The sequence below is a fragment of the Lytechinus pictus genome, chromosome 14 (assembly GCF_037042905.1).
Source record: "Lytechinus pictus isolate F3 Inbred chromosome 14, Lp3.0, whole genome shotgun sequence".
Taxonomy (NCBI): Eukaryota; Metazoa; Echinodermata; class Echinoidea; order Temnopleuroida; family Toxopneustidae; genus Lytechinus; species Lytechinus pictus.
The window spans coordinates 15,188,097-15,246,763 of NC_087258.1; the positions used below are offsets into that span (position 1 = coordinate 15,188,097).

The 58,667-nt window shown below is 35.9% G+C and overlaps 1 protein-coding gene across 1 annotated transcript; it reads right to left on the bottom strand.

Moving 5' to 3' along the window:
- Window positions 1-10,526: 10,526 nt before the first annotated feature.
- LOC129276187 (neprilysin-1-like) lies at window positions 10,527-58,137 on the bottom strand. Its single transcript, XM_054912605.2, has 21 exons — window positions 57,828-58,137; window positions 31,563-31,726; window positions 29,470-29,586; window positions 28,726-28,887; window positions 27,957-28,040; window positions 27,001-27,218; window positions 26,163-26,228; window positions 24,540-24,656; window positions 23,536-23,622; window positions 22,918-23,051; window positions 21,916-22,138; window positions 21,179-21,277; window positions 20,062-20,139; window positions 19,705-19,808; window positions 17,369-17,421; window positions 15,921-16,040; window positions 14,879-15,009; window positions 14,398-14,463; window positions 13,617-13,715; window positions 12,575-12,651; window positions 10,527-11,140 (listed from the first exon to the last, which is right to left on the bottom strand). Exons 2-21 carry the CDS (start codon window positions 31,714-31,716, stop codon window positions 11,041-11,043), a joined length of 2,289 nt encoding a protein of 762 aa, XP_054768580.2. The 5' UTR covers window positions 31,717-31,726; window positions 57,828-58,137; the 3' UTR covers window positions 10,527-11,040.
- Window positions 58,138-58,667: the final 530 nt, after the last annotated feature.

Here is a 58,667-nt window from a genome sequence, read left to right on the forward strand (position 1 = left end):
CAGCGTGACACGATGTTCTCCTTTGGATGTTAGGCCCTCAATTCTAAATTGTAATGAATGGCTCAAGGTATCATGAGAAAATGTTAAGTTTCTAAAATAGGGGTCCTAATACACAATCAAGGACAAACATATTTTTTTCATATCTACTTATAGAGAAGTAAGTAGGCCTACTTTTGTTTAGGATGTGATGAAGTTTGTTTATACGAGTAGGCCTATGGAATCCGTATTTTTGCGCTTTTGGATCGAGGAAGGAGGGGGCAGATTATAGTTTCGGGGACAATCAGAGATCAATTTCTCTTTATTGGCTCGTGATTGAGATGAGGGAATTGCTAATGGACTAACGGATGTGTTGCGCTGACAGACTCTTTCAACACTCTTAAGGCTCTACTGCCCAATGTCCAACAACTATATCTTTCTCATCCTTATCGTCGATCCTTCCGCTTCAGGTCTGTCAAGTCTCAAATCTTCACTTGCCTATAAACAATCCAACACAAGGCAATCCGTCCACTCATTCTTAATATGTATAGTACTATTAGTAGGCTATATATCTGTCTTGCTTCCCCTTTTATCCACGTGTTTGTGTTATAGCTATAACGTGTGTGAATAAAGATATGTGAATTAGATGTGTGGGTTTATGTTATGTGTGAGGGTGCGCGCGCGCGCGTGTGTGTGTGTGTGTGTGAGAGAGAGAGAGAGAGATGATGGACATGTAAATTGATGTAATATAAAATATTGTTATGTTCATATTTGAACGTTTGGAATTGCCACTTGTAAACATACACACAATGCCACTCAATCAAAATCATTCTGATATCTTTAAAATCTACACAATTTGAAATATTTCATGAAATACAAAACGAGATATTTTGTATTTCATGAATTACAAATAAACAAAATATTGCATAAGTGACATCAACGGGTCTCTTTTTTTGCATTTTATTCACATCGTGCATATATGTTTCGTAAAAAAGGCAAAATTTTTAAAAAAGTCAATACATCCGTGCATTCTCTCTTTATTTTTATTGGCAAAAGTAGACTCCTCCATTGTGATTTCTGGGAAGGCTTGTGTAGAGTTTTGATAAATGAAGATTTCAAACATGACAAACGTTATCACCATTCATTAATTCTTGCAAAAATGTGAACATTTTTAGAAACCTCTCTCGTTAATGTCAGCATTTTCCTAATAAACGACCTTTAAAATACATTACACGAGCACACGCATCTGACTATCGCGCCAGTCTTTCTGATACATCAATGACCTTGTTTCTTTTGACATTGGGGTGGCACTCTTTGTAGTGCTATCTTGGTTAGATCGTAAAGTACTGATGTACAAGGTCGAGCTATTTAGTTCCGGTAAATGTCAGTTAGGTAGATATTCATTTATCGTTTTGATTTCTTGGTTGTGATACCTGGTCCATTATCGGTGCAGGTATAGGGCGTATGTTTGGGGCAGTCGGAACGTAGCAGTTAGTAAGACAGTCGCAGATTGGCTTATATGAAGTAACTTTTGGAGAAGTGACCGATTATTTTGGGAAAAAAGAGATAAAGTAGGAAAATTAAATATATTTTTAAAGGGTTCAGCTGATGTAAATATCAGGGTTTGTTTCACCAACTTATTTTTGTATAAAATCGTATAAACAAGAATAAAACACTCACTAACGTTAAATGATAAAGGAAAACGTCAATGCTATCAAGACTTTAATATTTTTTGGTTGCAAAATAAAGCAAGTTTATCTGGCATAGCAATGTATAAGGAACCCAAAACTTCAAGGAATAGAAACATCGCTTATAGACTAGCATCTCGATGATCTCTGGAAAACATATGTTGCATCGTCTAATTTGATTATATTAATACATTCGCTCCGCCATGTTGGCCAACTGTCAAATATAACTCGTTAGTCAATGCTATGTTCTACTTGAGTGGGTGTGATGACACGCATGAATTTAAAGGGGCTTAAACATTTCATAAGAGTGTATTTCATGGTCGCTAAAAGCAGTCCAACGACCCTTATATTATACAGTATATTTAGACGCAAACCCAGGAATAACAATTGTCTCATACGTTTGGACGATTTTAGTGAAAGGTATCTTTTAAGAGTTGATTTCATTTGATGGGAATGGTGGTGATTTTCGTCATGGTTTTATTAGTATAATAATAATAATAATAATAATAACAGTAATAATAATAATGATAACAATGATAATACATGAAATTGCAAACGTTTTTTTTTTTACCTGAGGATATAAAGGGCTCCTATAAACGAATGATTTAAAACACTAAACTAGTAGTAAGTGCTGCATTTTTTCTTGTAGGAAACATGGAGAAAATGAATGATGGAGCCTTTAAAAACAATTACACAGTTTTAGTACGAACCATCAAACCGGGCATACTTCATGCTGCAGTTACACCAACGAAACCGACTCCAAACCGACCGATGATATGCCATTGGAAATAACGCAAGAGCTTCGATCGGATCTGCAGTCGGGTTCGTGGTGTGACTAGCACTTTTGGCGCCAAAATGATGAATTTGATTTATAAATGCAATGCGTTCAGTGATAGCAGTTTGTCAACGGTAGAGGCTATATAGCCTGTTAAAAGTAAAACTGAAAATGGACAAGAATCAATGTTTTATTCCAGAGATTTACTTATCTAGCCTTCCAAAGGCCACTCATTAGCCCCTTTAAAATGAATGCTTTTAAGTGGGATATACAGTACCTTAAAGCCTGAACAGTTAGGCGGGACTTGACTATGGGTGGTTGATCATGTGATCGTTCATTGAGATAGAGACGTATTTGAAGACAGATGGACTGACTACTACAGAGATAGAATCTACGTTAAAGGTCAAGTGAATTCCATCAAAAGTTTTATTCATCCGTTTTAAAGGAGAAAATTGCAAAAACATTGTTTTTGGTTTGATTTCCGGTATCTGATTGGAAATGATAGAGTCATGGGCCATTTTGGCAAAAATGACAGACCACACATCATTTTGTCGATGATGTCTTGAGACAAGGCGTCATGTTGACAAGGATCTCTCCCCCCCCCCTTTTTTTTTTGCTTTATCATTTTTTTTAAATGCTTCGATTAAAAAAAATCCTCATTTGTATCAAAACACATTCTCACTAATGATTATTTTACATATTGCTTTAAGGGTGAAAACTTTTATGTGTGATGATAGTAACAATAACAGTATATGACATTTAGTTTTATTAGGTGCTCAAGGCGCTCCTCTACCCCGGCTAAGCTAGTCTACCGATGTTTTAAGCAATTACTTCCTGTTGGTACATATTTGCATAACCTGGGTTAAGTGCAGCACATTGCTGATCAATTTCTTGCTGCAAGATATTTTTTCTCATGACATCGACTCTTGTATTTAACTGCCCAAGGCAATTTAGGAAGTAATAACTTTTTATCTGAAACGTATGAGGCTTTGCGCACGAACTCCCCATTTATGCATGTTTAACGACCCTATAGTTTTAAAAGACCTTTAATAACCTGTCATGAATTAATAATTATTTTTGGTTTCCAATGGCTGGACGATGGATCATTTATTAATTGTACGTGATTGATTTGTTAAAAAAGAGATGCAGATTAGGAAAAAGAGCTTTGTTCGCCATGAACCTCTGTCATATTTGATCCCCTTAATTGTAGGCTTATACTTTTGTTTCTTTTTATATTTTAGGACAAAGTGTTTCTTAATTTAAACAAAAGAAAAGAAATATTCGCCCAGGTATCTGTTCCTATTGAACCTCTGGGTGACCTAGCGGTTACCTGCTGCTAAATCTGTTAGGATCATTAACCGGCCACTGACCATAAGATTAAGCTCTCCATCATCTTCTATCAAAACGTTTGGATTTCTCACACGTAGACTAGCCAACCAATGATCAATTCAAGGACGTCAGGATAAGAGATCATCTTGTCACCGAACAGCTCAATCAGTGTCGACCGAGACTTTGATAATTATTTTCATGTTTATCCATTTCATTTATTTATTGATGCGGGAATCCAGATACCAGATATCGAATAGGAATGTTTTATTAATGACGTCTATCTTGGATCGACGGCGGCGTTTTGTAATGCCCCCATTTTGCTAGAGGACGACCATATACGATCTGCAAAAAGTTCTAGAGTATTTGGGTAAATTTGCGGTCTCACACACTCAAAAAATTGAATCTAATCCAAGAATGCTAAGCAGTGCTAGCTTATTTTCGGACATTTTTACGTGAGAATATAGTTTGCTAAACCGGGGACGCTTCCGAGACACACACAGTAATGTATTGGCATGGTTATCTGAACCTGGGACGTCCCCACTTGTATGACGTCCCCGGTTAATGGGTAAAGGTAAGAAATGTACCTAAAAGTATATATAGGATAGTACAAATTGCACATATCCGTTACTCGTACACACACACTGAGTGCACACCAATACAGTTAGTTCATATATATTGGTCGTTACAAACTCGCACACACCCTTACACACACACCCTCTCGCACACACATGAGTGAACACCATTACAGATCCACACGGTCGCCCACATCCTCATAAACACCTCATCTTCTACTAGTATATGGATAAGACCAGGGGCCCGTTTCATAAAACTTGTTTTAATAACATATTTACAGTTAAAGGCTACTGAAAAGCCTACTAAATGGCTATTGAAATCATTCAATTTAACTGGATGATAGTATAAGTTTGTTGTAGATATTGAGCATTTGTTATCAAAACAAAACTTTATGAAACGGGAGCCTTGAGCTAGTAAATAGGGGGAAATCATCAAAAGTATATTATACAGAATTTTAGTTCCTTAGACTCTCTCTTTCTCCCTCTCACTCACTCCCTCTCTCTTCCTTTCTCCCTCTTTGTTTGTCTCTCTAGCATATCGATCTACTTCATAATCAATCTTAATCTTGAAAGTTTACCGTCTGTACATAATTCCCGTTATGCCTATAAGTTTTGGCGCCATTTCATGACACGCTGCTTAATTTTCATCTATTTACTATGTCGACCCGGAGAGGGGTTTTTCTGTTTCTGTTTTTGTTTATCGTAACTCCCGTAGGAACTCGGCTGGACATTTTGCTGGTAAACGCCAAGCTGGTATATACATTATATAACCAATCATCTAGGAAACATTTCATGTCTAGGTTAATCAGTCATAATGACTGACCTTATAGACGAAAGATATTACTCTCGGGCCTTTTTATCAAAGTGGAGACAATGGCAGAGTGGGGATTCGAACTCACAACTTTGCGATTATGAGTCCAACGCTCTATCCACTGGACCACACGACCCGTATGGCGTGAAAGACGGAAAGATAGAGCGATTCCATTTTCTTAGCAAAAGTAACCAAAAGAAAATCCAAACACAGACACCGCGGTTCATTGGCTATGTCATCGGATTATGATGATTATTGTTATGTTAAAGGTATGTGGTATAAGGTTCGAGTCGCATAGCTTCAGAGTGGCGCCTAAAACTCTAATAATATAAGAGGCATTGAGAGCCCTATTGTTGAAAATTCAGTTGGGCCTACTCTAGGCAGTGAAGCTGTTTGTCATCATTTCTTTCTCCAATCCCTCCAATCTGCAGTCATCCTAAAACGCCTCCCGCCCTCATGTCCTCCAATTGGTACCCCTGAAGTCCTTCCGAATAATAAGACTCAAGCTATGTGATCTGTAATTCATTAGACATAACGTTGAAGTGGCATGTTAAATCATGCAGCCCGCCATCGCTAAATCAAAACCATGATGTCTCGACGTCCGTGTCAGTAAACGGATATGGGAAAGGTCAAGCTAATCTCCGTGCATGTTCATCCTACTTTTGATTATTCCCAATGGTATAGCATAGTCTCTTTTGCAAGCAGCTTTTCATTTTTTTGTACATTTAATTCATAGATAATATTTCACCGTTTCACATATTCGGTGGGAAATTCGTAGCACAATTTGAATCTGATTAAATGAACAGAGCAATATTGACTTTCGATAGAAGTAGCAGTATAAGTAGTAGTAGTAGTAGTAGTAGTAGTCGTCGTAGTAGTAGTAGTCCTATTATTGCTACTACTACTACTACTTTAACTAATATTGATACTACTACTACTACTACTACTACTACTACTACTACTACTAATAATAATAATTATAATAATACTACTACTACTTAAACTGCTGCTGCTACTACTAATACTACTGCTGCTGCTGCTGCTTCTGCTTTTACTACTACTACTACTGCTACTACTACTTCTACTACTACTACTACTACTACTACTACTAATGTAAGTATAAATACACCGGCCAGTTTACCAGGGGCGGTCTCGGGGCGGCGCCAGAAGGGTAACACGGCCTAACGGTGACGTTATTGTCCCCCCCCCCTTCCCCTCCCCCCTCTCTCCTTCTCTCTCTCTCTCTCTATATATATATATCTTTCTCTCTCTCTAACGATACGTATAACGGCATCCAATAATAACAGACTTCTCTTTTTTATTTTTAGTTTGCTTCTTTCCCGTCTGTTCTTCATATTTTATATTTCTCTACCCCTTTTTCACCATTTTCAAAATCCCAAAAGCCGCCCTGTCCCTACTGTAGCGCCAATCCTTATGGCAGTATTTGTATTTCAGTGGACTGTAGCATCGAACGCACCAAATACGTTTTCAAAATTATAATATTTCATTACAATCTCCATTAAAAAATAAACACAGTTGACGAACAGACAACATTAATGTTTGGTCATATCGGTTATTATATCAATTTCCTCTTTTTTCCAGTATCAAATCACAAAATTTCACCGACTAGGCAATACATAACGATACCATAGTAAGACATATTACCAAAAAGAAATGATATAAATATACAAGAATATGAAAACATCTCTGAAGTTTGAAAGTACGTAATATACACACGTCAATGCAGATAGTAAAATTAACCACGTTAACTGAGGTGGATTATATACGGATGTATAAGGTGTCGCATAAAAGTGAGCATGATGAGCGTTCGCATACACTCCACACAAACAAACAATTACAAGAATTTAAAACAATGGATGTAATACTGTGTACAAATACGTATGGGGAAATACACACAAAAAAAACTTCATATATTTCGCGGAAAAAGAGAGTACATATTCAAAACTAACATTTCTAAGATGGCATCTAATTCAAAGAGTTAGTTTGTCACAGAATTATAACATACTTTGTTATTGATAACAATATTTGCGAAATGGGGCCAGTGTCTAAACGTAAAGGCGCGGCAAGCACGGTTGATGCCAAACTAATGTCAACTAAGCTTCTGCATAATTATGCACATTTCAATAAAAGTATGAATTTTGATTGTTAAATCTATATCGCGATTCACTATGTGGATGTGATTATACAGGAAGTGTCTGCTCATGTGCCGTCTGAAAATCGTAGTTACTGCGTGGAGAAGCAAATGCTCATGAATGTTATTCATACCTCTTAAGCATTTTATGATTTTAGAAACGAGCTGTACAGATGGACTCTCCTGTTTAAAAAGTTCTACTCTTCTAAACTCTATTCTCTGTAAGTGCTAAATGATATTAAATACAAAACAAACCCCACCATAAATATGCTGGGACGTCCTAATTTCAAGGAAAATATATGTTTATTAGGAAACCTTTGTCATGTTTGTAGTCCAGGCTCGAGGAGGCATGTCCTTGTTATAAAATTATATCCAAGTGTTTTTGATGGTTTCTTGTCAATTCGAGGGTGCTGATACCAAATTTTGATGATGCCACTAGTGTTACCTCGAGCATTTTCCGAAAATTGGCAAAATCCATTATGGCCGCTAAAATATGCAAAATGTACCCATGGAAATCAAAAGACTGCACACACAATGACCCAGAAGTGAAATAATGTCTGAAAACATGATTTCTTTTAAGTAAAAGTTATTTCCTTGAAATTGAAAATGGATGCAATAGACTACTATATACTCTTTTATGTACAACATGAATGGGGAAAATATTTTTTTACAAGAGTGCGAACTAAAATGCATGTAATAGTGATACAAAGTAAAGTACTGTCTGAAAACATGATTGCTAATGAAATAATCATTACTATGTCATGTATGTGATAAATGCTGTGTTTTGATATTCCAAATGGCTGCCATACGTCCCTAACTATATGTTTTCAGACAATTTTCCCTCATACACCACGGGTGACGTTCGTTATTCCGAAGGTTCGTATATGCATTTTATAGTCAAGCAAATCAAAATTCTGTCAGCATTAATTGCACGCATTTTAGTGCTCACTCTTGTGAAATTTCGTTTCCACAATCATCTTTAGCATGATAGAGTATACAAAAGTCTATATCGGATATTTTGAATTTCAATAAAATAAATATTTTGTCCAAAAAAATGTTTTCAGACATTATTTCACCCCTGTTTCACAATTGCAGGCATTTTATAGTCCTTGGTCAAAGTGTGTGTAATTTGTGATTTCCATGATTATTTTGCATAATTTGGCGGCCGGCATTTTGGATTTTGCCAATGGTGGTAAATTTCCAAGGTCACAGAAGTGCCATCATTCAGAATTGGAATCAGCACCCTCGAATTGACAAGAAACCACAAAAATCATTGAGAATATCGAAAAACAAGGTTCGGTCCATTTTATATGGGGCCTTGCCTGGACTAACAAATCACTCTACTGTCAGGCCACTCTGATAGTACGCTAAATTATTTCATAAAAAAGCGGAGAAGTAAATCTCTTTTTTTCGCTACAGATGTATTTTGCTATAACCCATTTTGGGGACAAGCCATTGATAGGCCTTATGCCTTTGTTCGACCCAACACTCTTTAATGTTTTGTCAGGGATGTGTACTTTGTCTATTCATTGTTATTGTAAGCATTTATAGTAATGTTATTATTTCATTTTTTATGATTGTGCAATTTTGATGTAATTTATTTTGAACAGTGGACAATTAATTAATTTAATTGACTTAACATGTTTCATGGCTATTCATTTCAATTCATTTGAAGAAATATAAATGTATATCTGTATAAACCAATTAATATATTTATAGCAATATACTGTATTATCTTTGAAGGCTGATGTTATGAAAGCAGCATTTGTCATTAAAATAAATATTCAACCAGGTATAATTATTTCCAGACTCCAAACAAATATATGAATCAAAATCTACTTTCTGATGCTAGAATACAATAAACATTATAATTCAAACAAAAAACAGCTAATGTACTATTAAGATACACATAATATCACTTTTATGCGTAAAGATTTTGAAAGTTTATACCGCACTGCAAAATATAGAATTCACGAACTTACACGTTTAAACGACCTGTGAGCAAATATTATTTAAAAATATATTCTTTAAAACTACCTAAGTTTTGATTACAATTATCACACGCAATACAATTTATGTGTTGATTTCAAGGCATGACATTTATGTTGGAAATAATATTCGGTGATGAAAAATAAAGAAAAAAAATCATGAAATACTCAAAGTATTAATTATATTGAATTTATGAGGCAAAGCATCAATGATTTATCAAAATTACATCGTGTATAGACAGCTAGAATATTAGACTGTATGCATATCTCATATATGTTATTTATATAAAGCTGATTTTGGTATTATAACGCTTTTATCACAAAATATGTAAAAACACACAATAATTAGCTCGATTTGTAAATAATTATATACAATATAGAATTATAGATAAAATACTTTTTTTTCTCAAGGGAGCATCGTTTAAATCAAATAAATCAATACAAGAATATGCATGTATAATAGTTGTTCCACACTTAACATCTGGTTACAGAAAGCAAAATTTTCAAATGAAAGCTGAGCCAACCTCGTTTGCAAACTCATTGAAAGGAGAAAAAATACAGATGCTGGGTTGAGATTTTGTATAACGTGGCAATGGCGACCCCCTCCCCCACCTCCTCACCACAAGAAAAAAAAACTCTGAAGATGAAATTGGACGAGTCGTAAGCAAATCCAACACTCAAAGAGGATATAGAGATTATTGACCATTATGCAATGACGTAATCGCGCCACCATCTTAGAGGATGAAGCCATTGCCTTGCGTGCGTTGGTAATTTGCAGCTGGCGCATCTCCGACAACTCCATTTCCACGTATTTCTATATCCTCTGAGGGAGGGCGCTATGAAATAATAACGTCGTATGCATGACGTCTATTGACAGGTTACGCCACAGTCACATCGCCGAAACCTGTAGTAATTTAGACAGGGCATACAATCGGAGTTGGTTCCATTGCTGTGACTACATCAGTCGTGGTGGCATTACTTCGGAGCACTCGTCAAGACTTGACATACATGTATATATTAAATTAAATATAATTTGAACAATTTGATGATTTCAACGACGAGGGCGCTCTTTACAAGAGCACCTTGAACCATATTTATATGTAAATTAATAATGCAAAAAATGAAAATATATATATATATAATATCGAACTGAAAGCCTTTTTCTTGTATTTTCTGGCGATTAATATTCTTCTGCATCAGTATCATTTATGAATGAAAACAAAATCCTCGAAATACGTATATATTATCATTTTAATATTTTGTCAGCATCAATCTAATAAGAATCATTTAAGTGCAAACATCATTCTAATAAAGCAACATTCTTTATCGATGGACTTAAAGTCCAAATTCTTTAGCATGGGTTTTGTGTATGAGAGGGTGAGGGTGTGTGTGTGTGTAAGGCATATTCAGCGTCTCCAATTGTTTCAGTTTATTTATTTATTTTTTTTTTCATCTTAAAATAAATGTAATTGTGTAAATAACTGTTACAGTCCATTCTCGTTCGCTTTGTTTCCGTTTTTGATTACTTTGATATTCATGGTCGATGAAATGTCCGTAGAACATTCACTAAGAGCTCGTTTCGAACTTGTTTCTCTCTCTCTCTCTCCCTCTCTCTTGTCCCTTTTTTTTCACTCTATCTCCAATTTGTTGCTTCCCGTTTTCACTCTGCATCAACAAGACTCGCAAGTTAGTGACGTCACAATTCCCTGACAATGGTTGAGTTTGTAGTCTTGCGACCAGACCGTGGCTTCACCAAACCGTACAGGTGTTATTGGGTACCATGTAGTCGTTTTCAGTGCACCCGAATACCTCGGCGAATTCAGGCATGTTTTGCGCAGATCCAATCGTTCTAGGAAATATAAAACGAATTAAAAAAAAAAAAATCCAACGTTAGAATAATTCCTCCTAGTCATTTTACTGAGACCTTCTCCTAAGGGCCTCAGTACCAGCGGAAGGAGGGAAGGGAACCCCCCCCCCCCCCACACACACACACATTTTTTTTCAGTAAACGTGTACATAAGCGTAAAACTCACCATCTTAAAAACTATATAAACTGTATAAACGCTGTTTGAAAGTTTAAGTGCGTTGTTTAAGCCTGTCACCCTAGCAACTATTGTTTGAAGTGGTATACAAGTTGTTCAAAGTTTTTAACAAGTTGTCTAAAAAGTTTAAATTTAAAAACAAGTTAATAAACTGTTCAAGAGGTTTAATCAACTGTTTAAAATTGTAAACATCTTGTTGTGACAGGTGACAGGGTTATTTTTTGTGTATGTGATTATTGCATGGTCAGCTCCCATCCCCCTTACTTTGAAACCCATTCAAAATCCTCTGCTTTTTGGATGAAGTGCAAGGGGCTTTATCCCTCTCAAAAATACATTTAGAATACAGATTGGGAGGGGTAGAGTAACGGGATATCAAAACATAATTCTTGAAATTCAGAACTTTCAATATTTCTATATTCATATATTCCTATAAGCACCCTTTTGATTAAAAGTTATTTTCATCTTAACCCTAAAAGGACAGGAGGCCATGATGCCCCCCCCCCCCCCTGGACGCTTCGCGTGATATTTCCGAACGAAAAAAGATAACGCCGCAAAATTGTATGAATTTTCTTTTTGAAGCCTCGCACAACTTTTGAGACCAAGTTCGCGACTTACGTGCATAGCATCGCGATGCCACGTTAATTTTTACGAGACAATGTCATGTCGAAAATGGCTCATTTTTATAATTTGTGTACAAAGTCTATGGGAGATGAAATTCATTAAGGGTGATTATTTTTCTTTCTAATTGGTCTGTTTGATTAATTTAGGTTTAATTTAGTTGTTAAATGGTCTGTAATAATGAAAAAACAAAAGATAAAAAACATAGAAATACATAAGACATTCAAAAAACAAAGAAATACATAAGGAAAAAAATAACTTTCGCAATTTTTCTTTGTGAAAACCTTCAAATTAGATTAAAAAGATGAAATCTGGATAAAAAAAGAAAATTTGAAGTGAAATTGGGTGTTAGGCAAATAATGTTTTTGCACGGATAAATTTGCATATTTTATTCCTAATAAATAAAAAAAAAAAATTTTCAGAATTTGTTTTTTTTTGTATTGGCTTGTAGTTTATGTGGAAAAAAAATGTGCGTGCCAAATTTCGGCGCGATCGCACAAACGGCGGCCGAGATCAGAAGGGGGCCATCATGCCCCCCCCCCCCCCCCGTCCTCAATACATCTCAAATAGGCCAGTCCTTTAGGGCTAAGGTTAAATATATTATGTCTAATGATGACAATCACCTGTATCTTCCGGGGGCATGTGACGCAGTTAATATCCTTGCTGTAAGACCTTCTGGTCTAAATGAACTGCACCATCCCTGTAAAGAAGAAGCATATAAAGTACTTAAGGTATAATTATTTCTGTGTCTTTAAAGACCTATTATATAATAAAGTTTTCATAAATAAAACAACGCGAAATTGAGTATTGGGATCAAAATATGTTATTATTATTATTATTTATTTGGCCATAAAAAACATACAAAAAAATGTACAATGTAGTAAAAAAAAATACAATTTGAAATTGAATGATTAAATATGAATAAGTAGAAAAGAAAGAAAAATGAAAAGAGTAAGAAAATGGCTTTTCCATGGGCCAGGGCTCGCAAAAGTAAAATTCAGTACTATTGCCCAGAGGCATGCGAACCCTAAAATATGTTAACAATATCTATGATTAAATACTTAAATATATATCATTATTCATATCGATGACAAATGATTGGGTATAAAAGTCAGTCAATCGAGTACAAAGTGACATTCGTTTAGTCACTCTTGTACATCATACCCATCAACGAAACCATTATCATCTCAAACAGAAAAGTAGTAAATGTGGGTAATTAAACGAGGCCTTATACTAAATGTGGACTCTTGAGATCACACTCATCTTAAAATCATGATGGTTGCAAAAATATACTTATGACCGCTCCTTCCCTGTCGGTTGCAGGGGCGGCTCCAGGCTATCTTAATAGGAGGAGGAACAGGTATGCTATAGAAATTGTGTCATTTATTCTTTGATTAATAATAGGGGTGTTGTATAGCCAAATAACCCCAATATTCAAATAACCCCAAAATCTATTTTTTTAGGATTTCCTTTCTTTCAATTTCTTCCCCTTTTTCATTTTGTTTGCTCTTTTGGGGTGGGTTTACTACTTGAAAATTCAAAGGGCGGTCACCCCCCCCCCCTTTGGCCCCGCCCTTGCCCCCGAACATGTATTTAATCCCTTGCCCCACATCGCTACTGAGTGTAAAATCACATAATTCATCGTTGAGATGCCAAGACACGAACCTGAGCGAAGCTGAGGAAAAATAGTTGTTCCTGCGTCATATCCAACCCTGGGAGTATGGGCGGTGTCTCACCCGTGTCTGCTACTATTGTCTTATATGCCTAGAATGACGTCATAAAGGAAAGAAACAAGATTGAAATTAGGTAAGCTCATGGTCGATCATGCAACAAGAATGAATATAAAGCTGTTCCACTTGGCAAATTTGGCAATATACGAATAATTAGACTAATATTGCTGTTAGTATTTTCACGGTGTTTCTAAATCAGAATATTAGATTCCATGTATTTTTCAACGTTCATGTTTTATTTTTGGCAAATTTCTTGTCATTAAAGTTAATCTCCTTGAAAACCAGTGGCGTATGCAGGGGGAGGGGTACAGGGGTTCAACAATATTTTAAAAATATTTTGGTTGGTGTTTTAAACATTTCAAAGTCATGCACACTATTTTCAAGAAATTATCAAAAAATTCTAAATTATTTGCAATGTTCGGTTTTGTAGGTTTCTGGTGCCAAATACGATCTCATATTATTATCCCTACTCCCCAGACCTGCGAAATGGGTTCGTTTCATTGAATATATAATCAACGATATTGTTCTCGTTAATTCGCTTTCAACAAATAGGATGAAAGTATATCAGTAGCTTTTAACAGTTTGCGATAAGAATCCCAGACGAGACACTTACATGACGCATCTAGTCATGGGTGTTTCATATACCATCATACTTTAGCCAATGCAAAACTACAGGACTGAACATAGTACTGGAAGCGAAAAGTATTTATGCTTACCCTAAATGCTTGTTTAATGCCTCCGTTGTCTGCTATATTTTCTCCTTGCGTCATCTTGCCATTAAGCTGAATGATACAAAACGAACAAAAATGCAAAAATAAAAATAAAGCACTATAGAGGGGATTACTTTGCAAGCAGATAAGTAAGCAGATCAGCTTCAATATCTAATATATTTTGGTTACTACGACAATGTTAATAAAAAAAAAAACACAGTGAAAACGAGTGAAGAAAGCAATGATGAGCAAACAATTGTAAGGGGCCAAAATTCCTTAAATGTCGAGAGCGAGCAAAGTGAGTGAGTTAAAATGTTGAGCTTTTTAAATTGAAAATGTAATTTTGTGATTGATATTCGCAAAATGACATATTTTACTCATTTTGCTTTAATTTTCTTTCTTTCTTCTTCTTTTTGTTTGGTCGTGGAACTTCTTGAGAGCATGCCCCCAACTCCCCACCTGTACGACAGTCAAAGGAAGTACTTACGTTCATATCGTTTTCAGGCATGACGTATGCCGAGTACTGATCAACTATACATTCGGCCCTGCCTTTAAATGCTTCAATCGAACTGTTACTCCACCATTGGACTAGGTTACCATCCTTGTCATATCGTCTCCCTGTAAAAAAAAAAAAAAAAAAAAAAAAAAAAAAAAAAAAGAGAATTGACATCGATGCAATTTACAACTTAAAGGCACACATTCATCGAATTTGAGAGGTCGCTTTTAACATACGAACATGCTACATGAGGCGTCAGCTGTCAATTGACACCAACCTTATACGGCCATTACACAGATGCCATGCGATTGTTAATTCAGACAATAACTTAGTCTATGATTTTATTCGCATTAACTAAACCGTTTTGGAGAGGAGATTACTTGTTTTATTGCAGCAATATAAGTGCATTGGGTAGTAAATCAGCATGTTATCATTCAAGTGAGCCTGTATTACAAGACTACACTTCTCAGAATGTTGCATTATGTGTTGGAACCTGGCGGGATTCAAGTAAAGAGTTTTTATTTTCTCTTTGTATTAAAATGATCACCAAATCCTTATTTCCAGGTTACTGGTAGATACATTTTTTCTAACCAATTTTTCCTTGTTTTTAATTTTTTTATAGCGGCTCCCAAGCGCCACTCCGCAAGGCTCGGTGCGCCACGAGTGGCGCGCGCGCCACCATTTGAGAATCCCTGATTTAAGGGCTAGAGGTGGCTGCTGGCTCATATCGCCTTTAAGACATTACCGTGCGAACGACTGGTAAATCCTTTCTGTTGATAATTTCATTGTCGTGGATTTAGGTCCTATAAAAGAGAGGATCTCCATCTGGATTTTCTAAAATCAAATCAAAGGATTTTTTGCACACTTTGGTGAGTTTTGTGAAATTGTTCAGTTCAAAAATGTTATTTTTACAAATCTGGGGGGGGGCAAAGTGTTGCGATACTCAACATCATTATAATAGGGCAAAGGCAGCTCGTCACATGACTTCCTATATTGACAGAATTTACTGTTATCAACAATCTTGTTACGTTACCTCTGTCGTCGAACCCGTGTGTGATCTCGTGTCCGATGACCATTCCAATGCCGCCGAAATTCAGATACCACGGCAGATCAGAATGATAAAATGGCGGCTGGAGAATACCGGCGGGGAACACTACAAACAGGGAAAGAAAAAAAAAATTATGTCACAGTCACACACTAACCCGATCGATTCCAAACCGACCGATGGTATGTCATTGGAAATAACATAAATGATTTGATCGGACTGGAACCGGGTTGGTTGATGTAAAGGCGGCAGACTGAATAACACAAACATAAATGAGATATATTCAAAAGCTCCATTACAATCAGGTGCGGATTTTCCAAAAGGGGGCACATTTTCCCAATGAAAATTTGACAATCAAAAAAAGAAAAGGGGGTTCTCGCTTTCAAAAGAAGGGGTACACTCGGGTAAAAATGACATAGTAACATGTACATTGATAATTTTGATTATGGCTCTCAAAGGGTGGGGGGCACGAGCCGGATGTGCCCCCCCCCCCCTGGATCCGCCAGTGATTACAATGTATCCTTTTTTAAGAAATATAGAAATAAACAGATATCATCAAATATTGTATACGTATCTCGTATATACCATTGACACATATTACGGTAGTTGATTGCAATAGTTAATAACATTTACCGAATAAGTCACTTATTATTACAGGCAATAATTTATTTAAGTAGTAGATTTATGTTTTGTTTTCAAAGAAATCATTATCGCCGCTTGACATGGCCCTGAATGCTTATGCTTTATTGTCTTCTTTTTATTTCTTTTGGACGCGAACTTGGTTATATCAGGGAGTAGGGACTATTATCTACTATCTTTTCCCCGATTCGTGACTCCCGACAAATGTATTAGCCAAAGTCTCACATTGGTCCACTTAAAAAAAAACTGATTTTACAGAAAAAAAAGAAGATTTTGCAGAAAGCAATAACATAATCATTCTGTAAATTCATAAAACAGGAATTTTTCTGCAATTTAACAGAACAGGTCTGTTTTAAAAGGGGAAAAGGATGTTTTCTTAAAATACCAATTTCCTGTAAGATTACGCAATCTGGTAAAATTACAGGTGTTCTCGAGACTCTGCTGCAGGAACTTCTTTTATTTTAAGGATAATTTTTTTTACAGTGTATAGCTAGTGTGGCCGTACTATCAACGCCAGCAAATGAGTCGGGTGTCAGTTCAATAGTCTTGATGGCTCAACAAAGACCCACTCCCTGTTTGGTCTTTCATGGCAATCATAATGAATCACCATTTATGGTTCTGATTTCCAATAATACCGATATATCAATTTTTCTTGGAAATGCCTCAACTCTTATGATTATTATCATCTGTATGACTCTTCTTATCAAAAAAGACTTTTTCATTATTTTCTTTCAAATTAAATACATAATTATGTAAATGTTCGAAATAGGATGATAATTTGCAATCGATATCCTTACCGATTTGGTTTGATCGATAGTATGCATTTACTACAGCGGGACCAATTAACCACCTGAAATCAAAATGAAAGAAAAATGGGAAAAGTTTATTTACAATAGAAAGTTTTAATGTACTCTTGATGAAAAGTTGGTTTAGCGGGCTTTTACCCAGAAGCCCCGGCTTTCTGGATATATACTTCTTCTTTCGTTCACATATTAATTGAAATACTGTATTCATGAATTTTATGTTTGCAACATATTGTTGATTTTTATACTTTGTACGAAAAATGTCAATTAAAATGTCCGCGTTTAACGGTCGTAAATATCCCTGAACAAAAGAAATCAGAATCTTCTACATACGACTACATTCTGGTGAACAGAATGATGCTGTTTTCTCGGAAATGAAAAGAAAAATACATTTATCGCCTTTTGCAAATGAACTTATTAAGTGCTCAAAAATTTGAAGTACACGAAAGAATCAGTCTTTTGATGGATGGATTGAAATAACTTTCGGCAGATAAAATATTAAACTGCTCCTAAAGACTGGAATACCTGGATAAACACTCAACCGGAGTAGACCATTATTGAGATTAAACATCTCAGGAGGAAAAAAATTGACATATTTGATATAATCATCATTAAGACTTTATTGAAAGAAGAAATAAAATAGTGAGTTTATGACGTCATTGACTCGTTCATTTTGCATATCACCATATCATAACAGTGATGTTCGTGATTAATTGATTCGAATTGTAAACTGTCATAAGCTTCCTATTTTACTATCGATTTTGACTACATTTTCAGTGCTTTGCTTGTTTGATTTGATTTGATTCGATTTATTTGCCAAGTCTTAAGAAATACATAAAATAAACAAGGTATGGTCATTGATACAGCTTAACAAGACAAACCCTTGAAAACTCACGAGCTTATTTACTACGAGGTCCTAAACAGAAAACCACACATAATAGAAATGTATAGATTTTGTTGGATTTATCTCCTTTTATTTAAAGGACAAGTCCACCCCAACAAAAAGTTGATTTGAATAAAAAGAGAAAATTCCAACAAGCATAACACTGAACATTTCATCAAAATCGGATGAAAAATAAGAAAGTTATGACATTTTGAAATTTTGCTTAATTTCACAAAACAGTTCCTGGTCGGTATGCAAATGAGCAGACTGATGACGTCATCCACTCACTATTTCTTTTGTATTTTATCATATGAAATATGAGATATTAAAATTTTCTCCTCGTTGTCAAGTGAAACAACGTTTAATTCCTCCCTGAACATTGTTTTATACTATATGGCTCAGTCAAGTTGGTCCTTATTGTCAAATCTGCAAAAAATGAAATATTGTTTAATTCAAACAATAACAAACAAAAGAAATAGTGAGTGAAGGACATCATCAACTGTCTCATTTGCATGTCACTTAGTTGTGCATATCACTGTTTTGTGAAAAATAAGCGAAACTTTAAAATGTCATAACTTTCTTATTTTACATCCGATTTTGATGAAATTTTCAGCGTTATGCTAGTTTGATTTTCTTTATTTATTCAAATCAACATTTTTCTGGGGTTGACTTGACCTTTAAATTGACATGCTGCTGGGGGGGGGGGGGACTAACATGTAACCTTGATGCTCCAGTCACATCAAGCACACAGATTCCAAACTGACAGATGGTTTAGCATTGGCAATAACATAATAGCTTTGATCGGTCTGGAGTCGGTTTGGTTGGTGTGACTGTAACAACAGCGTAGTTTAGCATCCACTTTGCAGACGCTGTCTGCAACGTTCAGAATTCCATTGAAAATGCCCGCCAAATCAAAATGGACATATCTGGGGCCCGTCTTACAAAGACTTGCGATTGATCCGATCAATCGTAACTCTATGGAAATCCATCAGTGTCATAATTTTTTCTACAGGTAATTTACACAATGTCTTTGTAAACAAAGAGAAGCACAGTGAATTTTCAAAGAACATTGAATGTATGATTTATACATCATAGAAAATATTTTAGACAAACATGCATAACAGATTTCGACGTTGCTGGCCGTCCATAGTTGTGCTTGATCAGATCAATCGCAAATCTTTGTAAGACGGGGCCCAGAGGTCACTGTAGAAAGTTGGTGGACCGAGACAGCACATCGTCTTAAGATTTGGACCGGACGAAAAATTGCAAATCTGTCGTTTGTCCAGAGTCCATGCCGACATTGATGTCTTGATTCACCGATTTTCGACAAGGGTTGCTTTGTCATGAATGGCTTTTGGCAAAAGATTCTCAGCGTTATAAAAAGCGTCTGCGAAGTGATGGCTAAAATGCCCTATTGATAAACTCTGTATCCATTATTTGTGCTTACCCATCCCGGTCCACTTCTTCTCGTAGCTTCTTCAAATTCTCGTTCGCCGACCAGCCGACGTAACGAAGAATGTTACCGAAATAATCATCTGCCGTGAAATCAAGCTGTAGGAATTATCATAAGAAATTAATAATGTGCATGTATATCGAAAGAACGAAAGAAGAATGAAGAAGAAAATACAAAACAAGAACAAAACAAGTATTGGGTGAAGAAAAAAGAAAAGGGACAAGAGCAAAAGGTTAGGTAAACGGAAAGAAGAAAGTCAAATAACACATCTGCAATACTTGCAACTTGTTCTACTGTTCCTTTTTATGCTATTTTCAAAGGTTCTTATTTAAACAAAGATAATCGACTTACGTCTTCGTACTCCTCGTTCAGCCGGTCATCGTCGAATAGCCAATCTGGATATCCGACTAGCTCTTGCATAGCATCACACTACAAACATATTTAAAACCAGATAGAAGAACATGATTTTATGACGTGGAAATTAAATGTAGCCATGAACACAAAAAAAGAATTCTTATTAACGTCGTTATCGTTGGACTCTTTTCAAAAGGTCAAGAAGGAAACGTGGATTTCTTTGCTTGTTTCTATCATTCAAATTTTTGAAAATGGGGACGAGGGATCGACGAACTCAAAAACTCGAGCTTTTGCTCCCTCTTAATAATTCACACATCAAGGTTCCAAGCCAAGAGTTCGGATTTTCAGGAATTGATAATGGTGGCCTTAATGATTATCATTCGAAAAATGTTTTTTTTTTGCAGCCAAATGCAAAAGATTGTTTGCCATTTATTTGTTATTCTTGTTATATCAGAAATAAAATCTGAAAGATATGGGAAAGACACAAATCTAATAGAAAAGACATTCATGACAAGGAAGATAGTTCTTACTTTACTTCCTCAAGCATGTCAAGTGTCTCTGATTGCATTTTTCAAAGAATCAATTACTTGCTTAGAACTTTTATCCCACTTTGAAAGCTTGTTTTCTTCACAATTTATATGGTAATTAATGGATTAATGTATATGTATCTATTTTGTGCATTAAATTATGTTGATTTTCAATGAACATGAAGAGGGAACCATGTGGAAGGGTAAAAAAAAACGCGATTTATACTGATATGAGATACAAGCTACTGAAATCATTGCATCTAATTGGCTAAGAGTAATATTGGCAGTGGACATCTCTAGTCCCTTTGACCCCGTCTTACAAAGGGTTGCGATTGATCCGATCAACCCCAACTATATGGAAATCCATCAATGTCATATTTTTTCTTTAGGAAATTTGAACACCTTCCTATGTAAACAAATAGAAGCACACTGAATTATAATTAGAAAACAATGGATGTATGAATAAACATCATATCTAGAAAATATTGTGAACAAACATGTATTTTAGATGTTGATGTTGCTGGCTTTCCATAGTTGCGATTGATCGGATAATCGTAACTCTTTGTAAGACGGGACCCTAATCTCACCTTTTCAGCAGCCACTGCCCGTGTTTCATCATCCATCCACTCGTTCTCCTTCAACATCTCTTTGAACGCTCGTTTAAGATATTTGATCATCAGAAGAGTCTAAGGAATAAAAACAGAGTACAAATGATAGCGAATTTCGTTTTAATCTTATGTTATTATCAATAAACATATAAACACAATGAACACTTTAGACATCGTTCATTGACGTCCTCGTGCCGCCATCTGAGGCCCGTATTCTCGAAGGTGGGCTCACTTAGCTCATGGGCTAAATTTAGACCGGGCTTTATTAAAGGAGCCACCCTCTGAGAATTCGGGCCTTCGAGGCAGAAGCCATTCCCTTTCATGCGTTGGTGATCTGCAGCTGGTGCATCTCTGACAAACCCACATAGGGATGCCATATTCTCACCCTCTGAAGTGAGGCTGGCTCTATAAGATTATGACGTCATATGCATAAGATATATAACAAGATCTGATTGAATTTCTTTTTGGCATTAAGCATATGATAAATAGCAGAGGAAATAAAGAAGTTGTAAGCTTGTTGTAAGCAGGAGACAACCGTCCCTCTCTAGAGGTGTTGATAAAATAATTTTGTATTGCAAATCCTTACCCTTTCTTCAATAATCGTACATTGTTTTTTCTTTGCGATTGTCGTGTAGACATGGATATCTTTGGTCACATGCTGTTATCAAACTACGTTTTTTTCTTCTAAATTGATGAAAGAATTAGGATAATCTTACTTTGTTTTTGCTCTCCCCGGCGAAATTCTCCTTAACGTACATCTTGCCCGTGGCGAATTCCAAGGCGCCGTTGACACCATCTACGCAAAGTCGCCACCTCGCGTCGTCGGCTCCAACGCCGTAGATAACAGATCGAAATTCGTCGTTTGGGGCCTGATATCGTTTGCTGAGATTGACCACTCGCAGCTTGGTTATCCTCCAAATCATGTAATTGGCGATGATTCTTTGGCGAATAAAAAATAAGGTTAGTATACTATTGATTAAATTGCAATCATTTAATTCCTACAGATTTGAACTTTTGATTTGGGACGTTGTGGTCTAGTGGTTTACTATCGTCTTTCAGTCAGAAAGACGTGGATTCGAATCCCAAGTATGGCGTATTTTCCATCAGCAAGAAATGTATCCACATTGTGCTGCAATCAACCCAGGTGAGGTAAATGGGTTACAAATAGGGTTAACTCCTTGAAATGCACAAAGTGGCTCTTGCAGCTGGAGTTGTTAAAGCCGGAGTATCATATAGCGCCACTAAATAGGCAACTAGATAATCAGCGCCTCATATAGGCTATACATTATGATTACTCGATTAATTTTTTTTTTCTCGAAATTTGGTGTTGGTTGAGAGAGTCGAGCAAGAATGATATTCCGGACCTTTCGCATTTCCAAGGAGGAAACTCGCTACAACGCACCAACTCCATTCAGTTGAAAATGCAATGGAGAGCTAAGAGGCTTTTGTCGACAGTTGATGGACCGGGATAGCATCGGACAACAACATAATAATTGTTCTTCCGCGGCAAATCTTTGGATGATCTGCAGTCCCAGTCCACCAACCTTTGACCAAAGCCTCCTTGTGATTTTAATTGCATTTTCAAAGGAATCGATGCGTTGTAGAGAGTTTCCGCGTAGTAAAAGCGAAAACTGCCCCACTGAAATGAATGGATGCCTAAATAGACGAATAACTGGAGGATTGGGTAAACAAATGGATGTCGAAACAGAAAATATTACCGAATTGGAGTCCTCTCAATGAGTGCTATGACATCTGTAATAAATTCCGGTTCTCTGTTGTTAATAACTTCGTCATCTGCTAAGGGTTTACTCACATTCGGTAGCACTATATCAAAGAATCTTGTCCAGTTAACCTAGATATCAAAATAAATCATGACATTTATCACTCTTTGAAAGGGGTGTAATTTGTAAATCCCTCTCATTTCACTTTATTGATGAATGAGTATATAAAGCAAAAAAATCAATAGCTTAAGAAATAATAATTTGTAACCTTTAGGCTGCTTTTTTAAAGGTCAGGTCGAATAAATAAGAATATCTGTGACTTTAAATAGCATGATAATTCAGTTGTAGAGTTTGTTGACGGAAGATTGTTACTTAGTATTTTGTTTTAATGCAAACTACCCGTGCTACATGTAAATGTTAAGAAGACCTATTCATGTTTAAAAGGGTGATTATGAAATAGTTATATATGAGAGATATTTGGGAGAATAATTCTCAGCGCTGCTTTAAATGCAATTTGTAGGAGATTCTGAAAGGTGGCTCATAACAAACGGTTTATTGTTTGAAAAGTATTTTCTCGCAAACCTAGCTAGTTCAGTTCTTCAAACGGGCACCTACCTGAGGGTAGTCTTGAGTCAAGCCGGTAAGGGTTGTAGGATTATACAGGGCATCACTATCTCTTCTCTCCGACGGAGGTACAGTTATCTATGAAAAAATATATAGAGAAAATATATAGCATGGAATAAACTGTAGTATGATAAGTCCTAAAGAACGCGTACCTTTAAAATTCCAAGAAGCTAAGAAAAATTGAATTTGAAAACTGATAAAGAAATTACATCACTATCAGACTATATGGAAATGTGATAAGAAAAAAAGCGATACAAATTTTAGGGGTATAGACTCCATCATTTGACGTGAGAGTATAGCAGAAATGTGATATAAATGCTGAATAGCAGACTAGTGTAATGTAGGATAGCAATCGAACTATTGTGATCAAGTCCTCATTTATCGGAGTAGGTTTACCTATTTTAACCTTCACTCTGGTGCAATTCAATGTACGATCTACTATATAATTACCTTGAACTACTACGTCGCCAGTAAAAAGGTAGGAAATTGTGCATGTTATGATTGATATCGAAAAGACATTGTGTAAAAGCAGACATATATAAGAATATTCGACGAAAATCCACCACAGAATAATCAGTTATGAATCATATTTACGTAAGAAAAAATCCTATAAATATGACTGCACATGTATTAGCAGCTTCTCTACGATGTGTCTAAATGCCTCCAAATTGATATTTTAAGGGTTCGAGAAAGAATGACATTTTTTCTCAGAGTTGTGTATTTAATAAAGTGAAAGATGAAACATTAAATGAACAGGTAAAATTATTTTCAAATTTTCTGAGAAAAATAACATTTTGTGGAATTTTATTTGCGTGACAAAATGAGGAGCTGTCAGCATATGAACAAAAAATTGAAAATTTAAAAGAAAGAAAAAACATCACTTTGCTATTCCCAGTAATTCTTCATTATTTTGTTTTCCTATTTTTTCTGATTTTATCAAAACCAATCGAAGATAGGATAAACTTTCCCTTCAAAATGTTTTCTGATATACTTACATTGGCAAGTTCTGTCTCGAAAGCAAATACATCTCTCATCTCTAACTGAGCGATTTGTTCGTCTGCTCCGAGTAATGTAGCTATCGTCACCATAAGCTTAATATAGGCGTTTTGAACCTGTAGACAATAGAGGAATAGTCATTATCAAAATTATCATCTGCTGCACCCAACCCAGGAGTGGTAATTGCTCAATTTGGGCCATCTTCCGATTCGTTATCTAGATTTCAAGTGTCACTACTCATTTTTGTACATTGTCTTTATTGTATTTATTTTCATTTTTTGCCAAAATGATATGAAAAAAGAATCACAAACAAACTTGCAAAAAGCAAGTGTTGAGCGCTAAGCTAAAGTCAGAGTAATCATGGTGTTACATATAAGAATTGTACGAGCAATTCCATCCATTTATTTAGTATTTCCTCTTTAAGGATATTCATAGCATTTAATGATTAAGAATATTCCAGAATGTCTCAGTATAAAGCTTTGTTAGGCATGCCCATTTAATGAGGCTGAGTAATTTTTGTTATTTCTGGAATGTACAAAGATAGACAATACAGACTGCTAAACAATAGAGCCTGTCAGCAGTGGAAAATCACAATAGGATTAGCTATTTTGTTTACATTGTTTATTTCACCGAGGTCATTCAAGGGTCTTCTAGAATTGAACTGCTCTAAAACGAAGGAGAATGTTCGTTTTAAAGACAGTACTAGAAGCTTCCAGAATAGTGGAAATTTATATATATAAGCTGGCAGTTTCTTATATCAGATCAGAAGTCAGAGTTTCACACCAAAATTAAGGTCAGAGCATAGTTTATTTCCAACTGAAATACAACATTTATCTTCTGTGGAATTATTTGCACGCCATCAATAAACTGTTCAGTTTGCAGTTACTTTGAGAGAGGAATCCTCAGTTCTCATCTAGATAATCAACCTGTTTTAATGAACGCTTTTCAACCCATGGATTGCTGGAATTGACTGTTAATCATCATCAACATCGTCTTCGCAGACATTTCAACTCGTTACAGTGACTCTTATTCGGCTCTTATTATTCATCGTGTTTCAACATCAATTTCATCATTGTGGACATTAATTTAAGGAACCTTTGCCAGCCAACTTGGATATGTATATCATTTGGAATATACATTTGCGGACTAATCAGAACTGACACTTCAAGAGATGTAAGATTATTATTTTTGTTTTGTTTAGTGTATGATTGATCTATTTCCTGTAATGAAAAAAAAAGGAAATCAAATTTCAAACTAGATTTTCATTGTTATTTGTTGCATTATCGTAACAATGGTAATTCATAATTATGATGCATTAGTGTAGACCGCTGATAGACTTCTGATTAAGTAAGGGAAGCGCTATATAGTATGCAAGTATAATCATCATAATTATTCATATAAAAACGAGCACGATTTCATACGACCTATTTCTAATTGTGACATTCTGGTCTGACGCCAGTAATGTCATTTGTATTAAGCGTCCATTTAAGACCCGTAAAATTTGACAACACCACACATCATACACGTATTCATGGCAATGTGTATCCAAACATGGACCACAAATTATGCAGAGATTTATCTCAAGTCAATTCCAATGCATGTTTGAAGTTCGATTCACTCACCTTTTCATGTTTCTCTGTGTTCAAGAAATATTCTCGGCTAGAAATTCCAAGACTGGATTGGTCGATCTGAAAATAAACAAAATTACAAACCAAACTTCAATTAGTATCGAAGTGTATTTACTGGAATATTGTCTTACAATGCACACATTATCTGCTCAGAGAACGCAGACAACGTTACTAAAAACGGACATTGGGCGGATAAGACAGCCGAAATCCGTCTATTTGGAACGATTTTATATAATGTTTTTACTGTTAGCCATTTCACACAAAGTACGAACGGTCCATTCCCCAAAGGCTCAATGTATCATTCCCTAAAATCTGACTTAGAATGATTAATAATTTGTTATAAAATTGCATTAATGTTGTGTCGATTACTAGACTCTTTTGATATAATATTTAAAAAATCAATCATTCAGAGACCTTTGTTTTGATGAAAATGATTTATTTATGGTGAAAATCGTTAATTCTTTTTTTTTTAGTAAAGATTCCCGTACAGAGTACAAGTATATGGCACTTTCCCTGCGCGATGTTAGGAGTATTCAAGAACACAGTAAATATATTTAGAATGTCCGTCAAATGACAAAGAACAGCTGGGAGGACTAAGTCGAAAATTAGTGAACCGGAACGACAGTTTTGTCGCAACTTTCGGAGCTGACGAAAATTGCAAACAGAATGTCGTTTTTTCCAGAATCAATCAATGATTAAAATGCCGTTTAGGCGGCAGAACTTATACTCTCGGGTCTGATTATCAGAGTGGAGACAATGGCGAGGATTCGAACCCCAACCTTACGATCATGAGTCCAATGTTCTAACCACTAGACCACTGCTAACTCCTTACCTGTAAGATATATCTTGAAGCATTCTTATCGTCGACACCGATGTACGGTTCGATGAGCATGGAGTTGCTGTATTTGCTGACCAGCGTCCCTAGCAACCAGATGAAATCGAAGTCGGTATAATTCCATCGACCACCGTAGGTGTCTCCGAGAACCGGCCATCCCCCGAGACTGTGGAGAAGGTCGCGGATGGGCGCGTCGTCGAGCTCTTCTATTCTGGCTGATAAGGATAAGTGATAGTTCATACAGTAAAATAGGACAGGTAGAAGTTATAACAATTTCCTTTGCCAGAGATAAGAAAAAAGGTAAGACAATGTCCCCTTTCCTGGCAGTAGGCATATAATAAAAATAGTTTAGGAAACTATGATTAAAGGTAATTTAGAATATGGCAACTTACAGTACTTAAGGCACCAATATATTCAGAGATGATGAACATGATGAAGAAAGGGTAGGATGGGGGGTCGGGTGTTCTGACACTTTTTGAAGCCTTCTTTTTTGTCTTTATATTACACTAAAAATACGAATTCAATAGTTGTAATCATCTCCTATTTTGTTCTCTATAATATTTCCTGACATTTTGTACTAAAAATTGATAAAACTTCCCTTGTAAATTTGTCCAAATGACTTTCTAAAATTGATCGTCCGGACACACAACCTGTCCGGACACACAACAACTGGGTACATAGCCTATAGTGCCATGGAGCCTTATAATCGTTTAAGACAGTTTTGAAGTTTGAAGTGTTTAAAATCTTAAACAACGAGGTTTATTTGTTACTATTCAGTTTTCAATAAATTAATTGTTTACACTGTTAAACAACTATACTGTAAGGTTCATAAGTAAACATCGTTATATTTATTTTTCTTTCAGCGTTTTCACAGTGAATGATACGAGACATAATTGCTGTGATAAAAAAAATTACATGAAATAGGAAAATATAAGAAAACAATCTGGGCTCACCTGTATCTATACACGCTGAATAAAAGTGTTTGACTTTCTTCTCGGATTCTGTCTCACTAGGCTTTATATCTTCCTCAAATAAGGCTTGGAATAAGAAAAGAGAAAGTTTAAAGATAACCAATTGTCTGTGTAAGATTTAAGGATATACAAACAACAATCAGGCTATAATGTTCATAATACACGTTTTGAGAATGTAGTATTAGTACGTGTCATTACACGACAATTAATAGCGCCGGGGTACTGGCAGATTGAGTATCTTGGTGCGTATAAACATACATGTAATTACCTTTCAAGAAAAAAACTTATACTTTTATGTATGAAACATACTTTTAAATGTTGTCAGATGCTATAAAATAACTTTTTTCAGATGTCACTTTCATGTCCGAGCGGACACTGATAACTTGTCCTTATACTACAGAATGTCACTAGTGGCCGATCCAGGCTGCAAGTATTTTTAATGGGCCATATGTCGTTCATTCAGAAGTGGGGACCTCTTTTTTGGGCTTGTCAAATTTTACGCGGGACAAAATAACCTTCTTTTTTCAGTGAAAACCTTTTTTTTCAAATTTTTCTAGGGAAAATGTGCCCCTGTCTTTTTGAAAATCCTGGATCCGCCAATGAATGTCACTATAATGGTTGTATAATGGCGAAACTGAAAGGAAAAATTCTGACATCGGAAAAAAAAATCATTGTAAATCGGGTATAACATTTCAAAAGACGTGCAGATATGAATTTGATTACAACTAACCGTACTGGTTTGCGTGGTTACCTTTGAGTGTGATTTGTAGTTTATCTCTCAATATTGAAAATGATGAGAATGCACTTCTGTATTCTGGGATGACGTTCTTCTCAGTCCACCCACCGCAGGCATACTCAAAGAAATTATCACATGGTTTGACATCTGTGTTCATGTTATCTAAAAACGATGCAGCTATATTGTAAGTGAATGAGGAGATAGAAAACCATGAATATTAATGTATAGCTCACACGTACCAGGTTCATGCACTCACGAAAGCTTTAAAGTCTTGCCAAGTCGACTTATGAAAAGTTGAATTTCAACATCCCGAGATACGCTATCTGGCCACGTTATCCCGCCAGGTCGACTTACGAAAAGTCTCGCCAAGTTGTATATGCCGAGATATCTATCATATTATGGTTAGACCATAGTTTTTCCTGAAAAATCGATTTGCTTCTCAATGTTTACAAAGGACAATGGGCAAATTTCCTGTAAAAAAAATAAAATATGACCTTGATCTATTTCCAAATAGTTGAGGTTGATTGGATCAATCAACCTCAAATTAACTAATTGTTAAACGGGGCCCGGGTGGGTGTTTCATAAAGCTGTTCCTGAAGTTACGCCCAAGCTACGCACGAATGGCTCATGTACTCAGCCAGCTTCATAGGGATATATCATGTAGCACAAGAAAGGGTGGGTTACCAGTCGAGCGTAAAGTCATTCGTAGCTTCAAAACAGCTTTCTGAAACGGCCCCCTGGTGGTATGAACCGTCTTACCTGCTTTGATACAAGAGGGCGTTAGACATTGTTCTGGCTCAGGACACGGTGAGTGCTGATGATTGGTATATGATCGTAACTTCGTTGACAGATTATCTCGATCTGATGCGATTATAACTGATGGAATAAATAATAATGATAATAACAATAATAATAAGAAGAAGAAGAATAACATGATAATATGACATGACATGATAAAAGGCGTAATATACAGTGCGTATCAAAAAAAAGTTTACACTTTGAAAAAGCCCTGGGAATTAAAAAATCTAAAACATGAGGGTATTTTTTTCACATGTAATCTTGGGATTGGGTCTCATCTATCTAATGAAAGTATAAGTTTTGACAGAATGTTACACTTGAGTGAGCACTGTCCATTTTTGTAAAGCTCGCAGAAATCTGTTTGCGCAGAAATGCTCGTTTTCACGCTGTGTCAAGGGGAAAGGGCGAAATCAAACTTACCCTGCGAAACATTTCTCATACATTTCCCTTGCACTTTTAGTCAATAGAAATAAAATGGATACATTCATTTTGTAATACATTTTGTAACAATTTTGCCACCCAAATTGAAATGTCAACACTTAATAAGCACAATATTTACCCTTTTTGTGCCAGCTAGATCTCAGGACATAACTGAACCTAAACAAAGGTTTATATCAGACATCTCCAGCATTTTAGACTAAGTTTTTATCATTTAAAGTGGGTTTACATTTTATTTTTCATTTAATACTTGTTTCTCCTCATTTTCCCCAAGCTTGACAATGATTAACAAAATGAAATCAAGCCTAAGCCACTTCATGTAAATCACAGCTCAGTGTAAAGCAAATGTCGTCACGATGGCCTAGGTGTGTGGGAGTGGGGTGGGGCGTAATGCACTCTTCGAAGTGTTTTGGACAAGGAAACGATTTTAAAAAGGTAAAAGATATCTTCAAATCAATTTTACTAGCTAAATACCACGTGTTCTTCATGATTAAGGTCTACTTTTATTCACAAAAATATTTCAAAGCTCTGCGCAAATCATTTTTCACTAATTTTTCAAAAGTAAGTGGTGCTCACTCAAGCGGAAATATTTTTCAACAGTTATATCGTCATTTGCTTAAAGGGATCTGTACCAATGTTAAAACGTGGAAAAATCTTCAGGATATTACAAATATAAAATTTTACAGGATTTTGTCTAAGTGTAAACTTTTTTTTGATACGCACTGTATAAAGTAGGGGACACGCAATAAGTTCTGTAACGGAAATTTACGAACGAGCGAGATTTCAATTACGGTACTCTCGCTAGAATATGATTGTTCATTGATTGCAATATTCATTTATTTATTTGGGGGGTTGCAACTAATAGCAGGTGCCAATCTAGCTAAATCTGGAAGAGCACTGTGCGGTTTTAATTAGTGATTATTTAATCCTATGAATCCTTATGATAACAATGTTAATTTCTGTCAGATTTTGTACTTCCTTAATCCCCCCCCCAAAAAAAAATAATAATAATAATAAAACGAAGTCACCAGGTTCTCACGTTTATGCTACGGTCACACAAATGAAGCAGACTCCAAACCGACTGATGGTATACCATTCTATACAAAGCGATAGCTTTGATCGGTCTGGAATCGGTTTCAGTAGTGTGACTGTATTATACGGACCGCTGTTTATATGTGACAGTGATTCAATAATTCAATTTATCAGCAAAACTGTTCAATTTCAACTGTTCAATTCAATTTATCAGCAAAATAATTCAATATTCATTTTGCTACCAGTGCTGTAAAAGTATTTGTAAGGAATATTCGTAGTCTGGTGCCTTTTTATCGTGCATTAAGTCTAGAGTAATTTCATTTTAACAATAACAATAATAATAACAACAATAATAACAAAAACAACAACGATAACAACAACAACAAATATAACACTTATACAATGTGTGCAAGCGCTGCAAATACTATTACTCCGGCTTTTAATAGTGCGGCAACTCTGACATGTCTGATCGAGCACGCGAGCATTCAATGAATTCCTTCCTACCGGATACCCATTTACTCCACCTGGGTGGAGGATGGCAAATACAGTCATGACATATACAGTCATGACGAAAGTAAACATACCGGTTGCTACGATGAGGCCCACGCTGATGAGAGCCAAGACGACGACGATGACCACCAGATTTCTCGTGATGACCCCGGGTGTTTTCCTTTTGACCGCAGACTCATCAACGGCGAGTTTGGCCTGACTACTCGTCATGTCTCCGTTCAGCACCATTTAATCCGATCTGGACATGCACAAAAAAAAATGAAGATTGGCTTTTAAAAAAAGACATTAAAACAATGATAATGGTATGATATCACTAATACTGGTTAATACAGTTGAATAGAAGAAACTGTACGAGATGGAAAAACGATTTGAGTCAATATTATCTTCTAGTAGATTTAATGACGATGAAGGTGATTTATTAATCTTCAAAATTCCTTTCCAAAAAAATTATTCAAATTAAATATTGCATAGCTTGCTTTCAATTCATAATTAAGAATAAACAAATGGTACAAACATGCTGATTTTGTCGACAAAAATATGCAAAATACAGTGTAAAGTAGAGATACGTAAATGACTGTGGATATGATGATTTGGTTATGATGATGATGATGATGATGACGATAATGATGATGATAAAAATTATGTTGATATTGATGATGATGATGATGATGGTGACGATGATGATAATGATGGTGACGATGATGATAAATGATGATGAAGATGATGATGGTGACGATGATGATAATGATGGTGACGATGATGATAAATGATGAAGATGATGATGATAATGATGATGACCATGAAGAGGCCTAAACCAATAGCAAACAATTGCCCGTTTGCTGTTATTTCTGCATTCAAATAATTAATCAAGTACATGTAAAAATACATTTGCATGTACAATGTACTGTACACTAAGGATGGATTCATAACAGTGACAACATAGTTGTAATAAAGAATACAAAACACGAATGTAAAGTATACACTTTACTTTCAAAACATATGTTATGTAATTAATGACCTCAGGACACAATTTCCTTAAGCGGTCAAGCTTGAAATTAAAGAAAGTCGTCACATTATGACGGGATGAAATAACACCTTTGTTGATAATCATTCGAAACTTAGAAACGGAGATATATACATATATAAAAAATAAATAAATAAAGAGGAAGCTGTCAGATATCAAGAAGATGAATAAGAAACGAAGCAGGAAATGGAGGAGGAAGAAAAGAAGAAGTGAAAAGAAGGACAAACGATAAGGGAAGGAGGAAATAAAAGGATGATGGGAAATTAGAAAAGGAGGGAATGACGAAGAAGCAGAATAGAAAGAAGGACAAACAATTAAAGATCAAAAGGAAGGAAATAAAAATTAAGGCTAATAAGAAACAAAAAGGAAGGAAGGGCGGAAGAAAAGAGAATAAAACAAAGCTGCAAGACACAAAGAGATTGTAAAATATGCTCCGAAATAAGAAAGCAGAATCGTAAAATCTTCATTTCCATCTTCTTTTCTAAACACGTGCAATGTTTTATGCAAGACATATATGGTTCTTTAAAATAATTCTCACCGTGCATAAAGAACAATGTCGGAACGCAATTTGCCCGCGCAACTGCAAAATGATTGAATTTTCTGTCGCTTTCGGTGTTGATGACATGATATAATTGAATAAAAGAGTCGCATTCGATCATTTCTGCTTGGCTAGCTAACACACAGGCTGCCTTAGACATGTGAAAAATCAGTGCTGACAATATAGATGACCGTGCTTTCTCATGTCTACATCACATCAGCATCTCTTTTTTGTCCAGCGTTTTCTTTCAAACACCATTCCGTAAAGAAGAATAACAAGGCACAAATCACCCAAGACTATAAAACAAGTGAGGATTTGGTGTAAATGGTGGCGGATTTGTGATAATTGATGCCTCTTTCGGGCTTTAATCATCAGGGAATGGCTCGAGGGGATGTTTTGGGAAAATCAAACTTTTCCACGAAATCTCACGTTTATCAAAGATTTTCTATCGCTTTAGAGGAAAAATAAATGTGTCAAATTCAAAGATTCCCTTACACCTGTAGTCTGGAGGAGCCCAGACAGAGAATGAATGTCTGTCTGTCTCTCTCTTTCTCTCTTGAATCGTGTTTGTTAAGTTGAATAACAATTGAATCACGATTTTTGAGCAATTTCCTTTGGTCTAAATTCAAATCTTCAAATGATATATCCTTTTATTTTTTCAGCAAAATATAGTGATACCAATGATAGGGAAATAAAGATATCCATCCAAAAACATTTGATAAGAATGTAATGTGCAAATCTCCAAGGAAAAGTCCATGCGTGTGTGTAGGTGGGTGTTGCGAGAGTCTGCGAGGGTGAGGGTGTGTTTGTGTGGGTGAGGTTACGTGTGTGTGTGTGTGTGTGTGTGAGGGTGTGTGTGTGCGTCTAGACTGCGTATGTCCTCCTTTAAGTTGCTTGTTAAGAACTTTTGGTTTGGAAAAGTGAAATGAACGAAGGTGTCTTACGAAAAAGAAGATTAGCAGGAGTTAATTTCTTAGTGATTGATTTTTAGGTAATTTTATTAACTTTTTAATAACTATTTAAATATGTAGAAACAATATCCATGTTTAATTTCACTTTCATATTGTTCATTAATTATCATATGTATGATTTATTGTAATAAATGCCATGTTTTAAGAGGAAGAAATGAAATGTCATTTAAAAAGGTGTCCTTTGTACCATGGTATGTGTGGATAAAAAGAGCAAAGAGATAGGTGGCCAATATTGGGTTTGTAGTGATGTGGGTGTGGGTGTATGTGTGTTTAAAGTATGATGGTCGTGTGGGGGGCAGAATAGCGTCTGGGGTTGAAAGTGACGCAATTTTAGCCTGGGCGCTTATTATACGCCTCTCTCAATTATTCAAATGACATGACCCGGATGTGCTAATGCTGATTAACGCTCTTACTACAGTTCCTTGTTCTAATCAGTGGAGTATCTAGGTGGGTGGGGGCAGCACATACCCACCCATGGCATGCAGCAAAAATGAGTGGCAAATGTATTTTGGCATACTTCATCCTAATAGTTCGTATTCCATATTTCATAACTCGATGAACCACTATGAGATGAGTTGAATTCGGAGCTGTGAGACCAAAATGGAGGGGAATCAAGGGGGTAGTTCGCGCGATGTTTCACTTGGGAAAGTTCTTGTCATAATTAACGCCACTATCACCCCCCCCCCCCCCACACACACACACACACACAATTCCCCCGCGTAGAAATGATAACTCGCTTTTATAGCTTTACGAGCATTGAACCTCAAACAACCCTGTCTATTTATAAAGTTCAGGGTCAAAGCAAAAATTGACGTTTTGCAAAGAGCGGGAAAAGCTAAATGGTCATAAATCTATCATCTGTTTGCAAAAACTCCCTAAATTTGTTTGGTCGTTCCAGCACGGATGAGGTATTTTATTTCATTTATTTTTCAGAATTTCTCAATTTTTATTCTCTCACTCTCTCTCTCTCTCTCTGTCCTAAATGGTTTACTAAGTAAGGATCGGAGACCGATGAACCGAATGAACCTCAGACCGGTTTAAAATGTCAAGCTGTGAAGAAAAGATATTGTAGCCAACAGAATATTCGCATGCAGGTGTTTGAGGTTGTCAAAACAGGACCTTTTCTGACCCCACATCACCATTGGCCATTTGATTTTTGACAGGATAACCGACGAAAGTGCTAACTAAATCGGTATTATAGAATGAAACTGAAGTAAGATTGTATCAACGGTGATTCGATATTAGTGATGATAAACAAATGAATTGTAACTTCAGATGGTTTGTTCAGATTCAATTTGCTAAGATGGGGGTAAGTATTATATCTTAAATTAACACAAAAGTATGAGTATATGTTTCAACGGAGCACAACAAATAATTTGGGTCCCAAATGTCAAATCATCAGAGAAAAAATATTATGTTTTGGGAGAGTGTCTGAGGAATTATTGGATCAATTATTGGCATTATCATGATTTTCCTTCACTGGATCCGTATACATTTCAGATTGTTAGCAAATTCCCCCAAGTAACTCACAAATTTATGTTCTACGCTCTACTACAACACATCTTTGTTCATCAATGTAAAGAGGATCTACCGTATCTATATACATGCACAGTCAAAAGGTGAGTGTGCGGGAGGGAGTGTTAACTGCATGTAAACTAAAAGGTGTGCGCGTGGGAAGGTAGATGTACGCCAAGTAAAATGTAAGTGTGTGGGGTAGGTGCACGCCAAGTAAAAATTGAGTGTGTATTGGGTTAACAACACACCAAGTGAAATTTGTGTGTGTATGTGTGAGAGGGCCGTGTGTGTGTTTGTGATAGCTACACATCAAGTAAAATGTGTGTGGGGGATTATAACCGGCACGCCAAGTAAAAGTTTTGTATGGGGCGAGCTGCATGACAAGTGAAGTGTGTTGGTTTAGAAGCACGCCATGTAAAAAAAAGAGTGTGTGGGTGTGTGTGAGAGGGGGACTAGCTAAACACCAAGTGAAATGTGAGCTTGTGGGGTAAACTGCACTTCGTAAATAGGTGAATGTATATGGAGGGTTTAACAGCACATTAAGTAAAACATGCGTGTGTGTGTGTGTAATGTGAGGGTGGATGGGTAACTATACACGCTAAGTAAAAGGGGAGTGTGCGCGGGGGGAGGTGAGTGTGTGTGGGAGGGTAGCTGCACATCAAGTAAAATGAGAGTATGTGAGTGAGAGGGTAGCTGCGCGGCAAGCGATAGGAAAGTGTGTGTGAGGGGGCGAAATTGTACAAATCTTTCACTCAAAAAAAAGGTCATCGACCAGATATTGGAAAAGGTTTCTAGCAAAGGGGTTCCATTACGGCATTTGTCAACCCCATTCACAGTGATAGAAAAGTATGATGTATAATATCAAAGGTGCAAGCTGAACCTATTTTATCTCAGTGTGTACCCACTGTTTCGTACAATGTTATTAGCGAGTTCTTGCAATTGGAACGGGGACGGATTCTGCAACATAGTAAACCTAATGAAAATGCCCGTCAAATCACAATGAACAGCTAGGAGATTTTTGTGGAAATTGGTGAACCGGTACTCACAGCAGATCGTCCTAAAACCTCGGAGCTGACAAAAAAGTTGCAAATACATCGTTTGTCCATGCAGCGTCCAGGACGACACTGCTGTTTTTGATTCGCCAATTTTAGACAAGTGATCCGTTTTCATGAAGGGCTTTTTTCAATAGATTCTCAACGTTTCAGAAAGCGTCTGCGAATGGTGCGAACACCCCCTATCATTCAGCCATCCCCTCCCTTCCGTTCTCATCATCACGCCCAAATGTGCCACAACAATGGTGGATGTAACCAGAAGGTTTCGACTCAACTGATTAAAATCAAGACTGACAACACACACATTTAACCATGAACTCTGACCCTGCTAGTTAACCTTTTATGACTTCTTAAACCCAGTTACAACACGGTACATAGCTAATTGGTATAGGTTCTTATCAGGGAATGGTTATTACATCCATGGTCTCACTAGGCCTATAGAGGAGGAAGAAGCACCATTCGTTCAAAAAGGACTTCATTAGGCCTGCTACTACATCCATGGCAAAGGCGAGATACATGTAGTTTGTAGAGAGATGGTCTCACAAACTGGTGACCATTCAGTAGCAGGGCCCCATCTTACAAAGAGTTACGATTGAACCGATCAATCGCAACTATGGACAGCCAGCAACGTCAACATCTATTATGCATGATTGTTCAAAGTATTTTCTAGCTATGATGTTTATTCATGCATTCATTGTTTTCTTGAAAATTCACTGTGCTTCACTTTGCATACAAAGGACATTGTGAAAAATTTTCGTAGAAAAAATTATGACATTGATGGATTTCGATAGAGCTCCGATTGATCGGATCAATCGTAACTCTTTGAAATACAGGGCCCTGATCTAGCTTGTTGCTAAGAGGGGAGTGATCAAGCAAAATCAAAGGGTCGTCACTCCGAAATGAAGACATTGTGGGTTCTTCTCTTTTACCTGACGTTCTGCTTCCTAAATCCCCGTACGTAGATCCACCACCCGTCTCTTTCTCTGTTTCCTTTCTTTCTTTTTTTCTTTATTTATTTGTAGTTTTATTTATACAGTGGCATTGTCAGTTTCAAAACTGCTTTCCACGACGGCCCTGTCATAAAATACAATTTTCTATAATTAATATAATTGAATCAGGGAGCCCACGGAGGGGGTTAAAACCACCTAACCCCCCCCCCCCGGTTTGATACCAAAGTTGGTGTCCTAGTACCCTTTCGGTACTTGTGGTAAGGCATTTATCCTAATTTAAGTCTCTCTGAGAGGAGCCGTTCGTGCTTTTTAGTAATCTGGTTTAACAAAAGTCACCAGTTACAGTGACCACGCAAAAGACCCAAATAATTATGCCTCGAAATGATGTTTAAACTCTTTCGCGTATGAACCACTGGAACTTTAAACGAAATGATTAGTAGACAAAGTCGTAATTAGATTATCAGCATTAGCTGGAATTGTAATTGGACTAGAAGACGTTGCAACAGACCTGGGCGATAGACCAGGAATCTTTGGACCAAAGCATTATCGAACAACGGTTACTTGGCGAAATGGTTTTTAGAAGACATGACAATAAAGTAAATAGATCAAATGGATACTGGACGAAATGGCCTCATCAAAGAAATGATAACAGACCAAACGCTAATTGGACGATCGAACCGTTGTTGGACGAGATGGTGTTAGACGAGTTGGCAATCAGAGCAGATGGCAATGGACCAAATAGGAATCTATAAAGAAGTGATTCAACCGAATGAAACGAACTTGATAAAACAGTGAATGGCAAAAACATCGACCTCGAAGTACATCGTAATGCAATAAAAGGCAACATCGCACAAAGACAATGATGTTCTTCTGTTTTAGCATTACGATTATGGATTGGCGGTGTTCTTCGTCAAAAAGTATGTCAAAGGAAAAGGTCAACAAAAAACATACAATCAGGTAAACAATCCCATGCTATGAGTGTGCCCTATCTCAAACAAGAATGAAATGCATCAGATTTATTACATTATTTATTATTCTTACATCCACTTAAACTTACAATTTGTTAAGACCATGACAGTGAAAAGGACACAGATTTGAACACTAAATCATAGCGGCTGCGACGGTGTTGCCGAATAACAATAACGCATGATATGATTTGTTTTGAAAGAAAGGTTTGAAAAGATGTTACATATACCACCGCGTGTGGTATCGAGCTCATATTTAAGTACTATCCACCAGGATGACTGATCTGAGTTACAGGTTGCCAATATAACTTTGATCCATGCATATTAGATGAATCAGGTTTTGTGATAATTACTTCCGTCCACCATGCCTGGCATAATATTTTAGATATGATACTTTCGAATGGTAACACATTAGGTATATTTACATGTATTTTGCATATTTTCCTATTTGATCAATGAGTATCGATTTAAATTTATTTATGATATACTTTGTTACAAATATGACTACATTAAAATTTGTTCGTAGTACTAACTTATGTTTACCTTGTTATTGATGATTTTGTTTGAAATGTAAACTTTTGCAATTCGGCTTTTGTCGCAAAGAAAGTATTTTTATTAAACCATTTTTAATTGAATTGAATTGCTTTCCATTTTTGTCAGAGCCCGCAAAAAGTATATTTAATTACATTTTCGAGTCTTTCTTATCTCGAGAATCAGTTTCACGATGTCATAATAACACTACATCATTAAATACATCTCCATTTCACAATTCTGGTCCATACCACCTTGTTGTATGTCAGCTTCCTTCATTTCTAAAAGGGAATATAATTTTTAACTTTAAAGAGTTAGTTTCACCTCGTTGTGGAAACAAAAATGATACAGCACAGCAACGTTACATTTGCCATAATTATGAGTAGAAATATAATCAATGAGCTAACAATCCTATGTTATTTTTCGTTTATATACAATCAAATTGATTCAATATTTACACATTTTCCATGAATTACAGCCCTTCCTTGTCAAATTGACTATTTAAGAAGACAATAAATGAGGTACTTTCAGGTCACCAAGCGGCATCTTCAGAATAGGTTTACTTGGCTATTCTCTCTAAATACTGGGAGCATTTCTACTTCACTTTTATCATCAACACCTTCATCATCACCATCATCATCGTCATCATCATCATCCTCGTTGTCATCATCGTTGTCGGTCACAATCTCATCACTGAAGTTTTTTAACATCCCTTTCCTACCATACAATAAGAATAATCCGCTTTTATATAGCGCTTAATACATCGGAACGACGTGTCTAAGCGCTTTACAGATATATTATTACCCCGGTCATCGGATTCAATCAGTCATTCCCGCACACAATGTTTGCACATCCTCCACTCCATGGGGAGTATTCCAGTCAGTCGCCGGTGAGGCGCACACAGTACTGGACAAGCTACAATGTCTTTCACATCCGACCGGGTACCCATTTAGCACCTGGGTCGAGAGTGGCAAACTGTGGATTAACGCCTTGCCAAAGGACGCCAGACCGTGGTGGGATTCGATCACACGACCCTCTGTTTACAAGGCGAGAGTCAGAACCACTACACCATGGCTCTTCCACGCCTTCTATGTCTTCTTCATTCCTGTCGGAAAATATAACTTTGCTTGACAAAAAATATAATCAATCTCAACTTCACATTGATTGATGAGTACAATGCCGCTTATCTCCTTGAAAAATTAAACAACGCCCTTATCATCAGTATGACCATTACGATGAAAACCACGAACTCTTCGATGTATCTTGCACCCTAGAATGGGGCCTACCTGTATAAATGGTATTAAGTATCTTCTTGTGGCGAGGCATACAAATTGCATAATTATGATGATGAAGTCTAGTTATCTACAAGATCAATTGTCTTCCTGTTCCTGAACTGGGAAGTGTTTTTTTTTTCTTCTTCTCCGTTCTTGCTTGATCAAATAATTTCAAACCTGGCTGAGTCTCGGAGGTATAATTGTATTTCTCCATTTCCGCGGGTTTTTTTTTTTACATCGATGTACTTCTCTTATGACACTCGCTCTACGAAAGATTACGGCATATATCGTTGCCATTCACCCATCATTGCATAGCCATTCAATATAAAGCTTTGCACAAGCACACATTTTTCAACCATTTATTATTTATTACTGGTATTTATCTTGTAATGTAGACACTATAAAAAGTATTAAATTCTTGATTAAAAACAATTTTAAAAAATCCCATTTCGTCTTTTTATTTCATGTCTTATTTCGTTTGTTTGTCCAACGAATACACTATGTTGTTCTTTGTCATATCATGATTTAATTCAAAAGAACATACATAATGATATGTATCTAAAAAAATAAACTTATTTTATAAGATTGTGAACAACATAGACAATAATGGGCTGGCATGTACTCCTTAAGTACAATTACTAACTGTTCTAAATCCTACTTAGCCCCGACACCACTCATTTTATGTCATGACCAAGTGAGTAACTTTGCAAATTTTATTATTGAACAATTACTTGTTATTTGTGTTGCGTTAGATTAAGACGTACATCTCTAATCCAAACTACATTGGGGATACGAATGGATAAAGAGACTCGAGGTTCGAACAATTTTTATTTCTTTCGGATGGTTTCGTGAAAGGTCGGTCCCAGACGTGAATAATCTTATCTGATTGATACATGTCTAAACAAAGAATAATAAATGAATGAATTTTGAAAAGAATTCAAATATAAAAAAAATTATGCAAAGTTCCTCTACCCCTTAAATCGCAAGCTGAATACCTTAACCATGGAGCTATTATAGCTCCATGCCTTAACAGATGATAATTTGATCAAATAGAAATGATGCCATGATTTCGGTTTGACAGTTGGACCACCAGTTAAACGCAGCATCTATTCATTTTGGACTAGACTACCACATGTGATGAAGGGGATCAGGACCTATACCAATACCACAGTTGCTCCCAGCGTGGTTCGTAGAAGTTTCAACATGAGTAATAAGGTTTGAACAGTCAACAAGAGTCAGTAATCTTAGAACAGGCTGATTCATTCTTCCATATTAACATGTTTTCTTCCATTTCACAAATTGAAGTCCATTTTCCGACATAAACTCAAACAAAAGCAATGCGGCACATTGATGTAGAATATGTACAATGTTTTAGAATGTGCAAATCATTAAAACTGGCAGCAACAGCTTATTCGTGGCAGGATCTGACTGTATTAAATATACAACGTAACTAATTAGGCATATAATACAAAGAATAAAGAAAGGAATCCTTTTACAGTGACGCAAAAACCAAATGGGCATGAATCCTGTAAAATAAACTACTAAAAAAGGAAAGGATTGATCTTAACCTAGTATTTTCTACGTGGTGTTATCAGCAGTAACATCCGACCGAGAAACAATTAACACTGATAATCCCTCGACCTAATTAGAAAGTTATTTTTTAACGGTTTGTATTTCATGTAAGCTGTAATTAATGGGGTAAAAACAATGATGGTTGAACCCCATGAGGCCCGAACACCATTGTTTCGGAAATACATATAAGCATCAGATGTAAACATGACTGTGCATTTTACAAAATTATTTGAAAAAAATGAAGGTCTAGATCATGTAAAAAAAAACTTTTGTTGTTGCTTTTTTAATTTCTTGTTCTTCAACAGAGATAATAATGACAACACTTGTAAGCTACGACAATTGTTGTATAAAAAAATCTTATATAATACCATTACCATGGTATAAATACAGATTACTTTTTAGAAATCACGTTAAATGAAAGTCACCGAATCGTATACAAAAGGTATCATCTTACAAGCGATACAGACATGGTGTGCTAGTTCTAAACAATGAAATTGTAATGTAATCGTAAAAGTCCCCGGGTAAAAGTCACTATCTACAAATTATGTAGGTCTACCGACGGGTAAATTAAATAAGTGAAATTTGAACTGCACCATCGTTTTGAAATTACTCTAATCCTGCATAAACGCAAATTTGTTGTGTGTGTTAGAATAACATCTCACCGCCATTCGACGTGTCATTTGGTAGTACCAAGTTTTACAAACATACCATACATCCGTTCACTGTCACAACAAAGGTGTATACCCTCAATCAACTTTATAAAACGTGTGACAAAAGCCTTTCTCTGACCCGCACGGTTTTTTTTTAACGTAGAAACTCGTAATTAAAATCCTCTTTCAATATAATCCAAAATCATCTTTGAGACATCAAACTCTGAGAGTCGGCACAAAGATACTTTTACAAACCAAAACAAAAGTAGTGAATTTATTTCATACTCACCGAAAACGCTCAGTTTGGGATGCATATACAACCTTGCATGGATAGTAGAGAACATAGACTGATTAGAAAGCGTGTGAGTTAGGAAGTAGCTATATTTCCCCGACTTGCGTAAGTTAAATAAATGATTGTCAACTCGGCCGTGTCAGGTGTTCCGATGTAGCCAAATTTGTGCCAAGAGAGAGAAGTGAGAGTTGCAAGGATGGAACGGACTCCTCGTCACTCTCCGAACGGTTTTCTGAAATTTCTCCTCTTCATTTGCACACTCTCCACCACCGTCCCTCCGACCTTTTCTACCCCCCCCCCCCCTGACTCTCGCTTTCTCTCTTCCCCTAACGCCATTGAATGTTTGATCGTGAACTTTATTTCAAGTTCCGTTTAATCATAGTTGCAACTGTTTAATTGCCACAAATGTTTTGATTTAAAAAAATGGGCATTGTGGCGTGCGCAATGGGAGAACTTACGAACTGATACAGAGGTTCGAGGTTCGAACCCTGGTCACGTCTTTCAGATGGTGACGTTAAAGGTCGGTCCCAGACCAAAGTAATCATATCGATTATCGAATATCAATATCTGTTCAATTGAGTTGCACATCAGACATACCCACACACGCATAACAAACAATGTGTACATGCTCTACTTAAATAAATGCATGTTTTTCACTACTTAATATTACCAGATGAAACGGTATGGTGATTGCAACTGTTACTGCATTCACATAAACCATTTTGTAGTCACATTTGACCGGAATACGGTCATTTCTGATACGCCAATCTGATCTAGTCATTTAATTTAACTTATTCGTTTTGACTAATAGTTTTAAGAATGCGTTCTATACTTTTTCTATTAAATGCCTACACAAGTAAACCTCGTAGTTTCGAAATGATCACTAATTGATAAATAATAACAAATGGATAAAAAAAAATTACGCTGATCAATAGAGACAGCAACGCAAAGTTGAAAGTTAATGAACTGTTGACGGATAACCACAACTTTGAACCATATCAATTAACAAACTAGAAACACGCGAATCTCATCAATTCACTCGAATTCAGGAAGTGCTATTTCCTAAATCAAACTACGCAATTACAGGGGCAATTATAGGTATTGGTCATTGATTGAACATTGGTTTGTAATTTTAGATGTTCTCTGAGGGGTAGGAACCTTTGTGGATGCTCACTTAAATTATAACACAATCATGTTATTTTGAATTTATCTTTCATTTTTTTATCATGATTATCACACGCTCTAGGACTGTGTTACATTACTATATTTATTTACCTCACTGACCGCACTCTAAAAAAGGGTTTACCCATTTTTTGGTAAAATGGAAACATACATGTTGGTTGGGTGAAAAGATATATTTTGTAAATTTTACGCAATGTTGCGTTGAAATAGCCCAATATGGAGTTTAGAAAAAATGCCCAGCAAACATGCATGTTCCCTTTTTACCCAATATTGGGTAAAATTTTACTTAGTGTGTTTAGAGTGCGTCTATACAAGAGCAAGCTCGGTGAGGGAAGAAAAAAACCACTTTTTTCATAGTCTTATTGTTTGTCCTAAAGTGCCGTTTTTATTATTCCGAGGGAGCAAAACGGCTGAGGAATCAACCGCCGACTTTGTTAACCATCCCTAACAAACACGTCTCTAAATACCATACGAGCGAGCGCAGGAATGAGTGTTATACGCAATTTTCGAGACAGAATTGTTATGGTTGTGTTTTTGAGGGGGTAATCAAATACTAAAACTTATTTAGGAATAAAAATGACATCCGCCCTTAAGTCAAGATAGTTTCAATTAAAGGTGAAAATGACAGAATAACAGAGTAATGATTTCTTAAGGTTCTGACTGTATGACGTCACATGCGATCACTGTTTCTTTTTTTTCATATTTGCCATGATGTCCTTTCATTCTCTCATCTGTATCGTCATTTTTAATGATTTCCTTTTTGTTTTTCAATTTAGTGACACAGATGGACCAGACCTTCACCACCAATACCGTTGTACACCACTACACACTCAATTAATCAGCTTTATTTTACACTCTCTGACTCTAAACGCATACACTCACATCCGTACGTACACCCTCACACACACAAACACACACGAACGCACGCTCGCATTCCCCTGCAAAAAAACGCACCCACACATTTAGCATATTTTCTCCTCTCAAACTTTGACACACACGCACACATGCCATCCCTTACACTCACGCACACACACAGTTGCGTGTCCACACCCACCCCTACTCACACACACACACATTATTTATCCTCATAATGGTATATTATTTCTACACATCCTTGTTTGCGCACGAGTACACAAGCACATAGCCATCTCATTTCCATCTGACACAACTTCCCCAATCCCTTACACACACACTCACGCACCAACACGTAATCACTGGAGTTTACCGATTATGTTATCTAGGACGCTTAAATATACATGTAATAAATTGCCCGAACTCGGTACCATAAATCAGAAATATACAAGAACCCGAAAAGACAAGTGCAACTATTCCCAAATTTGCAATAAATCACTACGCACCTTTCACCTAAACATACTTCAATGTCCTTTGGAATATACTAAGGGTGATCCGTGACGTAAAAAGTTCATTCTTTAAACGGTAACTTAATTCTGATCAAGTTGAGCAAGTATAAAATAACCATAAGAAATAAAGAAATAAACGCTATGAATATAGAAAAAAAAACAGTTACAATCTCATCGAAATTGAAAGTTAAATATGTGATAAAAAGTTCCGACATTCACAAGGTAACGAATCGTATAAAAAGTGACCAACTTCAGTATAATGTCCTATTTTTTCGTTATGTATTTCATTAGGCCCACTTGAAAGTTCATCTGCATACAATATATTTCAATTTTCCTAAAATCCTAATCATGTAAATTATTTTTCATCATCCATTAATAAAACAATTTTATTCAAAAATAATATTTTAGCAAAAAATTAAACATTCGAAAATACACAATAGAACATTCGCCTATGACGCTCTTTCTTTGTAATTACGCAGCTTTTCCCAACGCAGAAGTGTCAGCTTGTTTCCTTTGAAGGGGAAGATTTACCCGCCAATCAGTTCGTTTTGATAAAAGCAGAAAAGTCAGAGAACAAACTTGGTGAAGGTTTGATGAACATCCATCAAAGAATAAAAGAGCTTCCCTATACACCATAAGATATAAATTCAATCCATTCTCGTAATATAATCATGATGAAAATTTGTTGTTTGTAGGAGGGGGATGAGAAAGAATGTGGTTGATGATATATCCCCGCACAACTTTACAACTTTTCTGATATCAATTTTTTCAATTTCAATTCAATTTATTAATAATTCATAAAATGCAAAGCAGATATATACAATAAAATGTGTATGGGTATCACAACAAAAGCCTATGGCTTGCTAAACAGTGATCCCCTTACATACAAAATATACATTATGACATGGTAAATCAAGAACATAAAAGAACAATCAAATCTACAATAGGTCAATTACAACCAGACTACAAACAACAGACAAAAAAAAAAAAAAAAAAAAAAAAAAAAATGTTTTGTGTAGGTTTTGTAGAATCAATATGCAGATAAAATAATTTTTCTATATTTAGATTTAAAAGCATATTGTGCATATTATATAGTGATATAATGACAATCTTAAAGGAATTTGTATCACGTGACATTCATATATGGAGAAGCTGCTCGTCTGTGACGTCACAAAATCAAAATTTTAAGAATTCATGCCCAGTTATTCTTTTGCGGGTTTTCATAATTCCTTAACGATTTTTTTTTCTGCTTTTGACTTTCCCTAGTAATATTGACTATTTTTTTCTTCTTCTAAAAACATTCATCATGTTCATTTTAGCGGTTTCCTGGTTCGTTTTTTATCATTAAAAAAATATTAGTTAGGTTATCTATTTTTTTTCTAATTGAATTATTCGCCTTATAAATAAAGTGAACATTTTGCACTAATCCATCCCCATAGAGCGTTTCTTGTTTTGTATTATATTGTTAGAACTACAGGCGTACAACCTTGGCAATGAACTTATGATAGACTGTAGTTCTATGCAACTTCCCACTGTGTGATTAAAACCAAACCACCTGTTTAGGGAAAGTTCAAATTATGAGCTCATGAATGATCCCGTTATGTATTTGATAACAAATCCACATGGAATGATTACTTGATATATGAGACACGTGACTGCATGTGTCCCCTCCCTCGTGAGTAATTTGTCTAAAAATAGAAAAAGTTTATTCTTGCCTCATGAGACGCTTGAGATTTTAGAGAGCAAGTGAGTTAGCATTGTGTCTAAAACGGAAACGCGAGGTATACTGATGGGGTAAACCAGCAGGTCATAGATCCGTCTGCTCGAAATAACTCTGCCCTGCTTTCTGTTGTCAAAGATGTCACTCATAACCAAAGGGATTCCCCGTATCATTTTAGAACATTGTAGGAAGAATTGGGGGTATTTCTTCCATTCTCCTTTTAAACTGTAATTTCCTTTTGAAAGTAGTTTTGTTTGAGTAAAATCAACAGATGAGAATATCACAGACAGTGGCAACTGAAAAAAATGAAAAAATTACAAAATACACAGATAAATAAATTCATAAATAAATAAATATGCAATTAATGAATATCCAAATAAATAATTAAATAAATAAATAAACGATAAGTAAATATCTAGATAAATGAAACTGACAAATCATCAGGAACGATGATTTATAAACTCTGTTTTAAAATTGATAATGTTTATGATTTTGAACTAACAATCAATCCTAATCAAAATGGCAATTCTTAAATGACCTAGTGGCCATTCATTTATAATCTATATATTTCATTGTATGTCTTATTTATCGGAAATAAGAGCGCATATATATACACAAAGCGAAAAATCCTACTAGTTTTAAAGTGGACGTACATGATTCAATTCAATTCAATTCAATTCTTTATTCCATTTCCAATCAAAACATAATACAAAGTAATATAAAGTAATACAAATCAAGTACAATTTTACAGAAGAGCATTCTTACTTTGTAAAACAAAAAAAAAACAGTATAATATTGAGCATAAATGGAAATGAGGGGGGTCCACTTAAAAGCAAAGCTTGTATTAAGTGTGGATCCCCCTTGGAAATGAAGAAAAAATAGACGACATATTCATATATGCGTACATGTATATATTACAAGAAAGAAAAAAAAGAGAAGGAACAAATGAAATCATATTGATGCAAACATAATTACTGAACAAATGCAAAGTTTTTCACACGATGATGTCTTCGTGAAGAAAGTAAAACGAAGTTGCCGATTTGAAACCTTCTTCTCTGCGTTAAGAAATTTGATAATTTTCCTCATTTCTGTTTTTTTATTATTATTCTTTTCAAGTATGTAAGATCTAATGCACAGAAGAATAAAAAGGATATTTTACATAGATGTTACTAATTTTATGTTCATAATGTGGTCGTTATAGAAATCAATTGTGAATAAATTGAATTTACATTTGAAATAACAATTAAGTGAAAGTTTTTGTTCTGTCCCAATGTAATGCAGATTCGGACATGGGCAGGTATTTGCAGACTCCTATATATACCCCCTCCCCCTCTCTCTCTCTCTCTCTCTCTATCCCTCTAAACATGTCATTACCACCTACGTTTTTCCCGCACAATTTCTCTCTTTACCCTCTCTTTCTAATTCTTTTTTTTTCGTAAATTAAACTTCCCAACATTGCTCAAATGTCACTGCCATTCATATCATCATCAATGTTACAAAATGTAAAACCTTTTCACATGAAAATGTGTGGCTTAAGGTAGATAAACAAAACCTTAGGGTCTGCTGGAATTAGCGTCGATAGATTCTTCCAAATAAAGTGATATTCCCAAGCAAAACACGATTTCATAGGTCAGGTCACTTATGGAGGCGCTTTTTTCATCTAATAGCATTTTTTAAGACCAACCGTCTTTCAATTTATTCGACTAAAGCCGTCGTAATGAGTAAAATAGTGAAAAGAATTGCTTCTGGTCATGACAAGGTTTATATTATTGACGTACTGGGTTGTAATGAAGCTGCTGATACTACACCCTCGACCCCCCCCCCCATCTTCCCATTCCCATGTATTTCATTTTAACATCATTATCTCAAATGAATTCGGTTAAATGATTGATTGATTGCATTTTATTCTTTTTCATTCCAAAATTCAACAAAAGTTACAATGTAAGGCAAAACACAAAAATATAATATACAGAAATGAAAAAAGGGAACCCACTGGAAAGCAAAGCTTGTTAGTATGGGTTCCCTGCAATGAATAGTTAATTAAAGTATAGCTTTGATCAATGACATTCAAATCGTAAATTAAAAAGGTTTGAACAATGAAAAAGAATATCAGTGGGGTCAAGCTTTTTATGCCTACTCATTATGTGACAATTAACAACAAAAAATGAAAATGTTTGTAGGAAGTTACGTTTTAATCGCAAAATTGAGTACATTTTTTGTCATATTATTCTTAACGCGTATCCATCTTTTGAGTTTTGTTTTAAATGAGCGTATAAATTTTTGCTCAATCGCTTCACTAACTCACATATATTCCCAATAGTGAACCGTGTTAAAAATGCAATCCCCTCGAGAAGATTTGACTCACTACATCAAGTATTCCATCTTTACCTATTTTAAGTACTAACCACTGCTTCTGTAGCTGTATATCACCATGGACCTAATGAATGCAATTTAAAGATTTTTTTAAATCCATAAAATCAGCGATCTTCGGCCTCATGAGAGTCATACATGAGCAGTAATCCATTAAATGATTTTTTTTTGCAAAGCTGGAAGTGAAATCAGGGATACTGATGAACTTAACATACATGTACAAACACGATGAATAATGCGACAATAATGCAATGCGTATATCAGTAGAGCTTGCGGCTCCATCAAGTATATTTCTATATTTTCACCATCCCATCCAACCGTGTTGATGAAATTAAATATTTTGATCCCGATCCTTTTGGATTAGACATTCCGTATTGCTCAAACTGACACAATCCAAGAGGTGGTTCTGTTATATCAAGATAACGGATTACATAGTGACATACGAACACTAGCGTACCTACGGGGGGGCAGACTGCCCCCCCCCCTGACGATTCACAACCCATGCAAGGGACATATCCCTGCCCCCCCCCCCCTGACGAGTCTTGAATACCTTTTTTTTTTTTTTTTTGCTTGTCAAATTTTTTGGCGGACAAATTTGCCCCCCCCCCTGTGGAAAATCCTAGGTACGCCACTGCTGATACGAAGGTGTAAGATGCAAACATCTTTGTGGTTGGATTAAATGAGCAAAAAAAATCTGTATCAATATGGGTTGCTCATTATTACAAAATGTAATAAAAGTATGTTTGTCAGTTATTGCTGAAGCGTCTGGTGGACTTTGACTAGAGCCGCTTTCACGCTTACCCCAAAAATTGGTTACATCTCTTTTTTCCCCCGAAGGTTCACATATTCCGGGCTAAAGTCAATTAAAAAATGCATGAATAGAGAAGAAGCAAGGCGCAAGAAAACGAAAAGTTCATCCCAACAGAATTTGATTTCCAAATATCCCGATGACAAAGCATTCAAGTTTCCAGATAATAAGACACAAATTTAAATCACCAGAGATTAGGATCAACCAGTGAATGTGAATTTGAATATGAATTAATCCCAAGAATTAATCTCGTGCGTTAATCTCATAACCATCGGATAATCCATTACTCTAAATCGCATTCTATGTTATTAGGAAACGATATGATCTTGATGGTATATAGAATATTTAGCTTCAGTAACTTATTGTGAGGTTTTTGAGGGATTTGTCGCAAGTCATGCTATCATTTTAACCACGTCATAATATGTACTGATTTTTAAAGCAGATAGGGTATATTGCCTTTGCACGGACAACCGAATGAATAATTAATTTATCATTTCAGTCACAAAATGGATCACTGTGTACGCTTATAGCTTATTATAATCGGTGTCCTATATTAAAGAAACACAATTCCAATATCATATTTTTAATGGAAATGAATTATTAAACCTAATATCACGAATGCCGTAGGTCTGTAAGCGTTAAGTATATCAATGATATGCTTTTTGAAGCGTTCTTGAACCATGGTTTATAATTACATAGCCCAACTCATAATTAACTTTATCATTCGCCTAATTACCCAAAGACTTTTCTCCATAAAAGATCAATGTGTGGGAGTGCACGCGTGGGTGAGGGTTTGCGTGTGTGTGTGTTGGTGTGTTCGTGTGTGTGAGTGATTTTTTTTTACAGACGTGCATCAATGAGACATGACTATTTACTTTTGGGACCGACATTTTACCGCATCATCCCAAAGACATGACTAGGACTCGAACCTCAAACCTGTGCATCACTCCAATCCTTTACATCACCATTTAGCTTGGATTACATGCGGGATAGGCCTACTCCTCCGCAGATTTTTGAGCTAGCATACTTAGCATGATGGCTTAAAATCAGTTAAACCTTTATCTGACATGAAAGATTTCATTGCAATGCTAAAGATTGATACATATTAAAGCCTACACATACGTATGCATATTTAGAATTTGGCGATATTCTAAGTTCATCAGCAGCGGCCTGATTAGCAAACATATTTGAGGGCCACAACATTGGTATATATAAGTCACGAGCGAGCGAAAAATTTGTCCTAAAAAAGAAAATCTAAATTTGTGATTGATTTCGACACATTCAACAAACAATATCATATTTCACTTTTTTTTCTTTCCTTATCTTTCTTTTTCTTTTTCGCCCTATTTTGTTAGTCGTGGAATTTTTAGGGGGGGCAGTGCTCCCCCCCTCCCCTCCCCTCCTAATTTGTATGCCAGTGCTGAACAACAATAGTTTAAGATAGAACCCAATACAAACACTACACGTGCATCCAGCTAGTCACAGTGCTCATGCTAAATTACAAAATCTCATTAATTATAATCAGAGCTTCCCTTCCCTACTACTTACGACCCCCCCCCCCCCTCCCCCCTTCGCCTTCTTATTCCTCCCCTGCTACACCCGTGCAGGAAGGGGGCACTAATGAAAGGATACTACTTGTCCATATGCCTCCAAAGCCGCACCTTACACTCGTCACACCAACGCAACCAGTTCCGATCCGATCGATGAAATGCCATTCCAAACAACGTTATATTGTGATCGATCTGCAATCGGTTTTATCGGTGTAACTGTGGCATTAAATACACGACCTTATCGGGGAAACTCTTGAATTTCGGTATTTCCTCAATTCAGTTTTCCTTCCGACTGTCCCACTCGAACTGTAATGATATCTATGCACAGTCACTCCAGTGAAACCGACCCCTAATCGGCCGATGGTATGTGCCATTGGATATAAAGTAGAAGATTTGATCGGTTTGGAGTCGGTTTCACTGGTGAGGCTGAGCCTCAACGACTGCATAACATTAATGTGATAATCGGGTCCATTTACAATTTTGACACAAGACGTCATATATTGTTTGATGTATTTATGTCTCATTTACGCACATTCAATTATCTAAGAATTAACAAAAAATAAAGATGAGAGCTCCATTCGTTCTTATTATTTATGAATATATATTATAGTTTTCAATTGTATTCATCTGCTTATGTCTGTTATAAAATCATTATTTTTTTATCTTACTTTACTGGAAACCAGCCTTTGATGAATTCATTTATTTTCATCGCTTTCTGTTTTTCTACATTTTTTAATGTATTGGCTATTCATTTTCTTGTTGTCTCGCTTACTCTCTGCCATTTCTCTTCTTTCTGTTTCCACGCAAACACACATTTTTTTTCAAAATTTTTGTATAATGATTTCATCAACAGCAAATAAATGAAACGAATTATTTCTCGCGTAATTATGTAAATATTTCACATGTAAAATATATAATAACAAATACTCATTAATAAAATTCATTATAAATCAAGAAACTCCCAAACGGGTCTCCGAGAAAAGAATAACTTAGAAGTGTGTTTACGGCAATTTTTCTTGGCAGTCATGACATAACCTTTCATTGCAACTACAAGACAACAACAAGAAAAAGGTAAGGATAATCAATACAATTGCTATTTTAATGATTCGGCCGATTTCCCCCCTCTTATTAACTTTTTTTTCACAAAGAAATACACACGCACAAACGCTAACGCTCCCTCACCCTCTGACAACAAACATGCACACTCATGCACGCACCCTCCCACACTGACGCCCCCCCCCCCCCCCCCTCTGTCTGTCTGTCTGTCTGTCTCTCTCAACTACTCTCCAAATTAATGTATACATTCGACGTAAAAATGAGTCACCTCATTCTCTTAGGGGAAAATCCTTATAAAATTAAGACGAAGGCGATGTGCTGTAAAGCAGCCAGTTGACACTGGAAGTAAATGAAAAACTTCCGCCAAGATACAAATAAATATTACTCGTGAGGTATTAACTCTAATCCATTCTGGCTGTGATCTACTCAGCAACTCTCGTCCTTTTTTATTCGTTCACTCACTTTTCTTCCCGCATGTACCTCCCATTTCCGAACATTATTTTTTCTGTCAGTCACTTTCTTTTAAAAACTAGTGCTTACATGTTCGTTAATCATAATTCAATAGATGTTTAAAATTTAACATAAACAACAGGCTGTTCAGAAAAAAATATGTTTCCATGACCAGACATCCTTCTTTTCTCTTTGCACTGACCGGTAGAGTTGGCAGTTATGGGAATGGAATTATATGTATGTGCAATAACCATCCCCCCCCCCCCCGAAAAAAAACACACACACACAAAACACATATCTTTTATCATCCTTTACGTCATAAAAAATAACAACAATAAAATTCTTTATATGAATCCATTCACTTGTTTTAATTTTCATTTAATGTCACCTTGTTCTATAATCCATCACGATACACATCCTCAAAGATTTTTTTTTTTTAAACAAAACTCGATTGATAGTTACGCATAAACAATACTCGCCTATGTTGCCCAATAGCCTTTGGTTTAGGGTTACGCTCATTTTGCAACTTTATATCATAGATCTATCTTGTTTATAATAGCTGTTTTCTCTCGACAACAATAGTGTATAACAATGTACTGTGTTTTATGTGTTGTGCTATCAAATCAGATAATGAAAAAAGAGGAGAAGGAGAAGAGAAAGAAAATGGAAATAGAAAGAAGAGTATCAAAACGAAAAATCGCAGTCATGTATTAACTCTATAGTTCTTCAGTTATTAAGGTCGTCTCGCCCATCCCCTCCCCCCCCCCCCCAATCAAAATAACGTGGCGTTGTCAATTACGATGAATAAAATGAACTTTAGCATATATGTTGGCATATTCTAATTCCACTCCTGAGAATAGTTGTAGCTTGTATTCCACATGAATATGTTCGTTTGGTTGTTAAGTATAATAATATATTCTTTTTTTACAAATACAAGAACAAATAATAAGTCAAACTTGGTACGTACTAGTTCCTCCATTAAAGCACGGTTGTTTTGAATGGTGTGCCGGCTGTAAAATATTGACTTTTATTTGCGTTGTTGTCCTTCTATATTAGTCAATCTTTTATCTTTGTGTCTGCCTTTCCCCCCCCCCCCTCTCCCATCTCTCCCGATTCCCAATCGCACGCTGTCTCCCCCCCCCCCCCTCTCTCTCTCTCTCTCTCTCTTTTTCTCTCTTTATTTCCCTTTCTATTGTTCCATAATTGTTCTTTTTTTTTCAAATTTTCTTCCTTTTTTCTCTCTCCTCTTTTTTTTATTCATCTACCCTACCCCCCTCCCTCTCTCTGTCTGTCTCTCTCTCTGATCATATATCATTATCTTACTCTCTCTCTTTCTGTGTGAATTTGCACAATTTTTAACTTACTTAAGTGGGAAGAGATCTCTGGATTCTGGGATCCCACTCCTGTATAGTAAACAATCAAGGCTAATCAATTTACTAACCAGGTTATAATGGCTATGTATAGGAAACCGCTCCTTGGTGGCCAATCATGATGTGACATTCAGAGTCTGTAGTAGCAGATCCAGGGGCATAGTGGCGCGTACCCCCCCCCCCAAATAACTTTCTTTTCTCTTTTATTGTTTTACTTTTTGACTAGAAATGCACCCTTTAAATTACTTTTTTACCCTCCACTTGCAAATAATGGACATGTCTCTGAATCATAACAATCCATATTTCATTGCTCGAAATTGAAATGAATATGGCGTTTACCACTCACAATATTACTTATCGTTACATTCTCGAAAATTGCTACAAATTATTCTAAAACAAAATATTTGTACTAGAATTTTAATTTGACACTCTTAAAACAACTAGTTTAAATCTGAATTGAATTCTAAACTTCCTGTAATTTTCACAGGAGTCGATTGCTTTTAAATCCAAATTAAAATTAAATAGATCATGGGAGCGTTCGTGAAACGATTTGTCGCATGGTGTAGCTATAAACAAATTCTGTTTTATTTGACGGTTAGTTCGACAGTCAGACACCTGTGTTTCCTTGCCAATCAAAATCAAGGATAGATGTCAGAACTGACAACTTGTCGGACGACAAGTGTTGATGAAACCATGGACCTATTACGTATGATGAAACATTCTCTCGGGCTCTTTGTAATTATACAGAACTACTTTTTCACACATAAAAAAAGAGTGTGAACTAATTTTAGTCACTCGCGGCACTCCCTCAATCACGGTTAGGAGAAACCAAATACATTTTGTAAGAGGAGAGTAATTGTATTTATATCTCGTAATCATCGTGTCTTGCTCTATCAATTCTATTTTTACAAAGCCTGTGCCCACCCCCCCCCCCCCCACAAAAAATATATCAAAATACACACAAACATAACAACTAGAAAATGGATTAACGTAAATGCAAAATGGATAGTGAATTTAAAGGGATGGTCCGGGCTGAAAGTATTTATAGCTTAATAAATAGAGTAGAATTCACTGAGCAAAATGCCGAAAATTTCATTAAAATCGGATAACAAATAACAAAGTTATTGAATTTTAAAGTTTAGCAATATTTTGTGAAAACAGTCGTCATGAATATTCATTAGGTGGGCTGATGATGTCACATCCCCACTTGTTCTTTTGTATTTTATTATATGAAATTAGGTTTATTCATATTTTTTCCTCCAAGAACTAGAAAAATTTGATTGTCAACTGATTTAGTGCATTAGATATTTTTTGTTGCAACTTATTTCGTTATAAGGGAGATATACTTTTCACACGAGTATGAAATAATGAAAAAAAAATATGATTTTATGTAATAACATAAGAAAACGGAAAGTGAAGATGTGACATCATCAGCCCACCTAATGAATATTCATGACGACTGTTTTCACAAAATATTGCTAAACTTCAATGACTTTATTGTTTGTTATCCGATTTTGATGAAATTTTCGGCATTTTGCTCAGTGAATTCTACTCTATGTATTAAGATATAAATATTCTCAGCCCGGACCATCCCTTTAAGCAACATCATCTCTCCAATTTGTATTTCACTCGTGTATCACTGGCGAAGCTACATGTCATTTGTTTTATTCATTATTAATAAATCTGTCAGTGCTGAGTTTGTTTTATTTCTCCCGTTATTATTCAGTTCATCTTATCGCACGAGTGGACTTTGACTTTGTAAGATTTTATTGGATAAATCGATACCCGTTTGATATACCGTGAACAATTCATTCCGACACTTTCTAAAACACCAAAATCTAATGGAATAAGATCCCTATGAGATGAAGTATGATAAACATTATTTTATTTTGTTTGAACCCGAAGCGTGATATGATAATAAAGTAGTAAATTTAACAATGGACCTAGTAGGTCCATGATATACCTTACCGTTTGCGCTAGTGGAAGCATGGGGGTAGAAAAGGGTCGAGTTGGGTTCACAACATGATTGAATATGAATATACTAGTAATGCTTTAGGAAAGATCCAATTACTTAATTGTCCTAATCTTAGTATAACTCACTGCATAATTTATTTGACAGAAAAGGCTCCGCGGGGGCGCTATTCATCTTACGCGCCATTAAACGCTCTTCTCCCTCAAGCCCCCCCCCCCCCTCCCCACATACACACTCTCACTCACTTTTGGCCCATACGCCGGTTGCCTAGATGGAAAGACGAATACACACTAAAATCATTTGAATGCAAGAGAGAGATTTCCATGCCGTCAATGTATGTATAAACTACATGAAATAATTCTGACTTGGCACATATAAAGCAGATCCCCCTGTATGAAATCATGAAAATTCTTAAAAGGATTATAGCTTCTGGAACATGCTGATAGTTAGCATTTCTTCTTCTTTGTTAACATTTAAATATCAATGGCACACTATTCACATGATTCAGGTAATCATGTTACAATCATACACGCGTATTGTGTCTAAAATGATGGAAATGACGGTTTGTGTGTGGGGTGTGGTGGGTGGGGTTAGGGTGGAGGGGTGGATATAATATGTAATCCATTTCTTCTCATGCAGAAATGATATAAGTAATCCCTGTAATGAAAAAAAAAATGATAATTAAAAAAAAAACACTTGTAAACCTGTTGATTTCTGTGTGAAGCAGTATTTTATCCCCCTGGTTTATATCCAATCATTTAGGCGAGCGGAACAAGCACGGTGTGTAATATCCGTTGGCATTTCTATTTCCTTCAATGAAGATCGGGAAGTTATCAATCTATATAGGCTACTGTTTTAATACTAGATAACCTGACCAACTCCGTAACAATAATAGAAACTTATTTTAGTTCTTCACATCATATTGAACTATAGCGAATATTACTAGCTTAAAATCCCATCATGTTAAAATGAGAGCCCCTTACCATTCATGGGGCTCTTTTTTTTACAAATACAATATTAAATCATGCCACACCTTGTCAATTAACACAACTAGCGTTTAAACACGAATGCAATGTGAAAACCTTAATAGGTGACAGACAGGAATACACATGCATGCACAAATTGCGTCACATGCTAAAAAAAGGCAAGTGGAGGTTACGACTTACTTTTCTTGGCCCTTTCTCAGAAGAAAAATATCAAAACCCGCCGATCCTTTCGGCGATAATATCAGTCAAACGATCCGAAACGATATTCAAATCTACGAACTACTTAAAAACAGGTTACGGTGTATATTCATTCGGTGATTATCTTCGAAATGAGGTTAAATATTGAGCATTAATAGTCCATAAATATATCCTCGCACGTTCCCTATATCGGACCCCTGTGTGGAACTTAAAAGTGGGGAAATAGTCCAGTCATTCGAGCAGCACGGTGCGGTGATTAGTAATTTCTATCACCCTGATCACATAACGAATCATCAGCACGAGTTGAGCCAAGAAGGTTACAGTAAGAAACATAACTTTTAGAAATGACTAGTCTCAATCCAGACGGTGATTTTATCATTCAATGAAATTTCTGGCAACTTTCCGGTCCTTTTCTTTGCTTAAAATTATTATTGCAATGTTATCGTCCATATTTTGCATACATCACCCATTTTGGATATGGATGCGTCGAATCGTTTATCATTAATTTATCAAAATATTGTTACAAATTGCTTACATAAAAGGGTTCCATTTTTTATCAAATTTATGATGATCGTTGATGTATGCGTGTGTCATGTTTGTTTAATATTTTTATTACAGACCTACATGAATAAACACAGATATTCGAAAAGAAAAACATATTTTCACCATGTCACTAGATATTATATCAAGAAAAATGTAAATGCACTTTTTTAAAGTGCGACCTTTGGAAAATATTTATTCGGATATGAGGCTATCTTCAAATAATATTGTGATATTGAAGATGAGTGATATACCAACGCGGACTGCTTTAATAGGATATGT

Coding starts and splice junctions, on each gene's coding strand:
- LOC129276187 (XM_054912605.2), bottom strand. CDS start 31,716: ATGGTGCTGAACGGAGACATGACGAGTAGTCAGGCCAAACTCGCCGTT. Junction 17,422..19,704: donor GAAGAAGTGGACCGGGATGG/GTAAGCACAAAT, acceptor TTTTGATTTCAG/GTGGTTAATTGGTCCCGCTG. Junction 16,041..17,368: donor CTATCGATCAAACCAAATCG/GTAAGGATATCG, acceptor CCCTGTTTGTAG/TGTTCCCCGCCGGTATTCTC.